At 54.4% G+C, this 67,923-nt stretch overlaps 3 protein-coding genes and 3 long non-coding RNA genes across 32 annotated transcripts; 3 read left to right on the top strand and 3 right to left on the bottom strand.

Annotated features, from left to right (window-relative positions):
- Positions 1-3,258: 3,258 nt before the first annotated feature.
- On the bottom strand, positions 3,259-5,181 carry TTLL2 (tubulin tyrosine ligase like 2). The gene is given in 7 exon segments (XM_085020426.1): positions 3,259-3,596; positions 3,598-3,674; positions 3,677-4,106; positions 4,108-4,294; positions 4,297-4,600; positions 4,713-4,725; positions 5,174-5,181. Coding segments are annotated over 7 exon segments (1,206 nt in total). The 3' UTR covers positions 3,259-3,409.
- A 54-nt stretch (positions 5,182-5,235) lies between these two features.
- LOC146405865 (uncharacterized) lies at positions 5,236-9,319 on the bottom strand. The gene is made up of 3 exons (XR_014839407.1): positions 9,100-9,319; positions 7,270-7,467; positions 5,236-5,825 (listed from the first exon to the last, which is right to left on the bottom strand). It is a non-coding gene; the product is annotated as an uncharacterized LOC146405865 (long non-coding RNA).
- Positions 9,320-20,187: 10,868 nt separating this feature from the next.
- On the top strand, positions 20,188-28,995 carry LOC146405864 (uncharacterized). 3 transcript variants are annotated; one of them, XR_014839402.1, is made up of 6 exons: positions 24,616-25,156; positions 25,351-25,542; positions 26,113-26,213; positions 26,730-27,728; positions 27,861-28,379; positions 28,469-28,995. It is a non-coding gene; the product is annotated as an uncharacterized LOC146405864 (long non-coding RNA). The 3 variants fall into 3 exon arrangements; XR_014839405.1 differs by lacking the exons at positions 24,616-25,156; positions 27,861-28,379; positions 28,469-28,995 and adding exons at positions 21,707-22,191; positions 22,726-22,805 and having other exon boundaries at positions 26,730-27,067; XR_014839403.1 differs by lacking the exons at positions 24,616-25,156; positions 27,861-28,379; positions 28,469-28,995 and adding an exon at positions 20,188-20,368 and having other exon boundaries at positions 26,730-26,955.
- UNC93A (unc-93 homolog A) lies at positions 20,858-58,365 on the bottom strand. Of its 25 annotated transcripts, none has more exons than XM_085015487.1 (10): positions 41,155-41,250; positions 40,466-40,550; positions 39,268-39,397; positions 34,303-34,484; positions 32,511-32,740; positions 30,489-30,614; positions 28,699-28,913; positions 28,089-28,224; positions 26,950-27,081; positions 20,858-21,662 (listed from the first exon to the last, which is right to left on the bottom strand). In XM_085015487.1, exons 3-10 carry the CDS (start codon positions 39,352-39,354, stop codon positions 21,295-21,297), a joined length of 1,476 nt encoding a protein of 491 aa, XP_084871613.1. In that variant the 5' UTR covers positions 39,355-39,397; positions 40,466-40,550; positions 41,155-41,250; the 3' UTR covers positions 20,858-21,294. The 25 variants fall into 25 exon arrangements, with proteins under 25 accessions (XP_084871613.1, XP_084871582.1, XP_084871578.1 ...); XM_085015456.1 differs by having other exon boundaries at positions 40,477-40,550; XM_085015452.1 differs by having other exon boundaries at positions 40,976-41,215.
- On the top strand, positions 29,264-30,999 carry LOC146405863 (uncharacterized). The gene is made up of 4 exons (XR_014839406.1): positions 29,264-29,412; positions 29,612-29,854; positions 30,443-30,735; positions 30,859-30,999. It is a non-coding gene; the product is annotated as an uncharacterized LOC146405863 (long non-coding RNA).
- On the top strand, positions 57,627-66,751 carry LOC146405862 (uncharacterized). The gene is made up of 3 exons (XM_085014975.1): positions 57,627-57,872; positions 58,022-58,798; positions 66,398-66,751. The coding sequence occupies exons 1-3, from the start codon at positions 57,627-57,629 to the stop codon at positions 66,623-66,625; spliced, it is 1,251 nt and encodes a 416-aa protein (XP_084871101.1). The 3' UTR covers positions 66,626-66,751.
- Positions 66,752-67,923: the final 1,172 nt, after the last annotated feature.

Below are 67,923 nucleotides of genomic sequence, written 5' to 3'. Positions count from 1 at the left end.
GGCATTATGTCATTCTTTTTTATGGCACATGTGCGTTTGCACAAGTGGGGAGGGGCAGGAGGGCGAGGGGTGAGGAGACCGGCTGAGAGGGGACAGGCTGGGTGCTGCCTCCTTCGGCCGCCCTGCAGGGGCCCCCCAGCTGTGAGCACCCACCCAGCACGTGTGGGGTCTGCCTCAACCTGGCCCGACACCCGGGCCTCCGTGAGCTCCCGTCGTCCAGGGGTGGTGGCCGGAGTGTACGTGCAGGGGCTTTCAGCTCTGTCCACCCTGCTTCTGGGAACTCGGCAAGTGGGTACCATGACCTCCATCACCTTCCGCGGCCCAGAGTGACCTCAGGGTCACAGAAACCCCCATTCCTTCTAGAAGATTCTGACCGTGATTTCCTCTTTCTTCTTTATGAGTTCCTGCTAACCCCAAGTCAGAGGGAATTGGAATCCAGTTTTGAAATGAAATGAGAACCTTCACTTTCAACAGCAAAGCTCTCCCTCCCCCCGAAGAGTTCTCAGAACCAGATCCTGCTCCTTTAATTCCCAGACTCCCTTAATGGACTTTTTTGAAGCCGCCCCGTCCTGGCTCTTTGGGCAGCAGCAGGCTTGGCTTCCTGGTTTGTGTCCACCTCCCTTTCAGGGCTGCCGGCTCCTTGGGCAAGTGCTCTGGTGTGCCCACCATCCCACCCGGGCTTCCTGGGGTACTCGTGTCTGCAAGATGGACTTTCGCATCTAAGGAATCATTAAACCTGGGGCGGGGGTGGGGGGTGGGGGGGTGGGGGTGGGAGGGACGGGAAGTTCGGGGTTGGTAGATGCAAAGGATGGCATTTAGAATGGACGGGCAAGGGTCCCTGCTGTACAGCACAGGGAACGCTATCCAGTCTCGGGGTAAAATATGATGCGAGATAGTAAGAGAAAAAAATGCGTATCTATGCGGACTGGGCCACATGCGGTACAGCAGAAACGGACACAACACTAGATCAACTCGAATGCAAAAACCTGGCTCGTGATAAAGACGTGATCGTTTAAAACACTGCAGGACGGAGTTCCCGTCGTGGCACAGTGGAAACGAATCTGACTAGGCACCATGAGGTTTCAGGTTCGAGCCCTGACCTCGCTCAGTGGGTTAAGGATCCAGCGTTGCTGTGAGCTGTGGTGTAGGTCTCAGACATGACTGGGGTCCTGTGTTGCTGTGGCTGTGGTGTAAGCCCGCAGCAATAGCTCCGATTAGACCCCTAGCCTGGGAACCTCCATATGCCCCAGGTGTGGCCCCCAAAAGAAAAAAGACAAAAGACAAAAACAAACCAAAAAAACCAACCACTGAAGCGGGATGAGATCGAATCTGTGGTTTTCTTGTGATGGATGTTGCATGATCTAGACTCAAATGCCCCGGCATTTGTGGAAGAGGCACCTTCTTCTACTTACCAGATACTGTAGCCTCGGAACAGCCGACAGGTAAGATCAGACTCACCTTGATGTGCTCATGTTCTTGCCTCCTTTAAATCCTGGAACCAGGTGGGAGGTGGAAGCATAAACGTATAAAGGCCTAGAAACAGGCAACTCATAAAAGACACATTACAGCCTCAAACCTACACTTGCTGGAACTTTTTTCTCTCTTCCCTGTTTTTCTGCACCATCAGGTCAAGCAATAAAGCTTTATTAGCGTTTCAGAAGCCCCTCCATGTGCACCGCAATGGCAGGGAGCGAGCCTTACCTTGCCGTGGATGGATGTAACGCCTTTGAAATGTGCGCTTTGTCATTGCACCGCCCGCTCTGCATCGCTGCTCACAGTGTAGTCTCGCTTTACCTTTTTTTATTGAGGTAAAGGAAGCACCACACAAAACGCAGCATTCGTGACATTTAGATCAGGTACGTACTTCCAAAGCATCCCATTCAGTTCCAGCACGTCCTCTCACCCCCACGAGGAAAGCCTGTGCCCATGAGCTGTCACGCCTCACTTCCCCAACCCCTGGAAACCGCCACTCTCCTTTCTGTTTCTGCGGATTCCAGCTCCGAGCACTTTATAGGAACGCAACGTACAGCACATGACCTGAGGCTCTGGCTCCTCAGTAGGCAGTTTGTGGTAAACGCTGGCTCTCCTCTCTTTCCTCGCTGGCTGGTGCTAAGGTCCCCGATCTGGAAGGTTCTGACACTGTAGGCCGGGAGGGGAACCCAACAGCGACAAAGCTGGTGGAGCGGGGCCGCCGCCGTCAAACTCGGCGGATGTCCCCCTCCCCCGCCCGGGCCGTGGGAAGCGCTCCAGCCCAGTGTCGGATTGAGGGCCCAGGATTCATGAACGGCACAGTCACTTGGGTATTTGCCAGGAAGTCACTCACTTCAGTCAGGTGACTGATTGTTCGTTGACAAAAATAGTTGTGAACAAAATATGGTCCATTAAAAAAGAAAGGTAACCCCTGGCTTTTCCGGTACGGTGTTCAGTACAATTTTTTTTAACTTTAAAGTTTTTTTATCTTATTTTTTCCATTTTAGTTGATTTACGATGTTCTGTCCATTTCCATCGCACAGCAAAGTGACCCCGTCATACGTCTATATACATATCACTTGTCCCACATTATCTGCTATCCTGTTCCCTCACAAGTGACTAGATAGAGTTCCCTGCGCCATACAGCGGGAGGTTTTTATTTGTTCTACTATGGTTGATTTACAAGTTTTCACCTCCATTTTAAAAGAATTTATAATAATCTTTTTCCGTTAAAAACGCACAGGGTAACTGTAACCAAGAGCAGGTAAGGGCACGTGGCTTCTCCCACGAGACCTGAGCCAGCACGCCAGTGAAGAGATGCAAGCCCAGCAGGGGCTCTGTTTTGCCAGCTGTCGTGTTAATGCACAGACCCTCACCTCTGTCCCAGGGCCTCAGTGGGACGCAGGACGGAGCCGCCGGCTGCCCCAGGACAGGGACCCTGGCTTCAAAAAAAAATGCCTGTTACGTTCGTTTTATTTTCTTTCCTGCCACTTGGGAGTGTCGCTGATTTATTAGTTTCTGGAGCTCTAGGATTGCTCTTTTGACATTCAACCATCCCTGGAAGCTCCAAAAGTCGCTTCACTGAAGGGGAAAATGAGAACAGGGTTGCCTGCCTGGAGGTCGGGCACCAGGCTGTTGGGCTGGACGCACAGGGAGACGCCGGCCTTGCAGCTGCAGGTCAGTACAAGCGACACGCGGGGAGGAACGCCGTGTGGGCCGGGTGCCTGGCCCTGGCTTTGGGAGGCTCGCTTGTTGCTACGAGAGCATTCTTCTTCCTGGTCCCTCTTCCTCTGGGCTGGGAGGTGTGTTCATTTCCAGGGCACATTCTTACTGCTTTCTTTGCAGCCGATCCTTCCTTATGAAGTGTTTGTCTGCTGGCGAATTGTGACAGAGACTCGTAGGGCAGAGGGCTGCAGGTGCTGCCTGACGCCCTTCATCTCTACGACCCAAGGAGACACGGGAACTTCCATTTGCCCCCCGCCCCCCGACGGCTCTCCTTTCTCTCGTTCCTGAGGGCGTGCAGGTGGATCAGCTCAGTGGTGTCGTGGATAAGTTTCCTCTTCACCGAGACGTCTGTTGGACAGGCCAGGGACATGGCCGGGCGGCAGCTGACCTCTAACAGCCACCAAGTTGTCACCAATCAGAATATCCAATCCAAAGAACTCGAAGCGGTTGGCCGAGAAGGGGGCCGAGGGCGCGATGGCCACAGCATGGTGAGTATTACCACGTGGCTGATTTTCGGCCACGGAGGCCGGCGGTCCACACCGCAGCTGCACAGGTACAAGAAGCAGCGGCTGAGGGTCCACTTGCAGCCGCTGCCGCCCACCTCCTTGACCTGCTCATACGAGGCCCCAGACTGACTGATGCTGCTGGCGGTCAGGTGGGCGTAACGGTTCTGCAAGTTACTGAGGTCAAACTTCTCCGTGGCAAAGCGCACCAGCCCTTCCCGGTAGACAGAGATGGTCAGCGGCTTAAAGCCAGTGACACGAACGTGGACGCGGAGGTCACATTTGTACCATCCCACGAGCAGAGGGTGCCAGATGTACTTCTGCATCACGGAGGTTTCCGCAGAGATCAAGTCTTTGCTGTCACTGAAAATGATTATTCCGCTCCCTTGAGACAGCAGGGCAGCCTTAAATCCAGTAGCTGCGCTGGGCGCCCAGCACCTGCTTCTCCATGAAGTACCGGGCCACACGCTTGCCGTAGTCAGTGGGCATGACGCACGTCGGGGGCAGGAACTCGTAGAGGGGGGAGCCGTACAGCCGCTCCATGTGCTTCATCTGTTTGGCCAAGTGGTCCCTCCTGGTGAGCTCGGTGGTGCCCAGTAGTGGTTCAGGCCCTGCCAGGGCTTGATGTGGGCGTGCTCGGCCATGCGGAACGAGGATGCCCACACGTACAGGTTCCAGTTCTCCCTGCTCTGCTCCCACTTATCGAACTTGTCCCAGCCGCACTCTGGGAGGACGCCCTGCACCACCTCCGGGGTGCTCTCATTGACCCAGACCACCAGCGGCTTCAGGACGGCCCCCAGAGCCTCACCGTCTGCCACGGGGGGTGGGGTGGGGGAGGGGGCTTCCTTTTCTAGAAATGGATGATCGGAAAGGCAAGCGTGAGAGGCTGGCCCGAGAGGGAGCTTTCACCCGAGAGAGCATGTCATGAGGTTGGCCACGTGGTCTGTGCCTTCCCTGCTACCCAGTCCCTTTCCAAAGGTGCCCAGCTCTGCTGTTGCTATAGAAACAGGTCACCTCGTAGGAGTTCCTGTTGTGGCTCAGGGTTAATGAACCTGACTAGTGTCCATGAGGATGCACGCTTGATCCCTGGCCTCGCTCAAAGGGTTAAGGATCTGGTGTTTGCCGTGAGCTATGGTGTAGGTCACAGCTGTGGTTCGGATCTGAGTGGCTGTGGCTGTGGTGTAGGTCACAGACGCCGCTCGGATCCCAAGCTGCTGTGGCTATGGTGTAGGCCGGTGGCTGCAGCTCCAGTTTAACCCTCAGCCTGGGAACTCCGATATGCTGCTGGTGCAGCCCTGAAAAGCAAAAAAAATAAAATAAAAATAAAAGCTGGAAACGATGGTTCTACGTAATTAGCAAGGGTCTTATTGGATTGGGAAGTTTAAGGAGCATGGGCCAGGCCCTGTGACGGCCCCTAGTGCCTACCTCACAGCCCCAGGCCCTGGGGTTTTCAGAGGCCTGGTTTGTTCAAATACGTGGCCATTTACAAGAAAGAGCTGGAAAGGAAAATATGAGTTTTTAAAAACTCATTATGCAGTGACAATGACTGAGGATTATGCCTCACATTTTATAAGAAAAGCAGGTTCAACATTTTTCTGAACTTTCAAAGAAGGAAAAAACAAGATCGCGGTTGAGAAATATCGAAACTGATGCCGCGGCGTGATGTGTCACTAGGACCCAGAAACGGGGTGAACGTCGTCGGAGCCTCTCGGGGGAACAGGTCAATCTTCCGACTCCCGAAACAACGGGCTCCCCAGGAATCCCAGGCTCAGGGATTCGACAGTGGATTGCGACTCGTTGCTTCCACAGTGTTTGCCTTGCTCATGCGTAGTTGCTCTCAGAAGGCGACATAAATACCTCAGTCGATGGCAGCTCTGTCGTGTTTGGGAGATTCCGATGGACACAGAAGGAGTAACTGAGACATGTATGGAACTCTCCGGGAGGCCAGTTTGGATAAGGAAGGAAGGGGGCAGGGGGCGCCGGCTTGCTCACCCACCTTTTTCTGCACGGGGGAGGGTCCCGGAGGAGGGAACCCGTTTCCCAGTCTGAAGCCACCTGTAGCGAGCGGCCGCCGCTGAGCTGAGGGAGCAGCAGGCCAGGTCGGGGTCCCCCGAGGCGTCTAAAGAGCTGTGAGCAAGAGCAGCAGCGAGAGGAGCGTGCGCCCCCGGGTTCTCACCGCCCTGACCAGGACCAGACAGAGGTCATGCACCTGGAGGGTGGCCGAAAACGTCCATCTTAGTGAACAACACGGCCCGGGGAGCTCTGCTCCGTGACTTGTAATAACCGACAAGCGAAAGTAGCTGCATGGGTATCACTGGGCTGCACGCGTGAAGCTAACTCAACAGTGTGATTTAACTGTACTTCAGTTAAAAAATTCAGTCTTGGGAGTTCCTGTAGTCGTGGCTCAGGGGTTAACGAACCTGACTAGGATCCATGAGGTGGCCGGTTTGATCCCTGGCCTCGCTCAGTGGGTTAAGGATCCGGTGTTGCTGTGGCTATGGTGTAGGCCGGCGGCTACAGCTCTGATTTGACCCCTAGCCTGGGAACCTCCATAAGCCTCGGGTGCCACCCTAAAAAAAGCCAAAAAAAAAAAAAAAAAAGAAGAAGCTAATAAATAAATAAATAAAATTGGATCTTTGCCATTTATTGTGATGTTTTCAGACTATCCAATGGAATTAACCTGTATTTTAAGCAGTGTGTTGTGTGCGTGTGCGTGGGGATGGGGGTGGGGGAGGTGAGGTCAGATAATTATGGAAGCTGGTTTAAATGAAGTTAAAAATGTTTCTTGGGAGTTCCTGTTGCGGCTCATGTGGGTTAAGAAGCCAACACAGTGTCCCTGAGGTTGTGGGTTCAATTCTGGCCTCGCTCAGTGGGTTACGGATCCGGCATTGCTGTGAGCTGCAGGGTAGGTTACAGATGCGGCTCGGATCTGGGGTGGCTGTGGCTGTGGTGTAGGCCGGCAGCTGCAGCTTGGAATCAACCCTGGCCCGGGAATTTCTAAACACCCAAGGTGCAGCCCAAAAGAAAATAAGTCTCTATTCCGCTATCTCCCCAACTTGTTTGATGGTGGCACCCTCTCCAAATGTGCTGACACTGGTTAGCATTTCACGAACCAGCCTAAAAAACCCTGGATCGCACAGACCAGGCGGAGCCCCGTCCGGTTTCTGGCGAGCTCCGCCTCCTGCCCCCGGGAGTAGAGCTCTCCTGGCCTGGAAAGAGGCGAGGTCCTGCGCGGGCCTGTCTCACCTGGGATCAGCGCTCAGGACAGGAGCCCGCCTCCCTTGCACTGCACAGGAACAGACACGGGAGAGGCTGCCCCCAGACAGGTCTGCCAGCCTGCGTGTCCTCCTTCCTGGAGCCCAGAAGGCCGGCGGCTCATCCTGGATGGGGAGGGGGCATCCTCGGAGGCCCGGGGCCTGGCGGGCTGCTCCTGCAGGGTACCCACTGGCCTCGGGCCCCATTTCAGCTAAGTATCCCCTCTCCTATGAAAATTTCCCTGAGAAACCAGACTTCTCAATAAAGTTCTTCCGGAGCTGCTGAAATGCCCTCCTCCCGCCCGGGCCCGACTTACAGGTGCCAACATCAGCAAGCAGTTCTGTCAAGAAAAGCATATGGGCCAGGGGTGTAGCGATTAAGAGCAGGATGGGGACGAAGTCTGAGGTCCTTGTGTGGGAGGAGGGCTGTGGGCCGAGGGGCAGGGCCAGCCAAGGGCCCTTCTCCATCCAGCAGGGACACTACCGTGACACTTCTCATGGCTTCCACCCCTCACCTGGAAAGGAGAGTGGGCTATTTTAATTTTTTTCTTATGTAAAATCTATTTTATTATTATTATTTTTAAAGATTGGGCTCTTTTTAAAGCTGATGCAGCTTCCCCGATATGCTAAGCATGGTGGTGACATTTGCTTGGGGCAAAGATGGACTCGATGGAAAAGAAATAAAAGCAAAATGCCTTCAGATTTTTGCTCTGAAGTGGCAGGGCCTCGGTCCTGACCTGAGTCAGTCCCTGTCCCCCCAGGAGAGTCCCTCGTGGCTGAAGGTGAAGGTGTCCGTGGAGATTTTCTTTTTTTTTTTTTTTTTGTCTTTCTCTCATTTTAGGGCCGCACCTGCAGCACATGGAGGTTCCCAGGCTAGGGGTCCAATTGGAGCTACAGCCACCAGCCTATACCTCAGCCACAGCAAGGTGGAATCCAAGCCACGTCTGTGACTTACACCACAGCTCATGGCAACGCCGGATCCTTAACCCACTGATCGAGGCCAGGGATGGAACCTGCATCCTCGTGGATGCCAGTTAGGTTTGTTAACCACTGAGCCACAACGGGAACTCTGAGATTTTTCTAATAAGGTGAACCCTATAACGAAATAATAATGGAATAATTTCTTCCTTGGCCTTCGCAGGTGGGGGAAGAAGCCCTCTGCCCCTGGAGGGTTGGGACAAGAGGCAGGACCGGGCAGTGGGGGCTCCGGCTCCATGTGGGCAGAGACCCAAGGGCTGCCAAGGAGCCCAACGTGTGGCTCAGCCTTTGGGTCATAGATTGACCTTTTTTCTTCATTTCAACCACAGAGAAGCACCGTTAAGCACAGATTGTGTATCTGATTCCTATGCCTTTGCTCATTTCTGCCTAAAATCTCCCCTCCTTTTTCTAGCATCCTATGTCTGCTTGGAAACCAGGGGACGATACAGCAGTCTCAACCCTCTTGGCCCCCAACCCAAAACTCAGTGGAAAATTCTAATCCCAGTTAAAATAAAACTACAGAACTGGACATTTTACCAGATAAACATTAGATCTTTGCTGCTTCACCCAAGTGGCCAAGTGCTTGATTGATAACTAACTATATAAATATTTAGGAATTTGAATTTCTAGCCTGTAACACAGAGATGTACGGGGGAGAGAACCGATGAAATGACTGATAATACAATGAAGTTAAAGATGCAAATAACTTACAAAATTATAGCAGTCTGGGATATTTTACGTACAGGTGAGGAGTCCTGCCAATTCGAATTAATCGATGCTTCTAATATATACTTTAAAATATTACATTGGACACACTGCTGTCAGCTTAAAAAGGCAAGAGAGGAGTTACCCTGGTGGCTCAGTGGTAATGAACCCAACTAGTATCCATGAGGACGTGGGTTCAATCCCTGACCTTGCTCAGTGGGTTAAGGATCCCGTATGGCTGTGGCTGTGGCGGAGGCCGGCAGCTGCAGCTCCAGTTTGGCCCCTGGCCTGGGAGCTTCCATGTGTCACACATGTGGCCCTAGAAAGCAAAAAAATTAAATTACATGACATAAAATAAATAAATAGGCGACAGAATGTGTAATGTTATACAAATACGTGAAATACAAATACATAGATCATAAAAATGTATTATTGTTCATTATTCAAGACTCTTTACCGCTCACCCAGGGCAGAAGCTGAGACACCTGTCCTCTTCATTGTCTGAACGTTAAGAACTTTAAGCTTGAACTGAGACCGAATGGCTCCATTGGCAGAGTGATCTCGGAGTGTCCGCAGACGTTCTGCAGAGAAGCTATTAAACATTCTCTGCGCAGCCGGCCGACTTTATCTGGAACCACAGGTGTCAGCTCCACTGGGCAGATGCATGGACCCTCATGACCGGCCCTGAAATGTGTTAAAGGATTATTCTATTAATAGTACGTAAACCTCCCAAGGTCACTGCCTAAAATGACAATGTACCTGCCGTAATATTGATAACGTCACACTCTCCCGCTGGCATCTCCAAAGTGCCGCAGGTGGGAGGCTGCGGGCTTCAGGAGAGGTGGGCAAGGGGCACCTGGAGCGGCCTGTCCTTGACAGGTGGGGGCCCCTCCCCTGCAGACGCTGAGGCTGCTCCTTGCCCACAGGCATTCCTGGGGATCCAGGTCAGCCTCCGTAGGAAACTGCTCCCCAGACCCCCGCCCCAAGAGAGGGGTCCCCTGGCCACAGGTGCTCTGCCTCCGTTGAGTCCTCAGCTCCGGGTCAGGGCGTGGCACCCAGCACGGCGCTTGAGCTCTGGCCTGTGACCCCGCAGCCCCGGACGTCACATCCTCCCTGCGTGTGCAGAAAACCCACAGGAATGTTCCTAAGGTGCAAGCCCTCATCTGGACAGAAAATGCAGCAGGCCGCACTGCGGGTTCAGCTAAGCTGTGTGAGAGCCAGAGGCGCCAAGGCCCGGGTAACCTGTAACATGCTGCCCAAGACACACGTTTCCAAGGAGTGCCGCGTCTTCCGTGGGTCCAGCACGGCTGACTTGCCCGGGGCACGAGCAGCAGCTGGAGCAGCCCGACCCTGCAGGAGCCACTTCCAGGCACAGGGTTCTGGGGTTTCACAGCCTCTGGGAGTGGGGTTCGGCCCTGGCCACGCTCTCCTGGCTTTTGGGGGAAGTCTCCCCTTCCCACACCCTGATGGTGCTGCTGGGCACGTGGGGCGGCGGGGCAGGGGAGTCAGCCGGACCACCCCTTATCCTGTGGGATGCCCCCGGGGGCCTTGCCTGTCCGGCGAGGCTGAGCCCTGCACAAACCCTACGAGGAGGGGCTGACTCCCAGCGCAGCGGATTGCTGGTTCTCACGCCTTCCTCCTTCCAAAATAAGTTCTCGGACAAAGAAATGGGAGTTTTTTCAAATTCACACTTGAGTTTTCAGCACAGTCACAGCTCAGAGGACACGCTACTCCGGGCAACGTTCCCTTTGAACTGGGATCCAGCGAAGGATGCAACCGTCTCATTCAAAGCCATGCCCTTCGGTCCTCGATGAAGGACAAGAGGAAAGATTCTGGGCGCAGGGGGAGGGGTTCTTGTCGGGTGACCCTGAACCGGATGCTGCAACACACAGGGTTCCTGGAAGACCAAAGTCCAGAGCCAGTTCCCCTAAGGATGCCCGTCCATGGACGGGATCAGTGCTTCTCTGAACCGATGATATACACACAAGATGGAAGCCGTAAAGCCGCACGTTTCTCCAAAACGCCTTGATGTTTAGAATTTCAGAAACTAGATCTCTAAATATTTCCCTGCCTCTATTTTTTTTTTTCAGGTCCACACCCACAGCATATGGAGGTTCCCAAGCTAGAGGTTGCATCGGAGCCGCAGCTGCTGGGCTGAGCCACACCCACAGCAATGCAGGATCTGAGCCATTTCTGCGACCTACACCACTGCCTCTATTTGGAATTACTGGAGATTTATGTTACAAAGCCTTTATTTTCATACGTCCTTTGTGCAAATGTGACTTTAGCTTCTTTTTGTTTTGCTCTTAATAGTCTCATCTTCAATCACACTGCAAATATACATATATTTTTAAAATGCCACCTTGTGAATGTAACATGCACACCCACAGCTGATACTTCACCCTGCTTAGTACAGAGATTTTCAAACTGAGAGGTTAGTTGTTCAGACGTATAAAATATTCCATTTTTATCAAGTGGGGACAAACAGCAGCTGGAGGCTCTAGTGTAATTGTTTCGATTGTGAAGCCAGTTTGTGGAGAAGAGTCCACTTCAACCATTTGTCTTCGAAACGTCACCGTCTCCATCTCCTTCCTGATGCCCGGGGTTAGCTTACGGTGTGACTTACAGATTATACAAAACATAAAATGCTTCTCACGTTAAAAAAATTACCTGTATATCATTTGCCCTTTTTTTTTTTTTCTTCCTTAGGGACGTGCCTGTGGCCTACGGAGGTTCCCAGGCTAGGGGTCAAATCGGAGCTGTAGCCACTGGACTGCAGCACAGCCGTAGCAACACCAGATCGGAGCCACATCTGGGACCTACACCACAGCTCACAGCAATGCTGGATCCTTAACCCACGGATCAAGGCCAGGGGTCTAACCTGCGTCCTCATGGATACGAGTTGGATTCGTTTCCACGGAGCCACAAGGGGAGCGGCCTGCCCTATGTTTTAAGTTGGCCAACTCAGTAAGAGCTCCTATAGACAACCTATGTTGTGTCTGGAAACGAATACGGTACATCAACTGTACTGTGACAATAATTCAAAAAATAAATAAACAGTTCCTACATGCTCTACATGCACCTTTGGAGAAAATTTTACTCCCAGAACAATCTTTCATTATTCTAAGTCAGAGCCTTGGCACCATTTTTTGGTGTTAGCGGTAAGGAGAGTTCTGTCTTATCAGTGAAGACTTCAATTGCCCGAGGGCCAAGGCCACGTCTAGTCACACCTTTTGCCCCAGACTCTGAGCACGAGGTCAAGCATCAGTCAGTGAACACGGGTGGAAGGGAACTAATTTGAAAGGAGAATTCTACCGCAGTCCCAGGATTTAAGAGACCGAATCTGTCCAAACTTTACAAACGAATACAAGAAGACAGTGCCTTCTGCCTCCTGGGGGTTTGCAGGCATAGGCGACTGCCCCCCCACCCCCAGAGGGCCACATAGCACCCAGGGCCCTTAGGTCACGGGCACGGGGCGTCCTCAGCCCTGCTCAGCCCCCGCCCCATCCCAGCCTCACTTCCCAGCCCCCCTTGGAGGGTCGGGAGTCCGCACCAGACATTCGCTGTGGCCCAGGCCTGAGGGCTGGGCTGCCTCCTGCCTCTCCCGGCCCCTCCCAGCCCCCTCGCAAAGCCCCCCCGCCTGCCCTTCCTCTCCTGCCCCCCCCCCGCCCCCGCCCACGCCGCTCCAGACTTACTTCTGGGAGAAGACTGTTCTCTCCTGCATCACAGCCGTTTAGAGTCCCCGGGAGACCGCCTCTCCCCGGCATCCCTCACTTCTGGCAGCCCTTGGCTGTCCAATGGCTGTTCAGGTGAACTCAGGACAAGCCCCCCACTGACAATGGGCTGCATCTAAGCTCGGCTCCGCCCTTTGGTAATGTCTGTGACAGAAAACGCTTGTCCCTATCTGTCCTTGTGCAGCGACAACGCCCCACAGAGTGGGCTACACGTATTTCCCGGACTGACAGCCGGCTGGAGCACACCCACCCCCGCCCCCCGAGGGCAGGCGCAGGGGACAGAATGACAGGACGCATCCTCACTGTTCCTGGTGGCCCTGGCCTCTGCTGCCGGGGTGGGTGTGACGTCCAGAGGTTGGTCCCCGAGCCGGCTTGCTCACCTCGAGCCTGGCTGCCTGGGCAGCCCCGAGCAGGGTGGGCTCAGCGTGGAACCCAGTGAGGGGCACAGGGCCCAGGCTGCCCCCTGTCCCCTAATGTTGCAGCCGCTCTCCTCACAAGGGGCTCTGGACCCCGCCAGGCTGTGGACGCCAGCATCCCTTCTCCATGCTCAGGAGGGCTTTCCTCCTTCCAGAAGGCCCCTCGTGGCCAAGGGCTCAGCAGCCCTGTCAACTAAGCCCCGAGGACTCAGAAGAGAAGCCGGGGGCTCCCCTGCAGCCTCCTGGGGTCTCCTTGAACTTCGCCCGAGTGGGACCTCAGAACATGTTATTTCTACATAAAAACAGTTGAGTCTCCAAAATGAACCTTTTTTACTTGTTTAAGCCGTATTTATACCAGAGACCGAGTGGGACCCACTGTCCAGCGTGGGCTGAAGGCTGCCCCCAGGGTCTCGCCCCGTTTTCCTGGGCCCGTGGGCCACGCCCGTGGCCTTCACGGCCTTGACCCAAGAGAACCGCGGGGCGTTTCAAAGCAGGAGCCTCACCCTGGAATCTCCGCTCTCAGCCCTTAGGGCTCTGGGGTGGTGTTACCCCTGTTGACTTTTGTTTAAAGTTTCCCGCCACCTACTTAATTATAGACACTGTTACAGCTGCTCGGGACCAGTAACTGGCTTCATGTGATGGTAAAAACTGCAGGACTCAAGGGCTGGAGACTGAACCATCGCAAGGTTCTAATTAGCACACCAGGAATAAAAGCCATACGCGGAGTGTCGCCTAGGAGGCGTTCTTCATTTTCGGTTTCCCACGTTCCCTCGTTAATCATGTATTGTTGATCCTCCAGCCACACATGCTGGTAAATTTTGTAAAAACGAGGCGGAATTAAGTCTTCAGACGGGGCAAACAGAGGGCGTGTTTGGCAAGGACTCAGCGCCGTGCGCAGCGCAGCAGAGAGGCGATCCCGACTCAGCGAGGGCGTGTGGGCCCACGTGGCCTCTGAACACTTGACACATCCTGAATTTGTTCAACAATGTAAATTTTTCCTTCGAGTCGAGGTGGTCGCCTGGGCTTCCAAGTCTTCAAGCTTAGCCTCGGCCTGGGTGTCTGGGCTCCGAAGGGAGGGGGCTGCCTAAGTGGGGGCGGCCTGGACGGGCTCCCGGACAAGGAGGACCACGCGGGGAGCCCTGACCTGAGGGTGACCATCGGTGTTTTCCAGAGTGAGCAAACTCGTTCCTCCAAACTCTTTCTTTTCCACGTTCAGCCTCCTTAGGATGGCTTTTCTGAATTTCCGTCTGGCTTCAGTTCTCTCTGTGGCTTGAGTTCTCCACGGATCCCAGGCCTCCTCAGACATGGAAAGGCTTAGGGGTGGCTCGGTGGACACCGACCGCACACATTTTGGATTTGCGGTCAGAACCGCGGCTCAGAGGTGCATCGCGCACACGGCCGTGCTGATCCAGGACCACCGCCCACGGCCGAAGCCCACCAGTGACGTGGCCCTCAGGAGCGCACGCTATTTACAGCGTCCGTCTAAGCTCAGCTTCAAGTGCGGATGCCTGCTCTTTGCACCAGACACTCGCAACTTTCACATCTCCTCCGATAGGCTCCTGAGGAAGCTGGGCGCACTGTGACGTTGAAATCTAGAACGTTGGTGGAGACCCATGATAGAATCTTCACGCTTACGCCCCAGTCCCACCCCAAGACCCACGCCCCAGGGGGCCGATAGAAAGAGAATCCCATCTACCAGGCCCGAGGGAGGAGACGGGAAACCGCGTGGTCACGGGACCCGGGAAGTCTTTCCCGGCCCCAAAGATCTCCCCAGGCAGCGACCAGGCCACGGACACTTTGCCAGTTAACGTTCACTGAAAACCGAAGCTCACACAGCCCCTGGTCCCCTGGAAGGATGGGAGGTATTTGCTCACAATGGGCTTGTACATACAACCATTGTCCCTTGGTACTGCTAGAAGGATGTACACGAGCCAGGTATTTTCATGATAAACACTTGAGAGAGACACGGGTAAGTATGTGCGTGAAGTGGATCTATGGTGTTGGGGGCTGATGCCCTTGGAGGAAGTGACGGGCATGGGTCCCCAGGGGGACCCAAGCGGGTTGCGGTCCGGGCTCTGCAGTGTCACTCTCTCAGCTGTCCTCCTGCATCTCACTGGTCACTTTTCTCCCAGCTCCTCCTCCTCTTCCTGACATCCAAAGCCTGGAAAGTGCAAGGATTCAGACCCCAGAACTTCGCTTTCCTCCGCTCAGAGCAGAGAAGAATGATTTTCTTTCAAATTCCTAGATACAAGGCTCTTCCTCCCAAAGCAGCCTGGTAGGGAAGCTTTGGGAGGCTTGTTTTGTTCTTGTAAGGAAATGGAGGAGAAGAGATGAAGGAGCGCTGCCCTGAGAGTCAGACTGATGCGCTAAAGGCGTAACGAGCTGGCACTGAGCCGGAGGAGGTGGGCGGGAGCGTCACCTGGCGGGAGCATCTCTCTGGCAGTGCAGGTGAGTGACTGCCCCTTGCGCGCCGCTGTTCTGCCTGCCCCTCCCGCCAGGGGGCGCCGTGACACCTTCCTTCCGGCTTCGCGCCGCGCTGCGCGGTCCGGTGCCCGCGTGTCAGGACACGCGGTCCTCACCTCCTAGAGACCCTTCAGGGTGCTGAGTCCCAACGGGAGGAAAGGACAAGGAGGAAAACTACCCAACTGCTGCTCCGGACCCAGACTCCTTCAGCTGTGGGATCTGACTGCTTTCCCACCGTCACGCTTGGGAGGGGACAGGCAGGGGACAGATCCATTCTCAGAAGAGCTTCCAGGGCCAGCGTGGGAGGAAGGGCGCCTGACTGCCTGATCCAGCCAGGTTGCTGCCTCGGGGGAGCAGGGCAGTTTTAAAAGGTTTCCCATCTAAAGTGAATTTTGAGCGCAAAATTTAGCCCAGCAGGAGGAAAGGAATATTTTTTTTTTGTCTTTTGTCTTTGTTGTTGTTGTTGTTGTTATTGTTGCTATTTCTTTGGGCTGCTCCCGCGGCATATGGAGGTTCCCAGGCTAGGGGTTGAATCGGAGCTGTAGCCACCGGCCTACGCCAGAGCCACAGCAACGCGGGATCCGAGCCGCGTCTGCAACCTACACCACAGCTCACGGCAACGCCGGATCGTTAACCCACTGAGGAAGACCAGGGACCGAACCCGCAACCTCATGGTTCCTAGTCGGATTCGTTAACCACTGCGCCACGACGGGAACTCCGGAAAGGAATTTTGATGACTGCAAAGATGCAGAAATGTAAGGTAAATTTATACTATATTTTTGGGGAAAAAGAACGAGGGGCCAGGATGAGACAGGACCAAATCGCGGAGGGTCCTGTGTGCTGGGCTAAGGAGTCGAGTTTCACCCTGAAAGAAAGTGACCGTCACTGGTGGATTATGAGGACATGAGGAGCAGAAGCAGCATGTGATTCTGACACTTGAAAGGCTGGTGTTGGGTTGTGAACCATCGGAGACCACAGAGAGAGGGGCTGGGAGGTTTCCCCCCAGCGAAGCCAGCGGGGGCTGGTGACAGGCGGGAGGAGCTGGCCGGGCAGCTGGGTGGTGCTCAGGGCGGCTCCTCAGGGGAGAGGGTGGGTGCTGGGCACAGAGGCGTGGTCGGGGGGCTGGTGAGAGAGAGCCGGGCCTGGAGCCCCCGAGGTCAGGAGCCCTGTCTGAGGAGCAGCACAAGGGTCCATCTCAGTGGCCAAGCCACCAGGGGAGGGGGTGGAGAGGGGCTGGCGTGGGATGCGGAAGGGTCACTGTCCACGTCCGGGACTTGGCGGAGTTTGCGGCCGGGAAATCTGAGGACACCCTCGGCCGAGGTGTTGGCGCCCAGGAGCTCCGGGCAGAGCAGTGCGACAGTGATTGGCTTCGGCCTGGCCCTCCGCTTGGTTCTTTGGCTAAACGGGGGTGGAACTGTTGTTATTTTTATGTTGTTTCCTGGCCTCCAAGGGGCAGTGACAGCATGAGATGTCACTTGTCATGAGCTGCGATAACAACAATAATAAATGGTATTTAATGCCAGAAATTCTTTCTGAAAATGTACTTCATATGCCATTAATTGGTGAAGCGAGCCAGCTGCTGCAGGAGCAGAGAAATCACATGTCAGGATCTGGGCTGGACTCGCACTGGCTGCACATTCAAATACTTTAAAAATGCTGATGCCCAGGCTCCACCCCAGGCTGGACGGCTGGGTCAGAGGTCAGAGAAAACAAATGCCCGCCAGCCGTGAGGACAGAACCAGGCAGTGGTCTTGCAGAGAAAGCGGTCAAGGGCCCCAGGCGGTGGCGGGGGCTCCCCTGCAGCGTACAGGCCGTTTCCCAACAGGACACGCCCCAAAACGGACAGCTGGTTACCCCGATGCTTAGCCGGGCCTCTGGGGCGGGCAGGCACTGGCCATGGATGTGTCCTGGCTGCTCTGCGTGCAAAGCCTCACCCGACCACAGCCCCGAGGACCGAGACGGGCCCTGGAGCTGTGACAGAGCTGGAGAGACAGCTTTGCAGGGAGGTTGCTATGCCACGTGCTTTAACTCTGATGTCTGAAGGAGAGAACCAGGCGGCTTGGGCCCCGAGGACTGGCGGGGAGGCACTTTGATGAAGCAGCTCAGGGAGGCGGGAGGTGGGAGATGGACTGGATGATGGGGAGAGAGGCGGGGCCTGAAAGGGGTTGAGTGGCTGGGGGAGCAGGTGCGGGGGGTGGGGAGGGGCTTTGAGAGAGTGTCTGGAGGGGCCTGGAGGTGGGCTCCAGGTGCAGAGAAGGTGTGACCTGGGCTGGAAAGGGCCTCCGTCTGTCAGAGCAGCTCCCCGGGCTCCTCCGAGCTCCCCCTCCAGCCACGTCAATACCCCTTTATGGTTTAGGACCTAAAAAATTATTCTTTTAGTTTAGTTTTCTCTTTAGGGCGGCCCACGAGGCCTATGGAAGTTCCCAAGCTGGGGGTCAAATTGGAGCTGCAGCTGCCGGCCAAACCACATCCACAGCCACAGCCACAGCCACGCGGGATCCGAGCCCCCTCTGTGACCCACCCCACAGCTCACCGCAAGGCTGGGTCCTTAAGACCCTGAGGGAGGCCAGGGGTCGAACCCCCATCCTCAGGGGGAGAACGTCAGGGTCTTAGCCCGCTGAGCCACAGCAGGAACTCCGGATTATTCTCTTTTCAAACACGGGCAGGCCTCCTCTTCTCCAGCAATGACTAGGAAGGGCTCTGCGATCCTTTTCACCCGCTTGGCTGCCGGGGCCCCTGCAGGACCGTGTGGAAAGTGGAGGAAATGCCGGCAGCCGCAAGCCCAGGTTGCTGTCGCGCTCGCCTTCCCTTTGTCTGCGTCTAACTTTGTCGTCTCTCCCGTTAACGTTCCACTTTCCATAAGCCTCTAGTTTTTAGGAAACGTTTAAATAACTCGTTGTGATGTGCACTCATTTCCTTATAGGTTTAAAATCTCGCCCACATTAATTACTCTGAGCAAGCAGTAAAATCTGCGTTTGCTCCTGAGCCCTGGGAGGTGGCCCGAGAGGTTTACGACTGCTGGAGCCAACCCAGCGGAGCAGCTGAGACTAGCAGCACCTCCGCTGGCGTTCAGAGGTGGACAAAGCGCTCTAACCTGGGGTGCGGGGCTCCTCCTCCTCAGCCCGCCCGGCCGTGTTTCGTGATAAGAAGCCTCCGTCTGAACCGTCCCTTATGAAGCGGGAATCTTCCCTTGGAGCAAATGGAATTCTAAGAGCAAGAAAAATTCACCTGCTCTCTGCCACAGTTCAGCCTTCCCAGGGCAGGGCTTCCGTGATGGGGGAGCCGCCCCTCAGCCCTCGGCCGCCCCCTCCACCCAAGTGGAGACCAGAGACCTGAGGATTCTGCCTCTGCCCGCGCACCAGGGCACACGCCCGAGTTCAAGGCCCCTCGTTCTTGAGTGTCTGCTGGGTCATCAGCAGGAGCCCTGGGGGCGGAGGACCCCCAGCACTAGCACCAGGCTCTGAGGGACCATCCTGAGCACCTAGCCAGGGCCTTCGAAGCCAGGCTGTCCAGGCCGCGCAGCTCAGGCTGGCACTAGCTGCACGGAGCCCGCCTCAGGTCAAGCCTGTGCTGGTGGCCATGGAGGCCACCTCCGCAGCCTCCCCTGAATCAAATAAATAAAGTAAACCCAGGAGGCTTGCAGTGTCCCGGTCTCTGGGCTGTGATCTGGGGACACAGTTGGACACGTCCTTGCACAGGTGTCGCCAGGCTCCGGCCCTGGGTCCTTCCTGCTGGCCCCTCAGCCCTGGGCACACTCCTGCAGTCCTAGGAGACCGGCCCTGAGGGGTCGGGGAGGTCCTATCTGTGACCGCTGGGAGGTGGCCCAGGGCCTCCTGGGAAGGGCCGCAGGTCCCAGCTAGGACGGGGCCTCTCAGGTTCATGGGCTCTGGGCTGAGTGATCGAAGCTCAGTTCTGACTCGGGCTGCGTCCAGGGCCCCACAGGGTTTATTTACGGAATCCTGACCCTCCAGGCTGGTGGGCACATGCCAGCCTCCCTTGGTGAAGGCCTCCTACGCAGGTGTGCCCAGAGCATTGACCTGAGCCCCGCGTTGTGGGTCGTCCACATGGGCACCTCCTACAAACCTGCAGCATCAGGGGCTGGCAGGACGGGCAGGACGGCAGGAGGGGAAAAAGAGTGTCACAAAATTTCAAGAATGCAGAGGCTCGGTTTTGTTGGTTACCGAAAAGTCCCAGAAGCTACAGATCATTTGGATTTAGGAAGATGAAAGAGACCAGCTAGAAGCCTAAGAGCAGAGACCGCAAGGAAAGAAGCAGGAGGTTAAGAGAAATACTGGACAGTTAGTTGACTTGGGCTGAAATGGATGTACGGCTGGAGGCAGCCAGGACGAAATCACCAAGTCCTGGGAGGTCGTGGTCCCTTCAGACCGTGACCTTGACATGGGGGAGCCTCGGAAGGGGCGGAGCTGCGGCATGGGGGGCGGGGTGGGGCGGAGGGAGGGTCTGGCCCCCGCAGGAAGGATGGGAAGTTAGGGAGCAGAGAGAGACGGAGGGGGCAGGTTTGTGCCGGGCCTGGAGTGAACGAGTGGAGAAGGCCCAGGGATGGACCGAGTTTCATGGCGAGGCCATGAATGGGTTCATCGTTCTTCTTGTTTGGTTTTCTGGCCGCCGCGAGCAGCAGCTTGTTGCAGGATCTCGGTTCCCAGAGCAGGGATTGAACCCAAGCCATAGCTGTGAAAGCACTGCATCCTAACCACTAGACCACCGGGGAACTCCCCACTATTCTTCACATTACTGGTACACAATAATTCAACAAACGTGGCTCACCACTCAGCACACCGGACGTGGGAGGGCTTTAGATCCGGCAGGGGAGATGCTCACACGAAAACCCAAGGTCAGAAGGTGTGTGTCCCCCTGGCCGGAAGCACAGCCCGGATTGGCTGGATGGCAGGGGCTGAGGGCAGGAAGGCGTTCAAGGTCCAGGAAGCACATGAGCAAAGCCCTTGAGAGGGGCTGGCCGCCTCCTGGGGGGCCTGAGAGGGGCTGGCCGCCTCCTGGGGGGCCTGAGAGGGGTTGGCCGCCTCCTGGGGAGCCTGGGCCGGGCTGAAGGACTTACCTCGGAAAAATGAAGCCTGGGAAGGGTCTAAACAGGAGTCTGACAGGTTTGCTTTGGGGCTGGAGGAGGGCCGGGTGGGGCGGGGGCTGCCCGGGGACATGCGGGCATCTCCTCAGGACCCGAGGAAAGAGGCCTTGGAGAAGATCTTGGACCGAGGAGGACGAGCGGGGTGAAAGGAGAAAAGAGAAAACCCAGGGAACGCTGTCCAAGAGGGGCCAGGGGCGGTGGGGCCTCAGGAAACGGCTGGGCTCCGGGCTCCGAGAAAGGCCGTGACCCCGTTACCAGGTGCTCCTGGGCCTCTGAGGAGGAGGAGGAGAAATAGGAAAGACTGGGGGATGCAGGTGCCGCTGGCCAGGTGGGCAGGGCCTGGACAGATGGGCCTGCTACCAGGTCATGGTGTTGCTGGCCTGTTGGGTCGTCTCCTGTTAGGAATTATTTTTGTCATCTTCCAAGATCTGCAAAATGCTAATTTGATAATTTGATGACTTTTATGTGTGATCGAGGAGTACTTAAAATAATAGCATTTGGACAAGAGTTAAGTCCATGATATAATTGCATTTATTTAAAAATTTATAAACTCCAGGAGGCTGTCACGGACTTTCCTGGATGTCAGCTGACCTTTCCGTAAAATGACAGTGTTGGGACCGCATTTTAGAAGCAGCCTTCTGATTCCAGGAGCCACCACAACAAGAGCATGAGTCACTGACCCCACGAAGCTAGGCAAGTTCTCACTGGCTGGCTGTACCCTCGGCTGCTTCTTCGGTATCTGAAATCCACTGATTCCTCAGGTGTCTTCTCGATTTCTGCGGATGGGATGGTGGGCTGAAAAACGCAGTGGCACGGGACAGAAACGTCGCATAGAAAGGAAATTTCGTTGAAGTGGCTGTGAAGAATCAGCTGTAAACTCTGCCACGTCTCAGGTCAAAGCCCCGAGGATACGCGCTGGGGTCCTGGACCTGGGAGTCTGCTCCGTCACATTTTCGTCTGCGTTTCTTCCGCCTCTCGTAGTCTGGGCTGCCCCGGGGCGAGCGGCCTGGCCGCCTTCCGGGCCTCCAGGTACTCGACGGTTCCATAGGCCGCCATGGCCAGACTCAGGACGGCCAGGAGGATGTAGAGCTTGACGCTGACGCAGAGGAAGGTGCTGTAGCCGAAGGCGACGACGAAGCCCAGGGCCTCCCACAGGCGGTAGGTGGCGAAGGCCGCCTCCTTGTTCTTCTCAAACAGAACCCCGAAGAGAGCTGCAGGGGAGGGGGGGATGCGGCAAATGCGCTGGAACCCCTCCCGGTGCTGCAGGGAAGGGTGCAGCTCCCACACCCACTCCCCCTGAAGCCAGGACCTTCCTACGTATTTATTAAAAAACAAAAAAAATTTTTTTACACTTTAGGAGGCTGTGGATGGAGCTGCCAACCGTCCCTCACCCCAGGGTTACTTAATGACTTTTTGAATTGCACGGGGCCTGGGATCGAACCCGAGCCACAGCAACAAGAAGCCAAATCCTTAACTGCTAGGCCACCGGGGAACTCCAGGAAAATAGGAGGCTTCCACGGTGAGGACGTCAGCAAGTGAGCTACATCTTCCAGCCGGGAGGAGCCAGCCTCCTCTGCTAAGAACCAGAACTGATCAAAGAGCCCTGGCGGGAGGGGGGTTGCGGCCCAGCCCCGCGCTTCGCAGGTCGCAAGAGCAAGGCAGAGAGACGCGCTCGGCTTGTGTGGACGAGGGGAGAGGCCCGCGCCCAGGGTCGGGAGGTGAAGGCAGAGGAGGGCAGCGTTTTCCGGAGCAGGACGTTCGTGCCCGCACGCGGGGCACGTGTGCAGTGTGGATGTGGGGATTCGGTCTGAGATCTGGGGCCTCCCACCCCAAGACTTTAGGGTAAGAGTGCCCAGCCTGGCCAGGTTTAACCCTAAACCTTCTGGGGCCCCAGAGCCCTAAATGCCAGATGGAGAACTTGACATCCTCTGAGTCTGATTCTAAAACTTGGCCCCTGTAGGGAAGCAGCCTGCGAATTCAAAATCACTCGGGGTTTGGGAGGCAGGAGGGAGGGAGGGCCGGGGAGCCAGCTGTGCTTCTGGACAAACAACAGGGACAGAGGGAAGGCCCCTCCCTGTCCCCGTTCCCCTCCCCCACAGCTGCATCCAGGAGAGGCTGGATCCGAGCCGGCAGAGGGAAACCTGGGGGAACCCACTTGCCCCCATTGGGCATATGACCCAGTCTGGGGAGGAGATGCCAGCCAGTCGTAACTAAACAAAGTCTGGCTTTTTGAGAAATTATGATCTATTTGCTATTTTAATCCAAACATAAAGAAAGCAACATGTGAACTGAGTCAAATTCCAACAGTTACGGACAAGGTGGGCAGAGGGGAAGACATTGAAGAGAAAAAATGGTTCAACGATTCTGAAATCACAGGTACGCTCGGGTGGACCAAGTGAGTTGTGTGGTACACAGAGCAGAGACCAGGTTCGCACCGGCAAAGGAAGAAGTTCCAGGTCAGCAGTGCTGGTGGGCGGGGGATGGGGCTGGAATGAACCTGCGGTGCTCGGACACCAGCGTGAGCGTGAGCTCCTCTTTGTCTAATGGATGGATGGATGGATGGAGGGATGGACAGAGGGGTGGATGGACAGAGACGTGTGTGTGTACACGGGCCAGCATGCACAGGGACAACTCGTCACTCTGCCCCAGGGAGGGCTGGACGCCATGTCGTCTCGGGAGCTGGGAGCCTGCCCAGCACTCAGATCTTGCTTCCGAATGTCACTCTCCAGTAATATGCACTCACCGTCCCTGGAGAAATGGCTAATCCAGGGCCAGTACAGGACAGTGACCAGATGAGCCTAAGCTATTCTGGAGCGCCTTAAAGTAAACAGGTGCTTTACTAAAAAAAAAAAAAAGAAAAAATTGAGAGTTCCCATCATGGCACAGAGGAAACGAATCCGACGAGGAACCATGAGGTTGTGGGTTCCATCCTTGGCCTCGCTCAGTGGGTTAAGGATCCGGTGTTGCTGTGAGCTGTGGGGTAAGCTGCAGACAGGCTCAGATCTGGTGCTGCTGTGGCTGTGGCGTAGGCTGGCAGCTGTAGCTCCGATGAGACTCTTGCCCTGGGAACCTTCATATGCCGCAGGTGCAGCCCTAAAAAAGGACAAAAAGGCAAAAAAAAAAAAAAAAAAAAATAGATGGAGAGTGTCACAAGGACGCAGGTGCCATCGTGCAGGATCCCAGTGGCCAAAGCTGGGACAACTGGAGCAATGTGATACACGAGGTGGCATTTAGCTTGTGGCCCAAAGGACGCAGTGCACACCTGAGCCCATGTGATGGAGCTGAATTCTTGAGTCAGGAGCTGAGTACCCTGGGGAGAAGCTGTACGTATTCCCTGTGGAAGAATGATGCTTGGCGCACACATGGCTCCTCTTCCGGGAGGTGGGATTGGTTATAGGACCCTAGACTGTAGGCGCGGTGACAGGCTTCCAAAGGCTTGACGGTGGAGAGGGAAGGGTGCCGTGGTGTGGGAGGAGTCGGACAGACCGAAGGTGGACCTGGGACCAGGACCCACACCTGCGACCAGGTGTGTGCTGTCAGGGACCCCGTGACCCGGTGATGAGAAGGACGGGTCACTCTGCGTCCTCCTCCCCCAAACCCATAACCGGCCCCATCGCCGGGAAGCCTCAGAGGAGCCCAGATCAAGGGTTGATTTACAAAGCACCTACCGGTGTTCTCCCAAAGCTCAAGGTCATCCATACGGAGAGGAACGGAAGCTGGCACAGACCAGGCGAGGGACATGAGACGATGTGTGGTATGGGGCCTGGGGGGCTGGAGCACAGGAAGGGTGGTGGGAGGAAGCTGAAGGCGCTGAATAAGGTCCAAAGGCTTGTTAGGTACCAACGCTAATGTGTTGTTTTGACAAACGCGCCGTGGTTTTGTGAGATGTTCCCACTGAGGGAAAGAGAGGGCATGGTGCCTGGGAGCTCTGTCCTGTGCTACAGCCTCCCTGCCGATCTAAGGTTATTCCAAAATAAAAAGATGAGTTAAAAAAGAAGACAGCCTGCTCCCAGCCTGACCCGGGGGAGAAGGGACCGTATGCTGATCCTTGACCTCGGAGGACAGGACGCAGACAAGTCCTGTTTGATTGGAAAAGACAGGATACACGAACCACGCCTGGGAGGGAAGCCAGATGGTCTGAGTTTATCAACCCCAAACAGCCCCTTTGGAGCTGACAGGGCAAAAGAGTATTTTCAGACCAGACACTCCAAATCTCAGACGCGGGCCCTGGCGCGCAAGGGTTGCCATGGCAACCGCCCATCTTTCAGGAACTGTCCTCAGGGATAAACAGAAAGCAGCCCAGAACAGCAGCTCCCACGGCTGGTGGGATCCCGGGTCTCGGTGGGAAAACAGCGCCGTTCAAGCCGAATTCGGCCCCCAGAAGGCGGGGCCCGGATGGTTCCAGCACTGGGTTTGCCTCTATATTGGACAACCGTCGCAATCAGTTTTTAAATTGAGACGCGATGATTGAAAAGGAGGGTTATAGACTGTCCTGAATTGTATTCAGTCTCATTATCTAGGGAAGCAGACGGCTCACGGATTGTCTTAAAAGAGACGCAGTCATGGAGAACAGGGTTAGAAATCCAACCTGCGACTGAAAAAGCAAAAACAAGACACCGCTGGACTTGGGAGGTGGCGAAACTACACGAAATCTCCAGCTTTTAAGAATAGAGACGGTTTGGGTGTGCCGCGCAGGAGGGTGGCGAGCCCCACGGAGCCCGGAGGAGCCGCCTGTTGGGAACTTGCTCATCAGAACCTCCCTCCTAAACAAGACGACTGCGAGCTGGACGCCACAGGAAATTCTCAGGTCATGCGTGAAAAGAACAATTTTCTCCAACAACCAACTTTACTTGAAAAAAAAATGCCTTTTCATCTGAACAAAACGACGGAACTAATTCATTTAAAATGGACATTTCTTACTCAAAAAGGCCTTTAGCCAAGTTATTCATCAGACCTCACATACTGCTGTTCACACATTTTTTTTTTTTTTTCCTTTTCCAGGCGGCACCCACAGCACACAGACGTTCCTCGGCTAGGGGTTGATTCGGAGCCACAGCTGCCCGCCTGCACCACGGCCACAACCACGCCAGATCGGAGCCACACCTGTGACCCACACCGCAGATCATGGCAACGCTGGATCCCTGACCCACTGAGCGAGGCCAGGGATGGAACCCACATCCTCACAGATACTAGGTGGATTCTTTTTTTTTTTTTTTTTGTCTTTTGTCTTTTTTTGTTGTTGTTGTTATTGTTGCTATTTCTTGGGCCGCTCCCACGGCACATGGAGGTTCCCAGGCTAGGGGTTGAATCGGAGCTGTAGCCACCGGCCTACGCCAGAGCCACAGCAACGCGGGATCCGAGCCGCGTCTGCAACCTACACCACAGCTCACGGCAACGCCGGATCCTTAACCCACTGAGCAAGGGCAGGGATCGAACCCGCAACCTCATGGTTCCTAGTTGGATTCGTTAACCACTGCGCCACGACGGGAACTCCACTAGGTGGATTCTTAACCTGCTGAGCCACAGTGGGAGCTCCCTGTTTGCACAATTTTGACAAAGGCTCTGCCTGACAGTTTTGTGTCCAAGAAAGGGGAGAGTTAAAGCGATTAATCCCATTTCAGGGAGAAAGAAAACCAGACACTTTTACTGCAATCCTTTAAATCAGCTGGGGATGTGTTAACACGGCGTACGGCGTGCTTATCCCAGTTCCGTACCTGACTTCTCACGTGTAAATACTTTCTAAAATTCCTTCCCCCTCCACAGAGCGTGGGCGTCCTCTCCTGACCTCCCTGGGTGAGACGCCTGGTTTCCTACAGGGGATGCTGTGACCCGCCTCTCGTCAGGAAATCTGACCGCTAAGGAAGGTGAGAGGGCTTTGCTTCTCTCTCCTCCACCGACTCAGCATTTCTTCTGTCCAGCAGGTGCCTAGCTCGTCACTGCTTCCCCATAGGGACCTTGGTCCAAACACCAGATTATGGCACCGAGCCAAAGACGCCTTTGTCACAAAGGCCGCTGCCTCACGGAGGCAGCAGAAAGGGTTGTGAAAGCTAAACCCTTGGATTCTAAGAGCACGAGGTTGCTCAGGGGTGTTGCCTCGTGGTGCTGGCCATAGGCCAGCCACGACTAAGATGGCAAGGAGGGCGACCCTGGAGTACAGAGTCCACCCACCTGCGCCTGTTATCTTTGGGTGGGGGGATGGCGGCCGGACCTCCCGGCCCTGGGAACGCCAGCTTGGGGCTTGTTTGTGGGTTGGCTGACCCAGTTTCTAGTCCCAGCTGTCTCTCAGGTAAGGGCTGAGTGGTGGGTGGGGTCCCAGGGAATGGCTTTCTTCTCGGCCAAGTCCACCTCCGAGAGCGCAGGTGCACCTCCCCTGTCTGCAGGTTGCCACGCGCACAGACAACTCACCTCCTGGGGCTGCCATGCCCGTGCCTGGGCTGCAGATGCCACATGGGGGACTCAGGGCCCAGGGCTCCCCCCTCGGCCCTCACCCTGTCACTGTCAAGACCGCTCACTCCACAACACTCATCACCACGTCTGCCGGGCCTCCACCCCGCGCGGCCCCGCCGCGCGGCCGAGCAGCAGCCGCTCCGATGGACTCACCATTGTTCTGTGTCTGCCACACGGCGTCTGCCATGCCCCAGAGGCCGGAAAATACGAAGAAGAGGGGCAGCTGGCTGGGGTGGGGCTTCCACAGCAGCAGGGCGATGATGCAGGACAGGTGGGTCACGGCCCCTGTGACGGTGGCGGGAGAGGAGTCGTCTCAGACCCTCGGCTGCGGGATGCCGTGCCTGACCACCGTTCGCTTCCTGGCTGAAAGAGCCATTCCCTGGAACACCCCACACGGGGTTCTTCGCGGGGGTTTGGGACGTGGCATGGGTACAGGCCCAGGCCCAGGGGACTGCAGGGCACGCCTGGTGGCTGTGCGACGCTGTCTGCCTCTGGCCGCGGGGTGACACACTCTCCGTCTTGGAGCAAAGTGTCATTTTCTGGGCTGAGGAGGCCCCACATTCTGGGGGCTCAGACGGGGTCAGAGGGAATGGCTCCCTTGTTAGGAATGAGCCGTGGGCCCCCACTCACCGAGTGGGGCGTGGGGAGGGCGGGGACGGGTGTGCCTCCAGCCTGGGTGCTGGGCCTTCCAAACGGACAAGGAGGGGGCCGCTGGGGGCAGGCCTGCCTCGCTCCTTCGTCCCACTGGGTCCTAGGTCGTGGCCTCATTCTGCAGACAGCATGGTGTCCCTCGAATGTGGCAACAGCGAGGACACTCCAGGAACTGCCAGTGAGCGGGTTCCCAAGGCTGTGTGACCTTGGGCAAGTTACTACGCTTCTCTGCTCCTCAACACGAAGCAAGCTACTCGGCCCTCAGCGGGCACCGACCCAAGGTTATTGTCCTCCCTCCTTGTCACTGGGTCACCACAGACCCTCTGGACCGTGCCCGGGCCGCTGGGCAAGTGTTTCCTTAACACCCGTACTTCTCATTACTCATTCTCTCTCATTCCTCTGCTTCCCTTGAGACAAACGGAAGGCGGCGTGATCAGAGCCTCGCACACAGTCTCCTTCTGGAAGGCTCCCTGCCCCCAGCCCGACCCCGGCCTCCACCCGGCTTGGGCCTCCCTTTCAGTGCCTCTGCCCAACCCCGTCCTCACCGTGACCCTGGCACTGGTCACACTGCACTGCTGGTGCCGCCAGTGGGGCCAGACCTGCCCTCGGACAGGGTCCCCAGCGCGCCCGCGTCCACCTACCCAGCGCGAAGAGAGCGGTCCTGCCCGTGAACTTGGAGAGCTTCCCATAGAGCACCGAGCAGAGCGCGTTGACGGCCGCGAAGCAAATCATCACGTAGCCCACGAACTGGATGCCCAGGGCGCAGGTGGTGTAGGACTGGGGAGAGGCACAGACCGTGAGAGGCCCAGCCACCCCCAAGGAGGGCACCTCCTTTACGCACAAAGAGGGCAACAGCTCAGGGGTGAGGCGGGCCTCCAGCGAACAGCGTCAAGTAGCCGGGTGACCAGGCTGAGACCCACGTGCATTTCCAGGTAGTAAAAAAGCATAAATTGAAAACTAGGTCATAGGAATTCTAGTGATAACCGCGGATTTCACGGTTTTCCCTATTTTTCACTTAAAGATAAGGGCGCAGCGTGAGATGCAGGCAGGCACCACACAGCAAATGTCCCTGTGATGACTGCCGAGCAGCTTTGGTCCTTTCCCTGAAGCTGCGTCTCAAGTGACAGGTGGAGTGGTCCCCCTCCAGGCGAGCTGGACGGAACCTGGGAGCTGATGTCTCAACCACACGGGCGGCAAAGGACTCAGCGCAGCACGGGAGCCCTGAGCCCGCCTGCCCGGCCCCTCTCCTACCCGCGTGTAGTCGCCGGCGAGGAAGGCTTGCTCGAACCCGGAGTACAGAGGCAGCAGGACCAGGAGGCGCAGACGCTTGTCCCTAAAAAGCTTGAACGTCGACAGCAAAGTGGACCAAAATGGTGGTGCTTTCTTCTCTCCCTCACTTTTCTGCTGAGCATCTTTTACAGGTTCGAGAAACACAGCTGTCAGCAGGACTGCCAGGACGCCGCTCCCTGGAAGGACAGCAAGGGGACGGGCTGCTGGGACAGGACCGGAGCGCCACACCCCTGCATAGACGCACCTCCTCCTCTCCAGGTGCAGGGTGGTTTCAAATCCAGGTGTAAGGCGGTGCCAGGTGGGCGGAGCCTGACCAAAGCCCCGCCCTCCACCGTGGGCTTGGAGGTCACACTCGGTACCTCCAGCCTGCGTGTTGGTTCCCTGACTAACCTGTGATAGTCAGGCTTTCTCATGAAACCTGCCACAGCAGGTGACAGGAAACAGACATGGGGGTCGGCAGGGAGACCCCAGGTGTCCTCAGAGTCCTTAACTGGATGCTCTGTGTGTGGATCCACCACCTGGACAGTCTGTGTAGACACCCCACCTGGACAGCTCCCTTCTCCAGCCTCGGCTCACAGCAGGCCCAGGACCAGCCCCCCGTGGACAGAGGCCCAGATGCAGCCCATGGGAGGTGGGGCTTGGGTCCAGAAGCCGCATGTCCACCAGGACACAGGGGTGCGTCCAGAGTGTCCTGTGGTCCAGAACCTTCCGCAGGGTGTGGACTGGGCACAGGGCTCGTAACTGCATGGCGGGGGCAGGGCTCAGGGACCCTGGAAAGTACTCTAGGGAAAGGCGTTCTCTTCGCTTTGGTCAGTTTTCCTCCTTTCCTGTTTCATTTTTACTGTATAATTTTCTCTTGTCTTTGTGGCAACAGCCTTGCTTGAAGGAGGGAGGCTGCGAGGCCCCGCGAGGCAGTCCCCCCCGCCCCCCGTGATCCCAGCTTTACAGGCCTGCTTGGATCTCCTCTCCCTCCCGCCAGCGGATTTTCCGAGGACCAGGAACACGGATGAGGTTCCCAGGGGCCCAGGGACGCTGGGTCTGCGCTCATCTCAGGCCAAACGTTTCCAAACCGGTTGCTTTGCCCTGCCCCCCAAGTGCCGACCCGCATCCAGTGCGGGTACGTCCTGCTGGCTGTTGCTCTGACTCTCTTGACCTCACCCTCCCGACCCCCCGCTGCTCTGCACACCGTGCCCCTGGTCCATCTTTCCCTGGGTCAGTCCGCTGGCCCCTCACGGGCTTCTCGGCCCTCTGCCTCCACCCTTCCCAGTTATGTTCACACTGGAATCCAGGAGGCAGGTATGCAACCGCCCAGACTCCAGGCCCGTTGTGATGGGCCATAGTTGCTCACCCCAGTTGGCCCCCTGTCCCCTCCAGACCCTTGTCCTCGGGCCCTCTGGACACAGCTGGAACACATGTAGCCAGCCCAATGCCGTGGTCTGCCATGTCCACCACCCTTGGTCCCTGGGCACTTGGAATGTATCTGCTTGGCCTTAGGAACAGTGGTTTCAATTTAGTTAGTTAAAATTTAACTAAGCACACGGCTACTGGCGCCGATGTGAGAGGCTCCCATGCTCGCAGGGGACAGGGGACAGCAGAGGCGGCCATGCTCGGTTTCGGGGGAAGAGGCCTGAGCCGAGCCAGGCGCCCCGGGCAGGGCTTCAGCATCACGGATGTGTTGACCTGGGAGACGGTCTTTCCCACCCAGGACGGGGTCCAGCTGGCGCTCCCTGGGCTCCCCACGTGGCGCTTACCCGTGTAGATGCCCAGCAAGGTGTAGATTAGCTCCTGCGAGGGGCGGTTCGTGCTGTTGGCGGGAGCCGTGGCCATCAGGCAGTCCCTGGCCCCGCAGGACAGGAGCTGCTGCTCCGGGATGGTCCCTGTGACGTCAGAAGCAAAGGGGGCTTGAGAACACGGGTGACTTGATGGCAGGTGGGACCAAAGGAAGGACGTGCCAGTGAGAAGGAGAGAGGCCAGGCAGAAGGCAAGGCTTCCCCTCAGGTCAGTGTCACAGACGTGGGCTCTGCAGACCAAGTGCTTCTAAATGCATTTCCCCTTTTGGGCACCTGTCTGTATACTTGCCTTTTTTTTTTCTTTTTTTTTGGCCATGCCCTCCGTGTGCAGAAGCCCCCAGGCCAGGGATGGAATACAAGCCACAGCAGTGACAATGTTGGACCCTTAACCCACTGAGCCCCTGGGGAACTCCTATATACTTGGTTTTAAGCCACTCTGGACCAATGTGCAATAAATGTTGCTTCCTTGTTATATTGTGTTCCTGATGTTGTTGAAAGTTTCCCACTTTTCAGGATTAATTAAGAAATAGAGCGCATTTGACCGGGTGTAGGCCCACTAGGTTCTTTCTCAGATTCATCTGTACCCAGTTCTGTGACCCTGGGCAGCTTATTTCATATCTTCTCTGAATATCAGCTCTCTTTGCCGTTCAAAGAATGAAACTGGGAGTTCCCATCGTGGCACAGTGGAAACAGTCTGACTGGGAACCATGTGGATGTGGGTTCGATCCCTGGCCTCACTCGGTGGGTTAAGATCCAGCGTTGCCGTGGGCTGAGGTGTAGTTTGCAGATGTGGCTCAGATCTGGCGTGGCTGTGGCTGTGGTGTAGGCTGGAAGCTGTAGCTCCAATTGGACCCCTAGCCTGGGAACCTCCATGTGCCACGGGTGCGGCCCTAAAAAGACAAAAAAAAAAAAAAAAAAAAAGAATGAAATTGGAACACTCAGTGACTCTTGGTCAGACCCACGTCAGAATCTCTGAAGAGATGGGACAGAAGTCGTGGAAGAAATACTGTGTTTCCTTGTTTCCAGAACATGGATTTCATCACTTAAAATGCCCCAGGGTCCCCCGGCTGGTGAGGTAGGCGGCACGCTGGACAAGAAGGCAGCCTGGAGCCCAGAGGCACAGAAAGGCTGAGGAACCCGGCAGGGCTCTCAAAACGCCTTCCTCGCTCACACTCTGTGTCCTGGGACCAGCTTGCCCGGATGTCTTTAAAAGCAAAGCCATTCGCTCCACGTCAGGCCAGTCCTGTCAGAGGGACTGAATTTCATCCGGCTCCTGCTGGCTGACGGCAGGCGCTAAGGGCAGTAGCGAGTCGCGATGGGCATCTCTCAGCCCCCTTGTTTCCCTTCTGTGGGTGCACTTGGCTAGTGGTGACGTCACGTGAGAAAAGGGCAGAGAGACTATTATCACGGGTTCCTGAAGGTGAGGTTTTCTATGGGTCAGCAGGATGGAGGCGGGACCCAGAGGGCGAGAATCCTGGCGGTGGTCAGCAGAGTCAGAAGGTCTCCCCATTCGTAAAGTCCCTGTGAGAACCGAGATGCGGCTTTCCTCCGCCCTCGTGTCAACCCCCAGACGTCTCAGGGAGGTCAGTTAAGGGATACGTGGTCCTTTGTGTAACACTGAAACGCTGCTGGGTGGATCCGCTCAGTGGGCAGATAAGTCCATGGAGCCCGTTCTTAGTCTGGAAGGGCGGTAAGCATATGCCATGGACTCGGGTTCCACAGGCGGTGGCCCCAGGGCCCCCCAGGTCCCTTGGGGGCCAGGAGGCCAGGCTCAGAGTTGCTGGGGCCCCTAAGGACCACATGGACCCTCAGACCCACCCAGAGGTCGGGGGAAGAGCTGGGAGCCCACTGGGAGCCCGGGGACGCCACTCAGGAGGCTGAAAACCAGGCCTTGGGGCGTCGTGTGACCCCTGCTCCAGCCCCGGAGTGAGGTCTGTAGGGGAACCGGGGGCCTGAGTGGTCACCCCCCCCACTTCCTGTTACCTTGAGTGGGCTTCTGGCCGAACACCAGTGACGAGATGAGGTTGCCCCACACCCCGGACGACTGGAATATGAGGAAGAAGATGCCGAAGTACTGGTTCACCACGTCCTTGCCCGCCTGCCCTGTGCCCTCTGCGTGCCTGTTTCCCGTGACGGTGAGGTACGTGCCCTGCGCGGACCACAGCGGGGCTGCTCCCAGGCCCAGCAGGATGGAGGTGGGCACGAGCGTGTACCTGGGAAGCGAAACGTAGACCTGGCACGCTGGGTCTCTCCCGGGGGGAGGAAACCCCAAGCTGGCCCAGGGAAGCCACACTTGCGGTGGGGCTGGTCGGCTACCCATCACCCTTGCACTCAGATGAGTGAGAAAATCAGCATATTTGCGGGTTCAGGTTCATCTGCAAGAGTGAAGCTCTGTGCCGGTGCAGTTTCTTTGTGTTGGATGCAGCTGCAATGAGCTGGGCTTACAGATAAGGCTGGGCAGGTTCTAGGTCTTTCTCATAGCACTACGTTAAAAACAGTTCATCACCTATTATCTATCTATCCATCTATCTATCCGTCCATCTACCCATCCATCATCTATCCATCTGTCTATCCATCATCTGTCCATCTATCTGTCCATCCATCTATCCATCCATCCATCATCCATCCACCCATCATCCATCCATCCATCCACCCATCATCTATCCATCCATCCATTCATCATCTATCCATCCATCCATCCATCTATCTATCCATCATCTGTCCATCTATCTGTCCATCCATCTATCCATCTATCTATCCATCATCTGTCCATCTATCTGTCCATCTATCCATCCATCCATCATCCATCCACCCATCCATCCATCTATCTATCCATCATCTGTCCATCTATCCGTCCATCCATCCATCCATCCATCCATCCATCATCCATCCATCCATCATCCATCCACCATCCATCCACCCATCCATCCATCATCTGTCCATCTATCTATCCATCATCTGTCCATCTATCTGTCCATCCATCTATCCATCATCCATCCTCCATCTGTCCATCCATCTATCCATCCACCCATCCATCCATCATCTATCCATCCACCTATCCATCTCTATCTGTCCATCCATCTATCCATCTCTGTCTATCCATCTATCTATCCATTTATCCATGGACGGATGGATGGATGATCTCCCTATGGCCCTGCACCATGAGGATTCTATACCGAGCTCTGTGGTAATATGAACAAGAACCAGGCAGTACCCTTCATGGTGCAGCAGAAACAAAGCCAACTAGAATCCATGAGGATGTGGATTCAATCCCTGGCCTCAGGCTCAGTGGCTCGGGGATCTGGCATTGCTGTGAGCTGTGGTGTAGGTCACAGACTCGGCTCAGATCCCACGTTGCTGTGGCTGTGGCATAGGCTGGCAGCTGTAGCTCTGATTCTCCCCTAGCCTAGGAACTTACATGTGCCACAGGTGCGGCCCTAAAGAGAAATAAAAAAGAAAAAGAGTAAGAATCAAGTGAAGCCATCATATGAGTACATCTTGGATGATAACAGAGTGTCCCACAAAGAGATGCTTGGTAGGTGTGGGAACAGGTGCACGACTTGGTCCCCCAAGGTGCCCTGGTGCAGGGGGATGCGGGGCCTCAGGAGGGGACAGGACTGGGGATCGGGAGATGAGGGGCCCAGCTGAGGGACAGAGACGCCTTGGTGGGACCTGTGGGGAGAAGGTCACCACACTGTCCTGCCCCAGAAGCCGAGAGGGGCCTGGGGGAGCAGGGCTCCTCTGAAAGCGGGGGCGGGCAGCTCACGGGGCGTACCAGCTGGCGTGGAAGTTGCCCAGGGAGAAGGCCACGTAGCAGCACATGGAGAGGACGATGGTCCACTTGCAGCCGAGCTTCTGAATGAGCAGCGGCGGCAGGAACATGGAGGAGAGCAGCATCCCGCCGTAGAGCGTGCTGAGCGCCGTCACCCCCAGGCCCTCCTTGCTGTACAGGCTGCTCTGTGGGGACAAAACCATCCTGGTCAGAGGCCCGGCTGCCAGGTGCCCGGGTCACCCCCAAGTCCCGAGACCCCCAGCAACAGGCTTCCTGGGCCAGTGGCCGGGGAGGGGACCGCAGGGGAGGGACCCCAGGGAATCCTACACAGCGGAGTCAGCAATTCTGGAGCTTCGGAGGGAGCACAGAGCCCGCAGGGGGGGCCGGCCTGGGACAGAGGGGCCGCCTGCTCCCCGGTCCCACTGGAAGAGGCAGCCCTCTGCTCTAGGCTCCTTGGACTCGAGTTGAAGATTCAGGCTGAGCCTCAGGCAGAGCAAGGAGCTCCTGCCTGATACCATGTAAACACAAACACACATTTTCCCTGTTTTGGTCATTGTTCACGTCTAGCATGGAGGTGGGATGGGGAGGCGGGGGGGGGAGAGGGGAGGAAGAGGGGAGGGGAGGAGAAGGGGAGAGGGGAGGAGAAGGCAAGGGTTTCCCTTGGCAACCAGATGCTCCCTCGGAAGGGTCCTCTCTCCCGAATGTCTGTTTCCTCCGCCCGTGTCCAGTGCAGCCTCCCCTGGGTCACTCAGGACCGAGGGCCCGCTGTGCTCCCGGTAACTGAGCAGATGCCAGAGGAGAAAAATGGCTGGGACAGCGTCTCTTCCCTCGCCAAAGCCAGAGCCCCCAATTCAGAAAACCACCATTGTCTGCATGTCGACACCTGCGGACACTGAAATAAGAGTGTCCCCTCTCCTTTAGGGCTGAGACAGGTGTTAAAATACCCGTGGGAAAGATACACATGAGGTCGAATCGCGCACACCCAGCCAACCAGTCTAGACGATCCGAAAGCCAGGACCTTCATGCCTCCGGTCCCCCAGCAAGACAACGCCACGTAGCCAAAGATCCCACACCTGCGGCCAGGGGGCTCCGAGCCCCGACTTCCCCCACTCGCCTGTCTCCTGGAGCTGGGTCCTCACGGCAGGACCTTCTCTCCTCTTCCTCTGTGCGGCCACCTGCACCTCTGCCCATCCTCCTCCTCTTTCCACATGGGCCCCGTCTGCAAGGGCGCGTCTAGGGTCTCCAGGGGTCTTGAACGCAGGGGAACGGTCTGCCTCTGAATCTCCCTCAATGCCTTTGCCCCAAACAGGTATTTAATCATGTTCATTGATTAACTGATTAATGAAAGCCCTAACAGCCAGTCCCATGAAAATTCTAAACTCTGGTGGAAGACGGCAGCGGAATAGTCTGTTGCGAAGTGGGGGTTGCCTGGAAATCTCTGCTCAGAACGAGTTGCCTGCCGGGAGTGTGGAGGGAGAGAGCTGGCTCAGCTGGGGCCTTTTGTTTTCTTAGTATTTATGCATTGCAGTCCCTAGCATTAGAGAGCTTGCCTCTTTGTTTGTTAATGAGAAGCCAGTGGCTTCAGCCCTGGGATTTCTTTTCCGCCCCCAGCCCTGCAGCCAGGTGTCAAGGTCTCCGTTCACCGGGGTCCGGGCCAACACGGGAAGAAAGACACCTTCCATCTCCAAAGCGGGAGCCACATTTCAAAAGCAAAAGTCTCTCTTTTTTTTCATGTAAATGACCGTGTTCAACTACCTGTACTTTGCCAACCTGCAAAGCACACGCCTGAGACGTGCCGTGCCCTGCAGCTGGGATGCGGCTCACTCTGCTGGCTCAGCAAGTCCGTCCAAGCCCGACCAGCGGAGGCTTGTGCTTGGCTCTGGGGCTACAGAAGGGAAAGACAATGGCCGCCCAGCAGCGGATGGGGACAGAGCCCCAGGTGCCAGGGACACCAGCAAGCAGGCCACTGCGGAGGGCCTGTGAGTCCCGGGGGGTGGGGGGCACTCAGGGACTTTCTGCAAGGGGTGAAGGCCATGTGGGGCCTGCGGGGTGAGAAGGCGGCCAGGGACAGGCCCGGAGGTGTGAGTGGGGGATGTTTAGGACATGTGTTCACAGAGGCCCCATCCCGAGAGGAGAAGCCTCATGGGACATTCTGCCTCTTCAGCCAGAGCCCTTAAACCTTTCTGGTGAGATGAAGCTGAACAGCCTGCCGGTCTAGACCACAGGAGTCCTGGGCTCTGGACTGGGGGATGGACCAGAACGCTAAGCCCGTGGGGAGCCCCAGAAGGGGGTTGGGTAGGATGTTAACACACATCGGCTTCACTCACCAAATAGCCATCAAGTGCCTCTGTGCGCAGAGCGCTGTCTGTGCCGGGAGCTGTGGTGGTGGAGGGGTGGGTGTGGGCCTGGCATCACCCAACTCACTGGCACCGTGTGCCCACAGGGCACCTCACTCAGACCCAGCATCCAGGGTACAGGCAAGAGGAGAAGGCAAGTCACCATCTGAATAATATACAGGAGATCGTAGCTAAAACTGTGGCGCGGACAGTGGCTGCTGCAGGGGGAGGCGTGCAGGTGGGTCAGGGACCAGGGCCCGCGTGCCACCTAATCCACACCAGGCCTGCGATTCTGCAAAGGCCTGCGAGCACCTTTGCCACCGCTCTGGGGCCTGAGAACAAGGCAACCAGAGAAAGCAGGAGACGATGGAGACGGGGAGGCTCCTCCTACATCCCGGGATCCAGTCGGCCCCGAGGGCACGTCCACCCCTATCATTAGGCGCTTTCCTTAAGCCAGTCCTGACGGATAGAAACAGGTACCCCAGTGCAAACACGCTTCCATGCTCTGGATCCAAGTGAGACAGGCCGGGACCCAGGGCCTCTGCTGCAAAGCTTGTACCTGGACAAGCGTCTCCTGAGCAACAAAATACAAAGAAACCACATGGGGCTAAAAATAACTGGACGCCGACACACGACAAGCACAAGAACCGGACAACCTGACCGCCACTTCTGAAGAGCCGGGAGCCAAACAAGATGTTGGGGAAAAGCAGGTCTGCGCATGCCCCCCCACCCCCCCCCTCCGCCCAAGGGGAGGGCGGGCCACCTGAGCCGCCCTCTGACCTGACCCTGGACCCACCCCTACCTTCACCCCCACCCCCGCCCCCAGGGAGTCGCCTGTTTTCACTCCCCCCTCTCTTATCCGCTTCTATTGGTCAGGAGACCAGGAACCCAGGTGGGCAGCCAGTGAACAAGGAACTGTGACAGATCAGGGCTGGGACAGAGCAGGGGTGCGCGGGGGTGCGGGCTTCCTCCGGGGCAGGGCTGGAGGTCTGGTTCTCTAACATTTCGGGTTTTCTGAGGAAGAGAAGACCACACTGGTGACAGCAGGTGCCCAGGCCGGGTGGACCGGGGGAGACGTGGCGGCCCGCGGGCTGCAGGCTCCCAGCTGCACTGCCCTCCCCACAGATGCCACCCCAGGTGCTTCCTGACTGAGGCTCCCACGTTGTCTGTGCCAGTCACAGCCGGAGAGAAGGGACTGCTGGTAGCTTCTAAGGCCCTCCCCCCACCATCCCTCATCCCGGCTCCCAAGTCCAGAGGCCAATTTGCTGCCTTTCAGCTGAGCAGCTGTCAGGTCACAAGAGCTGTTTTCTGAGAGCCCTGACCTGTGTCACAGTCACACCGGAGCCCAGGGAGCTGCCCCGCCTGGTGAGAGCAGGTCTCCTGCTGTGGGGCAGGCTGCTGTAGGGTCCATGTCACCGGTGGGTCCATGCTCTCCCCTCGTCCTCCTTCCAGAAGGCACATCTTTCATTCGACACAAACGCAACGCCACGGATCAAAGCAGGCGTTTCATGTGTGTTAGCTTTTTACAACATCGCGCAGTTCGGGGCATCGTCTGCAAAAGTCACGGACTATCCTGGCAAGAAAGGAGACGGTGCCTCCTCTTCAGCTTGATCTTGAGAATCGCCAGGGGCTCTAATGTCATTCTCTGTGAGCTTAGTTGGAAAAAAGGCCGAGTAGGGGCCACTGAGGAAGCATGTACTTAGGGCTCAGGGCAGAGGGAGTTCCCTGGTGGCCTAGTGGTTAGGACTTGGTGCGTCCCCCCTGCAGCCCGGGTTCGATCCCCGGTCTGGGACCTGGGATCCTACCTCAAGCTACTGCAGGCCGAGGAAAAAAGAAAGAAAAACGAATTCGGGGTTGCATGCGATCCTCCTCGCAGCCTGCAGGTCCCAGGAGTTTGACGTGAGGATGAGGACGATGGTGTGACTCCTGCTGTGCGTTTCTGGGTCAGTGCCGGGCACACAGTAGGTGCCTACCTCTTGTCCCTGACCGACAGACTTTGCAGGACCACACTAACGTGATGTCAGAAGCTTTAACAATGCAACCCCAGGCCACAGAGCACAAGGCTGGGTGAAGAAGGCGCCGGGGACCTCCGAAGAGCCCTAGGGGTTCCTGGAGCATCTCCTCCAGTTAGAGCTCAGCCTTAGACTAGAACCACCCAGGAAGGGCTTGCAAATCCTCTTCTGGGCACGCATGGCCACGCCTTTTAGAGACACCCGGAGAACAAACCCCCCAGGGGATCAGACCACACAGAGGCCGCCTCGTCCAAGTTAAATCAGTGCTCACAGCAGGCTCTTGGGACCTCCCAAGAATTGTGCTCCCGACCACAAATTCACAATAATTCATCTTGTGTCCCCTTTAACCCACACAAAGGCAAAGTGGATCTTATCCAGTTGCCAACCAAAGCCCGGATCCTGTTCAAGGGTCAAATGCACAGTTGTGCAACCCCACTGGACTGGGCGTGAGCGCTGCCCCCATAGGAATGCGGGTCAAACCACTGCTCCTTTTAGAGGATTTTCGGAGGGTGCCTGGGATAACCAGAACCCCCACGTCCTCGTTGTGTGTGACCACGGGAATTCCTGGAGCCCCAGGGACGTTCAGAAGGTAAGATGCCAGGACGCTTGCACACACCCACCTGCAGATTCTGCAGCCCTCCGTAGGCCGTGAAGAGGAGCAGGAACCCCAAGGAAACCACGAGAACGTTCCGCAGGCTTCTCTCCATTGGGCTGATGAGAAGCCTCCAGCATCAGGAGGTTCGCGGGTCTCTGAAAGAAACCAACCGGGCACAGGAAAAGCAGTCTGTACCCACAAGTCACGCTCTGTCTTAGAGTCTGAGTTCAAGGGCGTGAGTCACTGAGACAGTCACTGACACCACAGGGCACCAGGGCCGGTGTTATTCATTCACTTTCTTGGGAACCCACAGTAATCACTTTCCACCCGGGCAAAAATCAGGACTCTTATCAGCTTGCATGTGCTGGAATTTTCTTCTATTGATTTCTAGCAGATGGGTCCTTACAGAAGAGTGATGATTTTCATATTATAGATATATATACACAAAATAGGATCTAATTACTTATATAACATAATTATACATTTTATATGGTATCACAAGTATATATCATTACATATACATATAAATGGTACCTTCCTCATTAAGAGAAATTGTCAGTGGTGCAGAAGGAGGAATGTACCTCGATCTTAAAGAACAAAAGATAAAAGTCAGCCTCAAGATATATTGTCTAACTTCTGAAAAACAGTTAACATGTTTCTAAGCTCCAAGGGCCAAAGTATTAGTGTCTCAAATATTATGCAATTTCGCAGCTCTGCAATCATTAAAAAAAATACATGTAACACTTCATAATTTGCAAAACACTTTGACATGCTGTCTCAACAGCACCGTGATAATTATCATTAAACGTGGACTCATTACCAGATGCAAACCAGCTTCAGAAGGCTTTGGGGGTGGGGGTTCCAGGGTCAGAGCAGTGCTATCCAAGAGAACTTTCCACACCATGCAGGAGGGTAGCCATTGGTCACATGTGGCCACCGGGCACTTGAAAAGCGTCTAGTGCAGCTGAAGAACCGAATTCATACTTGCATGTAATTTTCATTAAACACATTCGAAATTTAAATAGCTCCACGTGGCCAGTGGTTATCATATTGGGCAGGACGAATCTAGAGCCTTACGCCACCTCTCACAGCCAAGGAGAAGCAAAATGATTTGTCTTTCCAATTCAGTTGTTTTATTCATTGTTAGTAAAACTCGAGGTTTAAGGATTATTTCCAAAGTCTTGTTATTTTTATCTAGTTTGGATCCATAAGGCAAACCTTACAGTGTCGGTACCTGTTACACGGGGAGGCGACAGAGCTCAGGGACGCCAGCCGTACCCCTTGAACAGCGTGATATTCTTGCCCTTCCTAAGAAAATAACAGTTCAGAGACCATGAGAGCTTTAGGTATCGACCAAGCACCACTGATCACACCTGCAGAGACGCGCGGGCCACGCGGTCGGGCAAAAGGACGAGAGCCATGGGAACGCAGTTCTGCGGGTTCTACGCCCACCCCTCTGACTCTTAGCGCAACGAGCTCGGAGGGATGACACCTCAGTTTCCTCCTGAGAAAGGAGGGCTGCTCCCGTTCGAGAAGCTAGTAACTCGGACCAGCCCGGACCCAGCGAATCACAAGTAACTTGTAACTGGCTAAGGTGACATTTTAACTCTCAGTGAAAATACCAGTGGGGACAATATTTAAAGAAATGTAAGCTCGAGCACAACATGGACTTTTCCCACTAATCTCGTTGTTAATTATCTAACTTTTTTTTTATAAAAGTAGAGTTGATTTACCATTTCTGCTATGCAGCATAGTGACCGAGTCACCCACATACATACTTTTTCTCGTAGTATCTTCCACCAATTATCTGTCTTCTGATTGAGCTTACATCACTTCTGACCTGTCTTTAACCACAAATGACTTCTATTTTGATATCAGAAGAACTTCCTGCGGTTTTTCTTCGGCTACTCACTGTTCAGAGGGAGCAGGACAATCTTCTGGATTTTCTGACGGGCTCCCGGAAGCGACTCCCCGTAGCTGCTGATCCGCCAGCCCTTTCAACCTCAGCCTGTATCCCCTGAGGAGCTCCAGGCTTGCACAGAGACACGAGAGGAGGTCTCTTTCTGGTCTTTGCCAGGCTCTTCCACAGCCGTTCTGCTCGTTGTGCTTATTCTAATTGGGAATTCCCCACTGAAATAATTGTTTTAATCATGTTTTCTTTTTCTGTCTCCCTCTTGATTTCTCCCCTTTATCTGTCTTAAGAGGGATTTTCTTTGTCTTTTTAGAGCTGCAACCATGGCACATGGAAGTTCCCAGGCCAGGGGTCAAATTGGAGCCATAGCCACTGGCCTAGCCCAGAGACACAGCAACGCCAGATCCTTAACCCACTGAGCGAGGCCAGGGATCGAACCTGCGTCCTCATGGATGCTTGTCAGATTCGTTTCCGCTGACCCACGTCAGGAACGCCTATCTTAAGAGGGATTTTTTAAGTGGACAGGTATTTTACAATCAACCTTGGTCTCTAGCAGGACAGACTTTCTTTTTCCTTCTCCGGTGTGAGTGAGAAATAATTGGCCTGTTTTGATTTATATGTATTTTGTGAAATGATCACCACAAGAGATTCAGCTAATATCCATCTTCACATACAGGCACAATAAAAAGAAAAGAAAGCAGGGAAAAACACCTGTCTCTTTGTGGCGAGAACTCTCAGAACTCACTCTCTTACTGACGGCCCTTATATTACACAGCAGTTTCACTACCAGTCACCAAGTTGTCATCGTATCACGAGTGCTTTGCTTGCAAACGGAAGTCTAACCCTTAGACCATCTTCTGACAGTCCTCCCCTCCCCCGCCCCTGGGAACCACAAGTCTGGTCTCTTTTTCTATGAGTTCATTTTCTCATTTTTAGGACAACTCCCACATGGGAGTGAGCGCATACGGTAATTCTCTTGCTCTGTCTGACTTCACTTCGCATCACGCCCTCACGGTCCATCCATGTTGCCGCAGTGTAGGCGGGTTTCTTCTTTTGATATGGCTGAGTGACCCCCGGTTTCATAGGACAGCTCTATCCCTGCATCAGCACTTAGGCTGCTTCCGCGTCTTGGCTCCTGCAAATAATGCTGCAGGTACATGGGGCTGCAGGTGTCTTTTCAAGTTAGTGTTTTTGTTTCCCTGGGATATAGTCTTGGAAGTGAAATTGATGGACCTAATGGTGGTTCTATTTGTGATTTTTTGAGATGTCCCCATACTGTTTGCCGTGCTGGTTCCACCAGCTTTTGGAACCACTGACTGCCATGAAGAGCTCCTTTCCTCCAGCCTCTCACCAGCGTCTCTTAGCCCTTGCTTTTTTTTTTTTTTTTTTTTTTTGCCAGCACCTGTGGCATGCGAAGCTCCTGGACCAGGGATTGAACCCGCACCACAGCAGTGACAATGTCAGACTCTTAACCCTCTGACCATAAGGGAACTCCTCCCTCGTCTTTCTGATGATGGCCATTCTAACAGGCGTGAGGTAACACCTCACTGTGGGTTTAATTTGCATTTCCTTAACAACTAGCGATGCTGAACTTCTTTTCATGTACCTGTAAGGCCTTTCACATACCTTTTCTGGAGAAATGTTTAGGTCCTCTGCCAAATGTTTTCTTTTTTTTTGCTATTGAGTTGCAAGAACTCTTTACATTGTTGCATGTTAACTCTGTCCGATGTCTCATTTGCAGATGTTTTTCCCATTCTGTAGGTTGCCTTTTCACTGTGTTGATGGTTTCTTTTGTGGCGTAGAAGCTTTTGAGTTTAGCGTAGCCCCTCATGTTCATTTCTGACTTTCTCACTTGTGCTTTAGGTGTCATATCCAGAAAGTCATTGCTGAGACCCATACCCAGGAGAATTTTCCTAGGTTTTCCTTTAGGAGAACTGTAGGTGCAGCTCTTACATGGAAGTTTTTGATCCATTTTGCCTTCAGTTCTGGGAGCCGTGTAAGATATGGTCCCTGCTTTGTTCTTTTGCACAGCTTCATCTGTGGAGTAGTCTCTGTTCCTGCATCAAATATTAGGTCACTGTGTGTGATTAGGTTTCTTTCTGGCTTCTCGACTCTGTTCCGTTGGTCTAGCTGCCTGTTTCGAATGCTAGTGCCATACCGTTTTCATTACTATAGCTTTACAGTATAGGCTGAAACCAGGAAGTTTGTTCTCTCTGCTTTATTCTCTTTTCTTAGGATTTCTCTGTCTATTCAGGGTCTTTTGTGGTTCCTTATGAATTTTACGAGTGTTTTTCCACTACTTCTGTAAAAAATGCCATTGGAACTTTGTTAGTTTTCTTTGGTGGTATCAGATGTGCCTGATTTTCCAGGACCCCTGCTTCCTCATGTCCACGTCTGCACCTTTGAATATTAAGGACCCTCTTGCGGACTTCCCAGCTCTGCTTTGGCAGAGACCGTCCTCACCGGTCAGCTCAGCCTGAGTTTCTGGGTGTGCCTTCCGGCGATGTCCTTGAGTGGGGAAGACCTGCGACTGCCGTCTCTTTTTGGACATGGCAGTTGTTCAAGCTCAGAGGATGGGGACTGAGGGGTGTCACTGGCTGCGAGCAATGGCTGGGCCGGCTGACTTCATTTTCTCCCCGAGTGAGGCTGCAGAGGGGGTGCTGCAGGGGCCCGGACTCCCTGGCCAGAACTGGATGCTATATTCATTGGTCGGTGGGGCCATGAATTAGCTTCTCTCCCTGGCAGGGTGGCAGGACGGGCCCCAGGGTCTGTATAGCATGCTGTTTGGGGACCCAAATCAGGCCTGAGGCTCTGGTGGAGAGGGGGTTCAGCTCTGCAGGCAAAGAAAGCCACAGGCTTCCCTCTGTGTTCAAGTCCCACTGTATGTGGGGCTGTTGAGTGGGCTTTGTGGCTCCCGTGTGCTCTGAGTTCCCTCCCTGGTGGACGGGCTGAAAACTCACCCAGCAATGAACAGGGCTATGAATTAGACGACCCGCCTGGGCACAAGGGGTGGTGGCATCTCTAAAGCCAGGAAAGCTCTGTGTTTTTGTAGCCGAAGCCCACCTGTACCCCAAGTTCCCAGATCAAACAGAGTCACCGGCTTTGCTCTGCAGACCCTGGGCTCTGCCCGCCTCTCAGCTCAAGTGTCAGTGGGCCAAATAGCTTCTGGGAGTCCCTGCCAACCCTTCTGGCCAGGTGGGGCAGAGAGGCCCTCTGCACAGTGAGTGGGGTTGGCTCACAGCTCCCTGGCCTGGGCAGGAGCAGCTGGGGCTGCTCCAGGCTAAACTCAGCTTCCCAAAGAGGCTCTCCAGTCAGGAGGTAGGGGACCATCGCAGCCTTTGCTATGAGCTGCCCCCTGCTGCCTGGGCACAGAATGGGAACACATGGCCCTTGATACCAGCTTTGCTCCAGGGGCACCCAGCTCTGCCCGCCTGCCTCCTGGCTTGAGCACAGCTGGGTTGCACAGCTTCCAGGAGTCGCTGCCAGCCCTCCTGGTCAGACGCGGCTGGGAGGCATGGTGCCCAGTGACTGGTGGGGCTGTGGCTCAGCAGCTCCTTGCCTGTGCCTGGGCAAGTCCAACTCTCAGGCCCTCAGAACCCCTTGTTTGGGGATCCAGATGAGGCCAGGCAGGTGTGCACCCCGCAAAAAGACCTGCAATGCTAGAGGGGTGCCCCTTGGGTTCTCTTTTCCTACTGGGGGAGCTGGTGGCTCAGAGAGTCTCGCCACGTGGTGCGGTGCCAGCCTGGGTGTGGGGCAAGGTGCTCAGCCTGTGCCTCTTTCTTCCCCGGGACACTCCGTCTCTCTTGGTCCCTGGGATTGGGGGTGCTTCGGCCTTGGCCACTGTCCAAGGGTTTCTCAATGCTGGGGGTCGTTTGTTGCTGTCCTTGTCAGGGGAGCGAAGTCAGGAACGACCTCTGTCACCATCTCGGTGGCATCACTCTCCCCAAATACTCCCTGGAAGAAACACCCCCAAGGAGGGCTCCCAAGTGGTCACCGTGACAAGGACGGCCAGTGCGACACTCTCCTCAGGGTCAAAGGGGCCAGAGTCAGAAGAGCGTCCCACCAACTCACGGTCCCCAGACGCGTGGCTGGGGCGGGAAGAGCCCCGCGCTTTGCCGGAACCCAGACGCTGTCTCCACCTTTCAGCCGGTTCAGCGCCATCGGCGACGTGTCCCTTGGGTCAGGGCAAACCTCACACGGCTAGAGATCATTTCAGGCCTTAAAAGTAACATCGGACTTCCCGCCGTGGCTCAGTGGAAACGAATCCGACCAGCATCCATGAGGAGGCAGGTTCGATCCCTGGCTTCGCTCACTGGGTCAAGGATCCGGCGTTGCTGTGGCTGTGGTGTAGGTCGCAGATGCGGCTCGGATCCCGAGTTGCTGTGGCTGAGGTGTGGCCAGCAGCTACAGCTCCAATCCGACCGCTAGCCTGGGAACTTCCGTATGCTGTGGGTGTGGCTCTAAAAATGTATATTAAAAAAAATTAACACCAATACAGTATCGCTTTGAGAAAAAAAAAAAAAGCAATTTTACAGATCTGCCTGAATTCTCAGGATCACTTATTGGATATTAAAGTGACAGAATGTTCTAGAGAAATGAGGGAGTGTTGACATCGGGTGTGATTTTACCACCACTAGGGGGCACTGTTCCACAACCCAAGTTCAAAAACCACCCGGGGTTTTGCGTGTGCTGCAGAAGGCAGTTTAAATCAGCAAACTTCCTGCTAGGAAGATAAAAACTGCTCTTAATTTAAGGGACGTCTAATCAATGGCTTGCTCTTTAAAGGAAACTACTTGCGTAAGAAAATTAATATCAACTTTCTTGACATTTAAAACTGACATCTCTGCTAATAAAAGCAGCACCAAAAAAATTCAAATTTGTCCTATTCATTAGTTATACTTCCACTTACATGAAGATGAAAAATGTATACATAGGGCATGGAACAAATTATTGCCTAAGTTGTGCATTTTTGCAGTTTGGAAATAAGTGTACTCAGGGCTTTGTTTTTAGGAAACAAAGGAAAAGGAAAAGCAATTTGTGTTAGCATAACTCTGACTTGAGAATGTGTTTTCTCAGCAAGTGCTCCGGCCCCGCCTGGAGCTGGGTGGGGGTTCTCCTGGTCCAACCCTCATGCAATAGGGGTCCTTTAGCACGTGCCCCTCACTTAGCAGAGAGCAGAGGCCCTGCTCAGGGAAACTCAGCTGAAAGGAGGCCAGGAAAAGACCTGAAAGGGTCCCCATACTGCCCTCCCTGCACTCGTGGATCAGATCTGATCGGATCAGCCCCCAGCCCCCTCAGGGTCCGGGTGTCTTTAGCTCTCGGGGTCCCTGGCTCCCATTTCCACCTGGGACAGCGGAGTGGCCTGACGCTGCAGCCGGAATCTTCCAGGGGAAGCTGCAGGGCCCCCGCCCTCACGTTGACCCCGAGCGGGGGAGGCTGCAGGCCAGGGTCACCCTCTGATGGCCTTTCACGCCCCCAGCGACCTCGCAACGTCCAATGAACCAGGAGAGCCTTCACCCTCCGCTTCGGAATCCAGAGGGATGCTGGGAGCTCCAGGGTGCAACGGAGGTGGGCGTGTACACACACACACACACACACACACACACACACACACACACACACACACACACACACACACACACACACACGGATACACGCCTTTCCTTTCCCAAAGGCGTGACCCACTCCCTTCCCCGCGGGCCCTCCGCTGCCTTAGATACGGAACCGCCTCCCCCCATCCTTCCATGCGGGCTGCTGGGTGCCCACCCTTTGCCGGTGCCCCCCCAGGCTCTGGGCCCCCACCCCATAGGATGGCCAGGGCCCCCCCTTCTCTCGCGGAGGAACAGGAAACAGACAACTAAACAGACGGAGAAAAGGAGCAAGGTTCCGGGGGGAGGTGTCTTGCCCCCACAAAGCAGGTGATAGGCCGGAAGCCCGGCAGGTGGTCCTATTCCGTTCCACCCCCACCCCTCCGGAGAGGCGGCAGGATACCCCCAGCCACTGATACAGCCGCTCAGCAACACAGTTGCAAACCCAGATGGATTTCTCTCCATGGAAACTGAAAGTGGGGGTTCTGCAGCTCAGACGTCTCGGGGAGCTGGCAGGTCAGAGCTGGCAGCTCAGCCGAGGCCGGCACAGTGCCGAGTCGCTAAGGAGGCAGGGGACAAAGTCTGGATCCCCGAGCCCCTGAGGACCAAAGGCACATGGCCCACGATGTGTTCGCAGGGGCACAGGTATGCTAGTGCGGGGGTTTTCTAGGTAGTTTTCAATCACTCGTTTTGTCTGTACAGAGGCCAAGCCACAGTGATGTGACATTATGTTGGTAAATCTCCAAAGATAACTTTGTGCTTTGTTCCCACCACACACAAACGTCCATAAAGTCTGAGTTTTTTGTCCCTCAGCTAAACAATGCCATCCTCTGTCAATTTCCCCTAGTTCTGTAGCCTCCTGATTCTCATGGCTTCTTTAATCTGGGAGAGGGTGGGGCCGCTGGGCTGTTCCCCAGTTTGTTTTGGTTGAAAGGAAGTGACTCTGTGCAATAGTATGTTGGGAATCATTTTGTAACACTTATTTTTGCTTTAGCAAGTGGCACAACCTGTTTGTACATGGCAGGTGCCCTGGCAGCTGCTGATCCAGGAACTACTGGCCTCGAAAAGATTTCCTGGCAAGACGGGAGGGACAGAGAGACTGGGAGAGGGCTTTGTGTGATGGATTGAGAACAGTCTGTAAAGACCTCCATTGAAAACAAAGGCTTGGGCTTTGAACAGAAACGGTAGGAAATCAGGAGTTCCCTGGTGGCCTAGGGGTCGAGGGCCTGGCGTTGCCACTGTAGTGGCTCGGGTTCGCTCCCTGGCCCGGGAACTTCTGCATGCCGTGGGCATGGCCAGAGAAAATAGGTAGGAAATCATTTCAACTAAAAATAATCATCCCCTCTATGTGTGTGTGCGTGTAAGAAGGCGTGTATTTATATACACGTGTGCACACGCACACCCACACCCGCATACAGCGAGCACGTGAGTGGACTCACATCCAAGCCGCCTCTGGAAACAGAACTGTGGGAGGAAGGGGTACATGCACGCTTTCTATCTGATGCCTGGGTATATACTATTTCCACGTTTTTGGAAAGAGCATCTAAATTACAAAAAATAAAGATTTTAAAGGAAAATATACATTCATGAAGAAGTTTTGTTCCAAAGAACTCTGAAAACTAAACCAAAACCCTGACTTCCTTTAGGCCTCTTATTCCCAGCCTTAACCCCTTGGCCTCCGGATGCCCTCGCCCCTGCAGGGAGGAGAACCTGCGGCCGAGCGCAGGGAGCACCCTTCTGTGCTCCCGAGGGAGCCAGGCCTCCTCCTCCCCGCCGCTGGGCAGCGCCCCCACCGCTGTCCTGTGATGCTTGTGGTCCTTGACTCGCTGCTGCCCATCTACACGGGCCAGTCCTGAAGGCCTGGGCTGTCCATGGGCAGCTGGAAAGAGGCACGAGGTGTGAACGGACCCCTGAGGAGCCGGCACCCAGCCGCCCACGGCCGTCCGGCCGGCAGCCTCTCCCAGAGCTGCCCTCTGCAGCAGAGGGGGTGGCCCGAGAAGCGGCCCCCCCAGCCTGGGGGCCTGAGTCTTGGGGCTGCTCTGGGGGGGCCAGCCCTCCGGGTGCTGCTGTCCGTCCAGAGTATCAGCTGCCTCCCTCTGGGAGGTCGCCACGTACCTGCTCATGCTGGTCAGTCAGTCAGTCGAGTCACTTCCTGCCCTCTGTGACAGGGACACAGGTAGGGCCAGAAGCCATGGTGGGAGCGGGCCAGGGAGGTGCACGCTTGCCCAGGTGAGCAGGGAGCAGCTGCCGATGTGTTCTGAGAACTGGACAGGATTATGACTCACAAGGACAGGGAGGGTTCTGTGCCGACAGCGAGCCACCTGCAGGACCGGCCTCCGTGGCCTGGGCTGGTCACCCTGAGCCCAGCGGGCAGAGTCCCCAGGGCGGGGCTCCGAGCTGGGGTGGGACCCAAGGGACGGTGTGGCAGGCAGCTCTCCCGAATGGTCTTAAGCAGCCGAGAATCGGCCACACGCCCAAGCTCACCCGTCACCCTCTGGACCCAGACGAGGTCTGCACCTGGCCCGGGACCAGGGCCCTCCCCGGGAAAGTGCGCGCGTGGGCAACACAAGCAAAATCGTGTTTTCCCAAGTCGTCTCCAACAGCCTGCTTTTTACACCTGCGTGTTCAGGAGTTCCCATGTGGCTGAGCGGGTTAAGTTCCGGCGTTGTCATTACTGTGCCCTGGGAACCTCTGTGTATCATGGGCGAGGCCAAAACAGACCCAAACCCCTGTGTGATCAGTTAATGCTGTGTTTATTCAACCTCCTCTGAGAACAGGGTGACAGGAGCGAGAGCAGGGTGGGTGACACTGATCCCTCACGCTCTGGTGTCCTGTCTCCATCTTTCTTCTCACCCCCCAGCTCCCAACCCAGATGCTTTCCTGGATCTTATCTATTCATTTAAGGAGTGTGTATTCCTTACGTGCCCGTGATGAGCCGGGGTGGGCAGGAACCACACAAAGCCATGAGCAGCCAGCATCCTTGAACCCCTGGCCCTCCCATTTGGGGGAATCCGGGCAAATTTAAGGGGACTCACAGAGACAAGAAAAGGCTTGTGACGCAGAGGTGCTCTTGTGACAGCTAAAGGGATGGGACTGTGGTCTAGACGGAGGAGGGCTTCAGAGAGCGGCTTGTGCCAAAACCTAAGGGGTGAGTTCCCTGGAGGAAGGAACAGAGAAGCAGATGAGAGAGCTCAGGGCTCCCCAAGCAAAGCAGAGTAACGCGGCTGGCTGGTCGGGGAGGCTAGGGAGAGCGTGAGGAGAAGGCGGGGTCCCCAGAGACCTGAAAGTAGCAGGACCCGTCCCCCCTGGAGTAGAGCTTGGACTTCCTCAGCTCCCATGACCACCAGAGGTGAAGACTGCATTTTTTAAAAGATTGCTCCTACCCTGCCACCCCCTTGGTCCGTCAGGAAGCCCCACGGAATCTCACCCTCAGTGGCTCTGGAATCGGTTCCCCTTCTCACCCTCTGCTCAGCCCGGCAGACGACAGCCTTGTGCCCCCCCCCACCGCCCCTGCCTCATACCCTCCCCCACAAGCTCCATCGCCAGCCGCAGCAATGGGTCCCAAATGGAAGGGTGATGGATGGGGTTCCTTAAAAGTTTTCATCGTTTCTTTCTTTCTTTTTTTAATGAAATACTTTTTTTTTTTGTCTTTTTGTCTTTTCTAGGGCCTCACCCGCGGCATATGGAGGTTCCCAGGCTAGGGGTCCAATCGGAGCCACAGCTTCCGGCCTACACCTCAGCTCACAGCAACAATGGATCCTTAACCAACTGAGTGAGGCCAGGAATCGAACCCGCAACCTCATGGTTCCTAGTCAGATTCGCTAACCACTGAGCCACGACGGGAACTCCGAAATACCTCTTTTCTTGCTCCATTTCCTCTCTCGATATTTTAGGTGTTAAACACTCTATTTCTGCTTTTTTTTTTTTTTTTTTTTTTTTTTGTCTTTTGTCTTTTCAGGGCCACACCTGCAGCATGTGGAGGTTCCCAAGCTAGGGGGCTGATCGGAGCTACAGAGGCCAGCCTACACCACAGCCGCAGTCACAAGGGATCCGAGCCGCGTCTGCAACCTACCCCACAGCTCACGGCAACACCGGATCCTTAACCCACTGAGCGAGGCCAGGGATCAAGCTCCTGTCCTCACGGATACTAATCGGGTTTGTTCACCTTTGAGCCAGGACGGAAACTCCTATTTCTACCCTTTTAACGATGATTCTGGACCTTTAACTACACAGAGGTACTAACCTTAGTTAGTGTCTTAACCCTTCCGTTTTAACAATAAGAATTAAAGAACATCCTTCCCAATTTATACGCTTTTTAATTTAATCTTACAAATTAAACTGCATTATTTTCTACTGAAAATATTAGTATATATTTCCCTCTATGCTCAACAGTATCTGGACTCATGATTCCATCTTATGCGTCAGAACTTTCTACTGGATAACTTTCCCTTTTTTGAAGCTTATTCTACAGATTTTCCTGTAGTGAATTCTTGGTGGTAAAACTTCCCAGGTTTTTGTCTGTTTTTTTGTCATCTTAAATGTCATTTTGGAAAGAGAGTTAATTCTGGGCATATCATTCCAGGGCAGCAGCTGTTTTTGTCTCAGAATTTTGAAGATTTTCCAGATTCCTTTGCTCAGAAGTTCACATTCACCTGTAGGTGACGTGTGTTTTCTCTCTGGATGCTCTTAAGACCTTCCTCTGGTTCCTTCCTTTCTGTCTTTTCACTGAGAGGTCGCCAGGTGCACCTCGCTTAATCCTGCTTCATGTATGTTTTACTACCTGGATCTGTGACTTCCTACCACTCATTAGTTATGGAAAATTCTCAGGCATAATTTTGTTTCTTTCCTTTACTCTGGTCTTTTCTTTCGAATCTCTTCCTAAAGATGTGTTGGAACGCCTCGTCCTTGTCTTCGTGTCTCTCAACCTCTCCTCCATGTACTTCCCATCCTCTCTCTGCACTGCGGTCTGGTAGCCCTTCAGGTCTGTTTTCCAATTCAAGAGATATCTTGAGCTTTTCAGCGTCTAGAGGGCACTGCCAGTCTGCAGCTATCTTACCCTGCTTAAGAATCCTGGCTTGGGGAGTTCCTGTCGTGGCTCAGTGGTTAACAAACCCAATGTATCCATGAGGATGTGGGTTCAATCCCTGGCCTCGCTCAGTGGGTTAAGGATCCAGCATGGCTGTGAGCTGTGGTGTAGGTTGCAGATGTGGCTCAGATCTGACGTTGCTGGGGCTGTGGTGTAGGTGGGCAGCCACAGCTCCGATTCAACCCCTAGCCTGGGAACCTCCACATGCCATGGGTGCGTCCCTAAAAGGAGAAACAAACAAAAACAATCCTGTCTTAATGCAAGAGTCTCCAGTTTACGTCCAGCTCTGTGAAGTGGCTGCAGTTTATCTTTTACCCTTGGGTTGGTTTCCTCTTTCAGAGGAACTGTCTTTTCATGTTTTCTCCATACCTGTCCCTTCTCTGTTGACGTCGGCTCGTGTTTTCTGACGACTTTACTTTCTTGGCAGCTGGCCTTAACGTAAAATCAACGATCGGTTATCAGTTTGAAACTGGGGTTAGGAGGACCTGAATAAATGGGGTGGACAAGATTCTGGAGGAGAAAATAAAGTAGCAGAGCGAAGAGCTGAAGGTGGAGCTTTCGTGATTGCTCAGAAAAAGATTCTGGCCCATGAAATAGAAAGAGCAGAAGACTGAATTCCAGCGATCGCTTCCAAAGGACAAATGTCGTTAAGAAATTTTCAGGAGTTCCCATCATGGTGCAGCAGAAACAAATACGACTAGGACCCATGCGGTTGTGGGTTTGATCCCTGGCCTTGCTCCGTGGGTTAAGGATCCGGCGTTGCCGTGACCTGGGGTGTAGGGTGCAGATGCAGCTTGGATCCGGCGTGGCTGTGGCTCTGGTGGAGGCCGGCAGCTGTAGCTCTGATTCGACCCCTCGCCTGGGAACCTCCATATGCTGCGGGTGCGGCCCTAAAAAGCAAAAAAAAAAAAAAGAAAAAAAAAAAAATAGAAAGAAAAAAATTTTTTCAGTGGCTTCCCATTGTTTATAGGATAAAGTTCAACATTCTGGGCATAGTTTATAAATCTCTTTGTCACGTGACTCTTATTTTCTCAGCCTCATCTTTCACCTTTTAACTACTGAAGGGGCACAGGATATGCCACCCCCAAAATTCCATTTTGCCACTAGAATTCTTTTGAGCTGAAGGCATTTAAGCCCCTATAATCTTTTCTCTACCTGAAAGCAGAGTTTTCCCCCAAAATGTAGGAGAACTCAATGGCCATTAATCCCCTTCCCAGGAGCAACCTTCATCTTCTTGGAGAATTAAGCGCCATATGCAGAAGATTTTGTTATAAACATCCTCTCTCTGATTTATTCTTCTAAGTACCCATTATTCTTCCAAAAAGCCATCTGCCTTTTCCTAAGTGCCCGTCCTCCCCAGCCCTGTCCCTATAGAGCTGGGCATAGAGACCCCAAGTTCAAGCACCCTGCTGAGCTGCTCAGCTCCAGGCACCCCCAGGTGTAAGTCCAGCAGGCCCACTAGACTTTGGACATCTGGCTCTTGTTAATCTGGCTTTTGTGAGCCTAATTTCCAGGGCCCCTGCCAGAGGCCGTAAGATGGTATTGTTTCTTCTCTATGCTGTTCTCTTTTCCCTGCCCTGCCCTTTGTGAAGCCCAAACGCCCGGAACAGGCTCCCTCACCTCTCTCTTTATTGAGCACCTGCCTGTTTGCCTTCCCACCATCTCTCTTTGCCGGGCCAACGTTTATTTATAATTTAAGTCCTGGCAGAAAAGTCACCTCCCCTGAAATTCCTCGCTGGTTCTTCCAGCCAGAGCAGGTACCAGGTGTTCTGTTCTCCTAGAGTATTTGTTAAGATAGTAGATCTGTTTTTTGTTCATTGAACTATAATGGAATTGTTCTTTTCTTTCTTTTTCTTTCTTTTTTTTTTTTTTTTTAGGGCCATACCCGCGGTATATGGAGGTTCCTAGGCTAGGGGTCAAATAAGAGCTGTAGCCACAGCCACAGCAAAGCCACATTCAAGCCGCATCTGAAACCTACACCACAGCTCATGGCAATGCCGGATCCTTAACCCAGTGAGTGAGGCCAGGGATGGAACCTGCATCCTCATGGATGCTAGTCAGATTCATTACTGCTGAGCCACAGTGGGAACTCCTGTAATGGAAGTTTTCATTGACCTTGGCTCTGTCCTCTCACTGAGTATTTAGGACATGGCAGTCTCTGTAGTGGAACCTCTGTGTACTTTGATCTGTTTAATGCTCATACGCTTCTGAGACAGTACTGATACTATTCCTATGTTACAGATGAAGAGATAAAGCTTAAAGATTATGGCCGTTGATCTCGTGTCTCCATTGGACTGGACCACAGGGTGCCCAGCTACCTGGTTGGGTATTATCCTGGATGGATCTCTGAGGGTGTTTCCACATGAGGTGAACCTTTGACCAGGAGACGGAGTAAAGCAGATGGTCCTTCCCCGTGAGGGTGGGCCTTGTCCAATCAGGTGAAGGCCTGCATGGCCCCAAAAGGCTGAGCAAGGACGAATTTGCTCTCTGCTCAATTGTTTTCAAGGTGGGACAGTCGGTCTTCTCTTGCTTTCAGACTTGGAGTAGAACAATCCCATCAGCCCTCCTGGGTCTTAACTTGTAGATGGCAGCTTCCATCATTCCGTGTGGGAGTCGATTCCCTATTTTACGTGCATCTCCTAAAGTCCTGTTGCTTCTGTTTCTCTAGCGAACCAGACTAACACAAAGCTCTTAAGAAACTTGCCCACAAACAACTAATAGTTTGCGGAGATACTGAACTAAGGGGAGGTTCTGGATACACTTACCATATCGTATCTCCGGGGTGACAATAGCATGAATTAAAAAAACGAAAGTCATTTGTTTAGGCGAGAAAACTGAAGCTCAAAGAGTAACGTGGTTTTGGGTGTAGAACTGAGGCCCGTGGCCCGTGGCCAGACTTGGCCCTGACGATTTCCTGACCAGGTGAAAGCCCCTCTCTGCACGTCGCCCTTCTTGGCCTTGTCCTCTGTGTTTTGCCAGAAACACTTTGTACTTTTCACATTGTGAAGATGGCACTGAAGGACACTGGTAGTGCCGCGCCCTTGAACTGAAGGCACAGGGAGCATGTGGGCCATGCCTTTGCCAGCACCCCACAGTGTCTGCACGGAGACCGAGTTTCTTGTGTTGACCTTCAGATACCCTTGGAGGTTCCGCCTTCCAATCACAGGCGGGCTTCTACTAACCACACAAGTGGAATCTGGTGCAACATTACCATTTAGCTTTCTCTCTGTTATAGGAACAAAGTTTTCTTAGACACTTGGTCTGCTCCTGGCAAGAGATGGTGAAAAGGGTCTCTTTACCTTTTGGGTAAAACCTAACCTGCCTGGCACGCCAAGATTTGTGTTCTATCAAAATTCCTGGGCTTTGTGTCTTTATCAGGGCTTTAATACTTGGGATGACAGTCTTCTCAATATTAAAAGAGCAAAATTTTATTCACAACCATGTAGACATCCATATTTAAAATCTCACATTGTCACTTTGTTTCAATAGATAAGCATTACATTACAATGATCTGTGATCCTGTTTGATCAAATATTCAAATCTGTTGATACTTTGACAACTTCCCCAAATGAAATTCTTTCTTTTTTCCCCCAGCTGTCGGTATCAGGTTTATTTGTTTTTTATAGAGTAGAGTTGATTTGCAGTGTCGCGCCAATTTCTGCTGTACAGCCAGCCAAGTGACCCAGTCATGCATATGTGGACATTCTGCTTTTGCATTCTTTTCCGTCAGGGTCCGTCCCAGGAGACTGGATATGGTTGCCTGGGCTGTACAGCAGGGCCTTGTCGCCCATCCGGTGGAAACGTCATAGTTTGCATCTACTAACCCCAGACTCCCCGTCCCTCCCACCGCCTCTCCCTCCTGCTTGGCAGCCTCGTCTGTTCTCTATGTCCATGAGTCTGTTTCTGTTTTGTAGATGAGTTCATTTGTGTCATATTTTAGATAAGATCGAATTTTAAATGACATCTTTTTAACCTCAAACTAACTTTGAGATTTCCCAGAGACCCTGGTGAAAGATATGCTATCTCAATCAGGTTTATGTGGTATGAGAAGCTATGTGGGAAGAATCATCAAATAGGAACTGATGATAAACCTTAGCTTATGTGTGTATGAAACTATCTTACTAACATAGGGTTTTTTTTTGGGGGGGGGGTCATTTTTAGGGCCACACCTGTGGCGTATGGAGGTTCCCAGACTAGGGGTCAGATCGGAGCTGTAGCTGCTGGCCTACACCACAGCCCCAGCAAAACCAGATCCGAGCCGCGTCTGTGGCCTACACCACTTCTCATGGCAATTCCAGATCCTTTAACCCACTGAGTGAGGCCAGGGATGGAACCCGCATCCTCATGGGTATTAGTTGGAATCGTTACTGCTGGGCCACGACGGGAACTCCTAACACAGGTGTTTAGAAACTGGACTTCATAGAAATTTGTCAATATCCTCATTGTCCACTTATTATCTGAAATGTTATATGGCGCAGAAATAACTAAATTTCCTTATCAAATGAGTCCTTATCATATCTCTAGCCACTTTTTTTGATGACACTCATGGCATATGGATGTTCCTGGGCCAGGGACTGAACCCGTGCCAAAGCAGTGACAAAGCAGGATCCTTAACCCACTGAGCCACCAGGGAACTCCTCTAGGCATTTTCTAAAATTCTTTTTGTCGTTGACAGTTAATGCTGCACTCTGACTTTTTCCAGAAGTGCCTCATCTTCAGAAAGACACACAGAAAAAGACCTCCGACAAGTACAGGTTTCTGGTAGCTTGCAGGTGGTGCCCTGAACTGCAGTGCGGACTGCCCTTTGACCCTCCTTGGAAGGGAGGGACCACGCCAGCTCCTCCTCATCACCCAGGTGGCAGACAAACATCAGGAACGTGAACCCTGGGTCCCCTTCTCTCGGTTAAAAGGGCTCCTTCAGGCTCTTGGAAGTGCACCCCCGCTGGAGACCTGCAGTTACAACGGACTGGGGGGGTCCTGCTGTGGCGCAGCAGAAACGAACCCGACTACTATCCATGAGGATGTGGGTTCAATCCCTGGCCTCGCTCCGTGGATTAAGGATCTGGCATTGCCACGAGTTGCTGTGGTGTAGACTGGCAGCTGCAGCTCTGATTCAAGCCCTAGCCTGGGAACCTCCATATGCTGCAGGCGTGGTTCTAAAAAGACGAAAAAGAAAAAGAAAGAAGAAGAAGCCCTGAATGGGGAGTTTTCTCGGAAGCAGACGTCCTCCTGGGGTGGACGCCCTCCCGAGACCACGAGTCGCCACCCTCGTCTCCAAAGTGACACCTTCACGCCTCTTTTGCCACTTTGCTGGGTGATCTTCCTCGCCGTCACCGCACGGGAGGACAGCGGGCCCCCACTCTGGCCACGATCGCCGCATCGACCGCCTCGGCCTCAGCCGCACAGCCGAGCCCCTCTGCTCTCCTGCGCCGCTGACTTCGGCTCAGAGAAGCGCCGTAGGTCATTTATCAGCTGAACAAGCAGGAGCCTCGGCCAGAGCGGCTTCGCCTCCGTACCTGGCTGCACCTCCACTTCGGCAGCCAGTACAGAAAACGAACCAACGGGCCACTTGGGGAAAACAGCTCGATGCTCTCCAGGTGCCCGCTTTGATTGATTCGATGCCAACTCATTTAGCTCCTGCCATCGCTGTGTCTCCCCCGGGCACTGTGTTCTCCCCAAGGTCTCAAACACCGAGTCCCCAGCCAGCGGCTCTGCATCAGAGGCCTCCCGGTGCTTAGAGAGACAGAAGCCAGCTGGGCACTCAGCACCGTTCTTCCACGGACACGAGATCATGACCCATGAGCTTCGTGATGAGACAAGAACGACTCGAGCCTGACGGTAACCGAGAGATGGGTGCTGGCACCCAATGCTTTCCCAGCCAGGGGCCCGGTAAACTGAATTCAGCAGGAAAGCCATCGGGCCGGTGGTTCCAGCGGTTTCGCAGCCCCCCAAGCAAATCACACCCCACCGCCGCCGAGGCCCCAGATGCCTCCAGGTTTAGAAACCAAAAGCTAAGGGCAGCCGACCGCCAAGAGCCAGCGAGGGTGTGCGCTGGAGCCGATCAGCAACGCGCTTCCTCTGCTCGGGTCCTTCTGGGGGGACCCTGCCACTGCTCTGCTCTGTGCTCCCTGACCGCTCAGGACACAGAGCAAGGCCAGAGTGAGACTCATCAGACAACGCTTTGCCTTCTTAGGACAAAAGCTCAGAAGAAGGGACGAGGCGCAACAGGGACCACCTCTGGGGAGGAAAAGCATCCCCGCTGTGGAGAGTAACACATCAAACGTCCCCAGTGTGGCCGAGCCGGGAAACCAGCACAAGCATTTTTTTTTCCTGCGAACAAAATCTTAGAAAGAGAGAAAGGGCACTCACCCTCTGTTGCCAACAGACCCTGCAAGCAGGTGGAGCGTCAACCCGGGAGACAGACGGACAGGTGAGATTCTTACCTTCTGCTCCCTTTGGCCGCCGTCCCAGGTGCTGCGGTGGCAGCAGCCTTGGGGCAAGTCGTGTCCAGCCAGTAAAGTTGAACCCCGCCGCCTACGCCGACCGCTGGGAGGGAGAAAGTGTCCTTTACCCTTTTTGGTTCTTCTGGCCAATCTGCGGATTAAACTGGCAGACTCAACAGGAGCCGATCACACAGAAGTTGAATCACGTACCTGCGTGGGAGAGACCCAGGGAAACGGAGCGACTCACCCCAAAGGCCAAAACTCTCACCGTAAATTCCATTTCAGCTAAAGACAGAAGAGGATGCTGGGGCTTCGGGAACTCCAAGGAGACTAAGGCCATTCACACGGAGGCAGAAAAGCCACTTTGGGTAAATACACCTTTGCTGAGCCAGGCAGAGACGGAGAGGAATTTTCACAGACTCCGCAGGTTCCCCGCTGTCACACTCCTGGTTCCTCCTGTAGTTTCCTGCGGTGACAATTCTCTTACTGGCCCTTTCTCTACATTCTTCAGGCAGCTAAACAGTCAGGTAAAAAGAAAGACTTCTTGAGTCTTCTGTTTCTTAAAAATGACATGCCTAAACGCATCGTGATTGCAAAGAGACACGCTTTGGGGTGAAAAATTTGTTCCCCGGTACCTCGCTAGGTCCAGCTCTGACTCCAGGCTCCAGACTCCCCTGGGCGCAGGAGGGCCCACCAACCAGGCCCATCCGCCTGCTGCAGAAAAGCTGAGCCTGGGTAGGTGACCAGGGGCCCTGGCCTCAGGCTCCTGCCCTGTCCTACCCCCACCAACCCCCCACCCTGTGAGCCCAGCTGTGTCTCCACAAGGGAGGTTGCTCAAGGCGTCCTGTCTCAGCCTGCCCCAGGCTTCTCTGAATCTCTTAAAGACCAGATTATATCAACAGTTCTTTTTCTGTTGAATTGACAGTTGTCATTTTAAACAGCAGGAACCCGAAGGCCCAAAACTCCCCACAGGCCTGGTGAAACACTCGAAGCCCTTTGCAGAGAAACCTCAGGGACGGTGACGTTTTATTTAGACATGGCGATGCCTGCCGCCTTCTCTGAAGACAGTGTTCAGGGTGCTGTGGTCGTGAAGCTGGTGGAGGGAGCAGGATAAGCCGCCCTAAAACATGTCTCTTTGGAATACTAATTATTTGAAGCTGGTTGTTTTCTAAGACATAGAAGACTTGGGAAAAAATTCTGAAAACCAAGTGGGAGTTACTCTTTTAAATGAAACATTTACTCTTTACTCCTCTTTTTTTTTTTTTGGCTGCACCCATAACATGCAGAAGTTCCCAGGCCAGGGATCGAACCTGTGCCACAGCAGTGACGAGGCCTGATCCTTAACCCACTAGGACACCTGGAGACTCCAGGAACACTTACTTTTTTTTTTTTTTTAATAGCTGCACCCACAGCATATGGAGGTCCCCAGGCTAGGGGTCGAATCAGAGCTGCAGCTGCCGGCCTGCACCACAGCCACAGCAGTGCAGCATCCGAGCTGTATCTGCAACCTACACCACAGCTCACAGCAATACCGGATCCTTAACCCATTGAGCAAGACCAGGGATTGAACCTGCAGCCTCATGGTTCCTAGTCGGGCGTGTTAACTGCTGAGCCAAGAAAGGAACTCCCAGGAACATTTACATTTTTAAGGGAAATCTCCACATGTCAGGATGTCTTTCTTTCTGAAGGTGGAAGAGAAGGCTGGCCACACCTTAGAAGCTCTTAGCAGTGCAGAGGCCAAGGCTTCACTCTGTACCGCCAGCCCTTTACTTCCTGGGCTTTTCCCGGTGGCTCCCCAGGAGCTCGCGCCCCACCCGCAGCATCCCTTTTAGGTCTTCAGGTGAGGATGGCATTGCGGGGCGGGGAGGTGGGGGGTGCCTTTGGGCGAGTTCCTTGCTTTTCCTGGGGCTCTCCCTGGTAACATTATTACACTTCTGTGTGATTTTGGGCTTTTGGTCTGTTCTGCCAACTGGAAGAAATGCACAGCGTGAGAGTTGCGAGCTCAGTTTTATTTGGGGAGAAAGGAAGGTGTGGCCTGGGAAGCGGCATTGCAGAGAGAGAGCTCCAAGAACCGCTCCAGAGACGGGGTTGGGGGGGGAGGTCTGCAAATGTGTGATTTTGCTGAAGGGAGTGGGACATGCAGCCACACACATTTTGCAGGTCGCTGCTCAGCCCGAGAAGGTCACTACTAGTCACGAGGAGCAGATGTCACCCCTGAAGGATTTCAGTGCTTTTCTAGATGTAAAGAGATACAAGAATTGGGCTCGTAAAGCTTCTGCTGAACACAGCTCTCTGAAGACCTGTTGGGCCAGGTTTCCCGGAGCACAGAGGGCCTCCCCCCCTGATCGCCACCCGGAGATATTTCGGGGGTGTTGAGGGGCTGCGGGGGCTCAGGATTCAGTCGTGGAGAGGCAGGGGGCCCGTCTCCAGTTCACAGTCTCAGGTCAGTTCAATTCTCAGACTGACCAGAAGAAACCAACAGTGCGGAGGAAAATTTCTTCCTCCGGGAATTAGCGGTTTCCCTGTGAAGCACTTTTTCCCCTGAGGCAAGGGTGCACCTGTACCCCCCTCCCCGCCTCCCCCTCCCCCAGGCTTGGGGCGGCTCATGAGATGTAGGCTGGGTGAGGAGCCGGCTACACGAGGCAGGGGTTCTCTTCCAGTTGTGGGACCAGTTCTCTGCTTTTGAGCATCTAATGTAGAGGTGAGTAGGTGCCTTGAAAGGTGAGCATCAGTTGTGACACTGAGGGAGGAGATACATGGGTGCCTGGCTGAGCGGCTGGAATCTGTCCCCTGTGGACAGGTAACCTCGCTATGAAGATGATGGCAGGAGCAAGGAGGAGCTGCTGGGATAAAAGAGAGACCTCGTAGCTCCCATTCTTGGGGTCCAGGAGCCCTCTGAACTGCACATGCACAGACAGGCTCCTCAGGGGCCAGAGAAGGGAGGGGCTCCAGACCTCAGAGCATCCTGTCAGCTCCCCAGGGACCCTCAGCTAGAACCCACCCTGACTCAGAGGTGCTCGTGCTCCCAGGGGAGGCCCTGGGTCAGGTCTGCTTCGTCTGTCCGGCCAGACGAAGCAGGATGATTGGCCACGTTGGGGACACGGCTCGGATGGTCAGTGTCGGGAAATGAGACACACAAACACGGGGAGATCTGGACAAGGCTCTTTCCTTCTGAGAAGGCTTTGCAGGTGCTCAAAAGGCCCCTGCAAAGAAGAAAGGACCCTCCCTATTGACCCTAACGCAGGCGAGGGGCCTGTCCCCTTCCCGTGGGTCGGGTCAGGGCGCACATTCTTCTCAGTTGGCTCATTCGGAGCACATTGGTGCTGGGAGAAGCGGGAAAGAGGAGGGGACTGCAGGGGGGCCTTTCAGCTGAAACCAGAGCAAAATGGAGGCACCGAGATTTCCTTTGATAGGAAGGACATCACGTTACTTTCCACAGCCAGAGGAAGCCCGGAAGGACAGCTCTGTACCGAGATTTAACCCACCCCTAAGTGTGTGGCTCTGGCTGTCTGTCTGTCTCCCTGTCCCTCCTCCCCAGCCCTCGGTGCTGTCACCACGCGTATCTTCTCTCTTCCTGAGCACATTTCCTGGCTTGCCAGTCTCAGTTTCTTTGCTGAATTTTTTCTCCAAAGGGACAAGAATTGGGGACCTATGTCAAGTTCGCTGGCTTGACATTGGGGTGTAGGGTTAGGGTTCAGCCTCTCACCCCCCAGCCAGCTGAGAACACACCCTGATACTTCTCAATACAAGGCCAGTGATGGGAGCTGTGGTTCCGGGATTCACGGAAAGCAAATGTTTTCTTGAGCCGACCCTGGCGTTTACTTTTTTGGACTTTGAGAACGTATCTTATTACATTATCTCCCGGTAAACCCGTGGCTGGCCTCCTATTGTCCTCTGGGTATTTCATGTGGTCTTATTTTCCCCAATAATTCCGATTCTAATTCAGCAGCACCGTGTAGCGGAACCAAACCTGGCTGCGCTCCCCGCGCTGAAGCCCGCTGCTGACACCGGGCTGTGGGGGAGGAGAGCGCGGTGGTTCTTGCGGGAGCCAAGCGGATGTTGAGGTGGGCAGTTGGGTTGGGGAGGTGACCAAGGAAAGTCAGGAAATGAGGGGCTTGGGAGGCGGATTGGAGTCCTTGCCTTCTCCCCTGAGTTTCTAGAAGCGTGTCCAGCCTCTTCTTCCTGGTGGAGGGAGACCCTCACAAATGGAGACTCCTTTACAGACGGAAACGCGTCTTACGAGTCCTACTTGGTTTTCAGTTTTTCCTTGTTGCTCTTTTTTAGAAAAGAACCAGCTTATAATAATAATTATAATAATAATAATTAATATCCCAAGTTTAAGGTGGCAAATTCTGCTCCCTGACATTTGCATCTATATATAAAAGTAAACACACTAATGATTTTATGTTTTGCGTGTGACGGGAGGGGAAAGATGGGCGTTCAGACTGGTTCACAGGAGATGTGGAAGCAGCACAAGCATATTCAGGGTAAAGGCATTTTGAAGTGAATGGCAAAGGAGGACAAAGGTGGATTTCTCACAGCAGGAGGCAGCCAGTTAAAATCACTGCGACCGAGTGGGATGGAAGTTCTGCCTCTATCAGTCACCTTCAGTTTACAAAGACTTGCAAAATACCTCAAAGACAATCAACATCCTGGAAGCTTGTGAAACGCAACACATTTTTTTCCTAAATAACTAAAGTTATTTCTTAACTAGTTGATTCACACAACTCTCCAGGAAGGGGGTTGTTTTTAAACGGCCCTTAATTGATGCATAAATAATCTCCTGTGACCCGAGTTGCTGTCCACAGTTTCAAAATTCAAAGCAAAGATTTTCATTAAAAGATGTTCCCTAGAATTGATTAAAAATCAAACACTAAAACTAAAGAAAACAATTTCACCAACTGTACAGGTGATAACTTCTCTCAGGCTAAAATTATTGCTACTGATTCTGGAAATTTGTGGGGAAAAAAGGGAACTTGTTGTTACATCCAGCACAAGTTTGTGGGCTTGTTGCACCGTGTGGCCAAGCAAACTGATGAAACATCAGAGTTTGGAGCAGAGAAAGGTTTATCGCAGGATCAGCCGAGGAGAATGGATGGCTTGTGCTCAAAAATCCAAACTCCCCCGTGGTTTTGGTGAAGGGTTTTTATTGGCAAAATGTGGGGTGAGGCCTCTAGGACTGTGGCTTTATTCTGATTGGCTGGTGGTGAGGCCGCAGGGCGGGGCTCCAGGAATCTCGCCCTCAGCCTTAAGTTACCATCCTCCACCTGCAAGGGGGCCTCGTTCCTGCAGAAGAACTCAAAGGTATTCTTCTAGCCTGTGCACGTGGGTTGGAAAATGTTTTCTAGCGTAGCCAGGTGAAGAGAAGGAAGAGTTTGTGGAGATAAGAGGTGCAGCTTAGCTCAGAGGGACAGCCTCTTGAGCTGGGGAGCTGACCTTGGGCATGTGGTCCTGTCCGTCTTTATAGCCCAGGGAGAGGAGAGGCCCCAGGATACACCTGCTGGTGGGTTGGGGGGGCACAAGGCCCCTAAAGGGGTGGGGTGAGGAGTGGGCCATACCCCTTTCCTAGTGGGGCAGGAAGGAGCAGGCAGGTTGCACAAGCTGGGGGAGGGGCATTACAGTGAGCCGCCTGGGGCGGTGATAAGGTCTTGCCGAGGCTTTGCAGTCACCCTCCTTGAAGGGACCTTGAAGTCCAAGGCTAGGGTTAGACGTTGGGTTACCCGTGTTCCTTAAGGAGGAACCGGGCCCCGCCCCAAGGCTGCACCGCCCCCTGTCTCTGCAGCCCTCTTCCCTAATGAGCAACTGTGAATCCGTCCTTAGAACTCAGGGAAGGGCAAGGAGATTGAATGAAATCTATTTCCTACCAAGAAGAAACGGGAGCCACAGAAAGGTCTTTGTGCCCAGGAGGGGTCCACGGGGCCCAGCTTCATCTCATGGTCACCACTCGTGGAGCCCGAGGTGCATGTTGGCCCAAAGCAGCGTCTCCTCAACCCCTGTCCATGCAGCAGGGGGACCAGACCGCTCAGGACGTTCGGGGCAATCCGAGATTCTTCCAGCCCGGTCTCAGGGCCTTCTCGTTGAAGCCCCCGACACGCGAGGCCAGTTTATGGCGTCTTGTTGTCAGGTTGCCCCGGGAAACCGTAGGGATCCTGCCATCTTTTCTCTGCTTTTGTTCCCGAACCGAACTCGGTCCCTCAGCGGACACAGCAAAGCCAGGCTACCTGATGAGCATGGGGAAGGACAGTTACACAGGCGGTCGTAGGAGCCCCAGCAAGGGACCATGGACAGAGGGGAAGCCCAGGGGACTTGGGGGACCACCGTAAGGTCGTAACTGCTCAGGAGGCCGTCAGAACAGGCCGCCTGACTAGTCAGGGTCACGGGGGTGGGGGGGGGGTGAGGCCTGCTTTCAGGTTCAGGCCAAGGGCAGAAGCTTGAGGACTGCTTTTTCCTGCTGGGCTGCTTTTCCTCGTTTCTGCATATTCCCTCCCTTCCTTCCTTGCTTGGGCGCTTAGGGAAGGTCTCGGAGACAAGCCTTTTTCTACAAAGACCTGAGGGACACGGAGGGGCTTGGGCAGCAGGGAGCGGGGTCCTTCTCGTTTCCACGTCGAGACTGACAAAGTCTAAAGTCTCCTTTGTGTTGACAAATCTAAATGCTGAAGAATGCTCCCTGTGGAATTTTTTTGCTTAAACCTGAGAAAGGGAAGAGAAATAACAGCAATGGAGTCCTGTGAACATTTTTCAAGCTCGTAGGAGAACTGGAGCCGCCCAACCCCAGAACCAATCGGCAGAGCTCCAAATAGGAGCACGGAAACTTCTGGACCTGATGGCAGTTTCGGCTCCATCATGTTGGGCTTCTGGCCAAGACAGGACTGACCAGACCCTTATCATGCCCCTCCCCCTCCTTGAGCAACCTGCCTGCTCCCTCCTGCCCCGACTAGGAAAGGCCTGCGGCCCACTCCTCACCCCACCCTTTTAGGGGCCTTGTGCGCCCCCAACCCACCAGCAGGTGTATGGGAAGACCCCACCTTTCCCCACCCACTCAGCGGGTCAGCAGGTGTATCCTGAGGCCTCTCCTCTCCCTGGGCTATGAAAACAGACAGGACCCCTTGCTCCATGTCAGCTCTCTCTGGTCATCAGGGGTCGTCCTGCTGCGCTTGCAGTGCCTCTTATCTCTGTAAACTCTACGTTCTCTTCACCTCGCCTTCTCAATAAACTCTTTCTTCTTTGCAGCCCAATGTGAGTCTGGAAATTCTTCTTCCGTCCCGCGTGCGCAGACCACGACCCCGCGCTTGGTGAACTGCGGGTCGTTAGGAAACTGTGTTAACCCTCTGGGATTAATTCTCTCGTCTGTTAAAATGGGAACAGTGATACTGTTTACGCAAAGGGGTAGGATCACGGACTGAGAGATCGAGGGCTCTCGCCGGCTGCTCTAGGGCAGAGAACGGCCGAATCCGGGCCGAGTCTGCACCCCGCGGTGCGAACGCCCAGCTCCCATCCGCTCCCCCTACATTTGCCTCCCCGCAGTCCGCACCCCAACCTCAAAGTCCCCTGTCCCCTCCCTCCTCTACAGATGCACTGTCCCTCCCCCAGACACTGTGGGGGCCCCAGCTCCCAGGAGACCAAGCGTCCCGGGCACCTCCTGGGGACAGCGGTCCTGAGAGGCTGCGTCGTCCGGACCCCTTGGCCATCACGCATGGTTACACCAGCCGAGAAAACTCGGTTTCTAAGAAGAGCTGCTCTCAGCTATTCAGTGCGGCCACCGATGGAGGAACTGCCTTAAAAGGGCCCCATGGGAGCTGGTGGGAAAGGCTAGGTGACCGCATACTGGAGGAGAAATTTTAAAAATCCAAAGAAGCAGGTCTGTATAAAAGAACAACAGTTTCCCCACGCTGGCTTTATTGTGAAAGATGCCTTTTTTCAGAGAACGATATCCACCTGAAAAGGGGGTCAAGTTTGGGTCACACCACTTTGAGCCTTTCCCCTCAGAGCAATTTGCCAGAGAACAGCCGGCGAAAGTTCCCAAGGTTTTAGGGAAAAGGTATGTGGCGCCTGCAACGCATAAAACTCTTAAATTCCAACCTCCACCCGCCCAGAGCTCACACTCGCTGCTTTTTCCCCAATTCCAGAGAATTCGGCGAAGCTGCAGTTGTCATCTAGGGACAGACTCACTCTTGGGGACCAGAGCCTATCATTCAGGAGGAACAGTGTCTGCCCGGAGTGGAACAGAAACAAAGGCAGAGCTCTTAACCCCCGGGGCGGTGAGGCCTGCTTGGGCTCCCGGCGAAGGAGGGATTGAGGGGAAAGCCGCTGGCCCCTTCGTCCGTGCCGGGGACCGGCGCAGAGCAGCCTGCTGACTCGGAAATGAACATTCAGGACTCATTTGTGACGGTCAACTGAAAAAAATGCGCAACCTCAAAGGTGAAAGTTATGTTTTATTCGAGCCGCTTCTCAGGTCACTCCGAGGGCACCTGAAGAGGTGGGGTGGGATCGGTGGGGAGCCAGGATGTATAGGGGGCTTTGCAACAAAGCCCGAGGGGGGGGGTCATAACAACAAAAGATTACTGTTTGTTAAATAAAAGCAGGCATCTCAAGTGGACGAATCTAGCAATTTTCTAGGTATGGGAAGACGCCAGATCCTGGGCTCCTGAAATCTTCCCTTTGAGGTGAATTTGGTCTCTGGGGCCAGTATCCTGAGCTTTGCATCCTGCGTCTCCTGGGCCGTGTCACTGGGGGTGGAGAGGGCTGAAGAGTGGTGGCTGGATGGCTGCAGTGTCCCTGTTCACTGACCTGTCAGACCATATGTTTTCATGGATAAGATGTATCAGAAAGTGCCCCCCCCCCCCCGCCCCCATGAGCCCCTCGGTGGCTGTGCACCTTCTGCTGCTCTCTGGAGGGGCTGGAGAATGTGCCCCCAGACACGCTGCTCGGTACAGGGCAAGAGTTTGCAGAGAGCATTGAGGAAAGATAAATACAAGAAAAGCTGCCCTCCCCCGTTACCGGAATTCGGCCTCTGTCTGTCGGTGCTGAATTGAAACACAGAGACATGGTTTGGGGTAAAGGAGAAAAAATAGCTTTATCGCTTTGCCAGGCAAAGGAGGGTTACAGCAGGCTAATGCCCTGAAGACTGTGCTCCCCCCCATTGGAAAGAATTGGGAGGAGTTTTATAGTAGAAAGGAGAAAAACAGGTTTTCAGATAGGAATTCGGATTGGGACAAGCATGCCTCCTTCTTTCTTTGGGAGAATCTTAGTCATCAAGGCTGGAGTCAGGAGATCTCGCCTGATCCCCATGGGGGGGCTTCTGGGTTACTGCCTAGAATAACAGGACTTGCGAAAAGGGCATGTTGATCAGATTAGAGCAAACTAGGAAAACTCCTGAAAAAAAAAAGTCATGTGCTAATCATCTTTAACCCACAGGCACTTGTCCCCAGGGTGCCTAATCTTTAGCTTACAGGGGATTGCGCGGGGGATTGTGTTAGGGTGTAACTAAGCCAGGGGGAAGGACAAGGAAGGACTCTAAGCTGTTCAGTTTTTTTTGGGTTTTTTTTGGTCTTTTTGTCTTCTCTAGGGCCGCGCCCATGGCCTATGGAGGTTCCCAGGCTAGGGGTCAAATCAGAGCTGCAGCAGCCGGCCTACACCACAGGCACAGCAACGC

The sequence above is a fragment of the Sus scrofa genome, chromosome 1 (assembly GCF_054392235.1).
Source record: "Sus scrofa isolate SSC_HxYL_T2T_F1_AM1 chromosome 1, Sscrofa_HxYL_maternal_Yorkshire_Landrace_v2.0, whole genome shotgun sequence".
Classification (NCBI taxonomy): domain Eukaryota; kingdom Metazoa; phylum Chordata; class Mammalia; order Artiodactyla; family Suidae; genus Sus; species Sus scrofa.
The sequence above is the reverse complement of the archived record's forward strand: the minus strand, read 5'-3'. Positions and strand labels throughout refer to the sequence as shown.

What these genes read in the sequence shown, in the direction of transcription:
- UNC93A (XM_085015445.1), bottom strand. Translation starts at nt 41,018, where the DNA reads ATGTATGTGGGTGACTCGGTCACTATGCTGCATAGCAGAAATG. An exon ending in TATGCTGCATAGCAGAAATG is followed by an intron (nt 39,398 to 40,975) that starts GTAAATCAACTC and finishes GGTTTCTTTCAG; the next exon opens with AGACCCGCGAACCTCCTGAT. An exon ending in CGGCCAGAAGCCCACTCAAG is followed by an intron (nt 30,615 to 32,510) that starts GTAACAGGAAGT and finishes CTGACGTCACAG; the next exon opens with GGACCATCCCGGAGCAGCAG.
- LOC146405862 (XM_085014975.1), top strand. Translation starts at nt 57,627, where the DNA reads ATGAGCTTCGTGATGAGACAAGAACGACTCGAGCCTGACGGTAACCGA. An exon ending in ACCGCCAAGAGCCAGCGAGG is followed by an intron (nt 57,873 to 58,021) that starts GTGTGCGCTGGA and finishes TTGCCTTCTTAG; the next exon opens with GACAAAAGCTCAGAAGAAGG. An exon ending in TCAGGCAGCTAAACAGTCAG is followed by an intron (nt 58,799 to 66,397) that starts GTAAAAAGAAAG and finishes CCCCAATTCCAG; the next exon opens with AGAATTCGGCGAAGCTGCAG.